General features: G+C 42.6%; 2 protein-coding genes across 8 annotated transcripts in view; both read right to left on the bottom strand.

The window, feature by feature from the left end:
- GRIA2 (glutamate ionotropic receptor AMPA type subunit 2) overlaps positions 1–5,686 on the bottom strand; it is a 91,502-nt gene extending 85,816 nt beyond the window's left edge. For all 6 annotated transcript variants that reach the window (XM_063135970.1, XM_063135965.1, XM_063135966.1 and 3 more), the window contains exons 1-2: positions 5,265–5,686; positions 4,342–4,482 (exon numbers count right to left, since the gene is read on the bottom strand). In XM_063135970.1, the coding sequence (XP_062992040.1) occupies positions 4,342–4,482; positions 5,265–5,358 (235 nt within the window). In that variant the 5' untranslated portion in view covers positions 5,359–5,686. The remainder of the gene's footprint in view (positions 1–4,341; positions 4,483–5,264) is intronic.
- Positions 5,687–29,907: 24,221 nt separating this feature from the next.
- Positions 29,908–71,695, bottom strand: GLRB (glycine receptor beta). Of its 2 annotated transcripts, none has more exons than XM_063136423.1 (10): positions 71,679–71,695; positions 69,357–69,511; positions 54,044–54,150; positions 52,789–52,856; positions 52,023–52,252; positions 49,568–49,650; positions 47,272–47,412; positions 38,354–38,506; positions 35,462–35,754; positions 29,908–30,795 (listed from the first exon to the last, which is right to left on the bottom strand). In XM_063136423.1, exons 1-10 carry the CDS (start codon positions 71,679–71,681, stop codon positions 30,499–30,501), a joined length of 1,530 nt encoding a protein of 509 aa, XP_062992493.1. In that variant the 5' UTR covers positions 71,682–71,695; the 3' UTR covers positions 29,908–30,498. The 2 variants fall into 2 exon arrangements, 1 of the variants encoding a protein (XP_062992493.1); XR_010025938.1 differs by lacking the exon at positions 29,908–30,795 and adding an exon at positions 36,095–36,201 and having other exon boundaries at positions 35,672–35,754; positions 38,099–38,506.
- Between the last annotated feature and the right edge of the window lie 394 nt (positions 71,696–72,089).

Here is a 72,089-nt window from a genome sequence, read left to right as displayed (position 1 = left end):
TTTGGAGGAAGAGGGAGAAATATTTTTTCTTCTTTTGGGGGGGGAATTAGTAAAAAATAGAATGATGAATTGAAAGTTAGCATGTTATCTCTTTCATGTGTGGATATGGCCCCTCCACTGAAGGAAATAGGGAGTTTCTTGAAGATAAGGGAAATCTGTATTTCCATCACCTCTGCTTCACCCCTTTCTGCAATTCATCCACTGGCTTCCAGTCCCTTCCCATATCCAACACAAATGCGTAACCTTTAAAGCTCTCCATGGCATTGCTCCCACCTGTCTTTCTTCTTTTCCCCCAATATATCTCTGTCCATGACTTCCAACACGAGCACTGTCAGCTACTGTAATGATTACTCTTTTGCTGGCTCTAACCCTGGAAGATCAACATGGTGCCAGATCTCTCACTTCCTTCAAATGCTTCCTAAAAGCTCCCATTTCCATGACTTTCTTGCATAAACTGAGCATCAAACTATCTGGAACTGCAATTGCTCACACTGATTTTGCCTGATCTTTCCCCACCTTCCATACTACCCCCCCACCCCTTTCCTCCGTTCTTCTTATTGTAGAACTTCAGATGGTGAAGTCCTCAGGGCAGGGATCTGTCCTTTTCTTATTTGCTAAAGCATCATGTGCACATTGATGATGCTGGATAAAAAACAAATCACTCCATTGGGCCAATAGATTTCTTTACTGTCTAAAACCTGACTGGATGTTTTGGCGAGTTCCTTCTCTCTACAACTGTTCACCAAACTCAGACATTGAAATCCTGCTCCACCATATCGAGGAATAGCTACTGTATGCTTTCTATGGAACTTCTTTGTGTCATAATTCTAAATCTTTTGTGAGCTGCTTGATGGGGATGTTTTTCCCTGCTGAAAAGCAAGATATAAAATCTATTAAGTAAGAAAGTACATTAACTGAAAATGTAATTTGTGTCCATTTGTAATGCTGCTGATCTGTGATGATCTTGTGACCCAAAGAATTATAGCATACCTCATGTGTCTAGTTTTATTCTGTTTCTTTAAAGATATTGGTATTTTTGTTTTTTATTTTGAGTGGTTTGTAGGTTTCCATTTATTTATTTATTACATTTTTATACTGCCCAATAGCCGAAGCTCTTTGGGTGGTTCACAAAGGTTAATTTCCTGACCTTTTAAAATATATACTCAATAGTTCCTTATTATCTGAGCAGCTTATTGATTCTTCAGTTCTTCATAGCACATCTATTCCTTGAAAGAGACATCAAGATTAATTCCTTCTGAGAAATTCCCCCTGTCCTGAAAAGAGATGTGTAAGAGTGAGGAAAATCCACTCTGTACATGCTCAAAAGCCTTCTCATTTTACTCAGATTCACATGTTTGAGGGCTATGCTTTAGAACTGGATATAGGTTTGACAGGTGAACCTTGCCTGAAACAAATTCTGGATGATGCAATTAACAACAGAAATGGTGCACTTAATATGATCCCCAAAGAGAGAGCAAGAGAGAGAGATCCACTAAGAATTTTAAACACCTTTGCATTCAAAACCAAGCAGAATGTCAGTTGCCAAAAGTTCACTGTGTCATCTGTCCAGCTGTCTTCTTGAAGTCTATTTCTATATCATCAACAAAGAATCCTATGGTACCTTAAAGACTACCCATTTTAGTATGCTTTGAGGTTTCAGAGGCAGAAGCCTAATTAATCAAAGGAACATTATACATGTGATGGAAAAGGTTGTTGCCACAATAAAATGGCTAGTCTCAAAGATCTAGTCATGGCTGCATATTATCTCCAATTTCACAGGCAGAATGCCTCAATTCCAGTTGCTGGGGAACATGAGCCAGAGCGGGCTCTTGCATTCATGTTCTGTGGGCTTCCCATTGGGGTGTCTTATTGGTCACTGTGGGAAAAGAATACTGGACTAAATAGGCCTTTGGTCAGCTCCAGATCTTCATGGTCTTATGTTCTTAAGATGCCAAAATTCATGGTTGTTTCTGCTATAACACTGCTACTCTCGACACAATGTTAAATTTCATTGCAGAAAGCTTCATTTGGCTATTGAAGCTCTAATCATCTGAATGTGTAGGATGTGCACTTGGATCCATGTAGGCACATCACAGTTCTTGTTTTCTCCCTGCTCCTGGATTTAAACATCTTGGCATTGGCCCTCTAGATATGACAAAATGACATGCATTCCTTTAAAGTCAGAATGACAAATTGCAATCCTAATAATCTTAGTTGGCAGTGATTTTTCTCTTCAGGCCATCACCTCATTAGGTATCACACACAGAGAGACACATTTTACTTTTCACTTTTAAGATGTACCTTTCCCTAATTCAATACCAGCACAAACTGACAGAAATTATTATTATTATTATTATTATTATTATTATTATTATTATTATTATTTACATTTCTATGCCACCCCATATCTGAAGCTCTCTGGATGGTTTACAAAAGATTAAACATTAGCCCATAGCAACAAGAATTACAAAAGCCTTTCTCTCGCAATTCCATTTCATTGTATCAGTGCAACAATTCAGATCTCCTTTTTAATAACTCACCTTTTAGTTACTAGTTTTACCACCAGTATGTTAAGGGGGTAATATCCTAGGAGACCCTATTAATCTGATTTTTTTTAAAAAAAAATATGTAAGAAAGGCATCCTGTCATTACTTGGGTGATTTAAACTAAAAATGATTATCATGCCTCTCATTTTGGGAGTGCCAGCCACAACTACTCATTGTTCTATCAAATCTATGTGTACTCCACTGAGGAAGTTGGTGGAAAATAGAACGATTTCAGATATGATTTTACTGTGGTGTTGTTTTTGCTACTTGACCCTTGCAATAGCTGCACTGTGCCTATTACTGAAATCTGCTGGGAAACCCTCTGAACCTTACAATAGAGGAATATCAAGCCTATGCCAAGAGAAAGAAGAAGGCTGGTCACATGGGCACACTGTATATACTAAAAATTCATCGGAATCAATGCCAGGCGAGACTGCTCTTCTAACAAAACAAGGCTCCTATCAGCAGGGATGTTGGGATGGGCAAGAGCCATTGCTGCCCCAAATTCTGGACTTATGCTGTGCTTACTATCCTGTTTCTTTCCTCCTCCAGATCAAGGAAAGGTTCTCTAAACTGCTGTGATTTATTGGCAAAGGGATGGGAGCAGTGTAATTCTAACATGGAGAATTGCAAAAAGGAAAATGGCTGATCAGTGTCTCTGGCTGTTCAGACCCAACAATCCGCTTGCAGCTATTTTGCTGCTTCCTCAAGCAACCTCTTGGCCTTTGACTAAACCAAGAGAGGCCTCAAGGGTTGAGATAGCCTTGAGGATAGATGTCTCTTTTAGCAGAAGGCATATGTCAGAACATGGATTCTTGAACGACTGAGACAGCCATCTCAAGGAAGCAGGCAAGCTTGGCATATGTGGTCCCATGCCATGTGCGACCAACCAGCCAGCCAATAACATATGACCCACAAGGGGCACTCAGATTCTATCTCCCCATTCCTTCCCATTTGCTCACTCCAGCTCCTCCTGTACTCATGTGCCATTCGGCATGAAGCAAACACTGCCGTATAGCACAGGGGGCTGTTTTTCAACACCCTTTCATAATCATATTCAGAGGAAAGGTGGAGAGGTGCATACCAGAGGTGTGGCAAAGTGGAAAGGGATGTCAATCTTCCACATCTAGGGGTGGAGAGGATTTAGCTGCCAATGCCCCCATGCCCAGGCTGTGGAAAGATACAGCACCAAACATCTCTTGGAAAGAAAACCAGTCTCTCCCCCCTCATTTTCTTCCTGCATCTCAGAAGAAAGTATTCAGGGAGGAAAGCCCCGTCTTCAATAAGCAAATGCCAGAGCAGGAAGGGCTGGGGTGGAATTTAGCCACAAAAGATGTGGAGGTAAATAACACACCCACCCACTCAAGCAAGGGCCCATGTGGGCCTCCGATCCAGAGCAGGGTGGGGTCCTCCTGACACCACAATCAGCCACTGCTGCAGCCAACCTTATGTAATACATTTTAAGAGCCAGAGCCACATCCTTGCAAGTCAAAGTCAATTTGCAAAACAAATGGTACAATCTGGCTTGAAGAAGCAGGAGGAGAGAGGGACCACCCTGAGCAGGTGATGGTGGACCCATCCCCCAGAGGCAAAGACAGCATAGTTCTTGGGTTAATTCCTCAGTGCCACCTCTCCTGAACTCTGGAGGAGTTGAATGCCAAAGTCATGACCGCACACTTTGTCTTGCTTGAAACACATGGTACCTGCTTGCCCTCCATCCTTCCCACCCTCCCAGCCCCAGGAGCCCAGGGGTTCAGAAGAGGAGATGCGAATGCACGGAACACTCATTACTCACAAGCGTTGGTGACCGCGAAGCTGTTGGCCACCTCCAGGTTGTCGATGTGGGGTGACAGTCGGAACTCCGAAGTGGAGAACTGAACCATCCCTACCCGAAATGCACTGTATTCCTGATCGGCTCCTCTGGGGAAGAGCCCCCCTGTAGGATGACAAACACGCATCAAAACAGGACAAGACACACGCACACACACACACACACACACACACACACAGGATGTCAGTGCTGCAGGCTTGGCGGTAGCAGTGCCTGTTTGGGGTGGGTGGGGAGCCCCTTCATTCCTGAGCTCTGGAACTCCACTCAGGCTAGACTGGCCTCCAGACTCATCGACTGTAAGGATGATCTTCTGTGCTAACATCTCAGCCATACAGAGATGGAATACCCCAGTTGGGTTTGGCAGCCGGGGGGGGGGGGGGATCTGTGAAAATCACACAGCACGCTGCTTTCCTCCCTCCCAAGGTGCAATCCAGATCTATTCAGATCAAGGGTGGTTGTTTTGCTTTTCCCACCCAACTCCATCTCCTGGGAAGTGGACGGCACCTCTGCAAATGTCATCTGTACGCCCGGTTAAGCCGAAGCGCTGCTTGGTATCTTATAAGCCTTTGGAAGGAGCTAGCCGCTTTCGGAGGGAACAGAATAGAGAAGATGGGAGACAGAGAAGTCGCTCGAATAATTTAAAAAAACAAAAACGGGCAGGGGTGGGGGGTGAGGAGTTGATCTCAATCGAAGGCACTTTTTGCATCCATTCGCTCCTGCAGGGAAGGCATGTAGCCTTAAATCGACCCTTCCCTGCTGGAGTTGAATGGATGCAAAAAGTGCCTTCGTTTGAGGAAGAATTCTTTCGGGAGGGATCGGCGCGAGGTTGGGGGCGGGAGTGGGGGGGGGGAGAAAGGCAAAAGACGGTCTCCAAAGAGGACACTCACCTATTTGTATGCCGTTTGAGTAGACCCCCCAGATGAGTCCCCAAACCAAAGGAGCCAGGAAGAGAGCAATCTGCCGAATCTTTTGCATTGCCATGAAAAGTAGAGCATCCACAAAGCCACAGAATATTCCTTCGCTGCTACTGCCGGCGCCGCCGCCGCCTTCTCCTTCTCCTCCTCCTCCTCCGCCTCCTCCTTCTTCCCTGCCCGTTTCTCGCTCAGCAAATTAGATCCTCTGCATATTGGGCGAGCGGATGAAGGACCCAAGCTGGAAAGGAGCCCTCAGCAGAGAGAAGGGCAAGAGAGGAAATGGTGGTGGCGGTGGCGGTGGTGGTGGGGAGGCTTTGGCCCGCTGCTGCAGTGGTCCCGAGGCCAGCCCCAGGAAGACGGAGGCGGCTGGAGTGCAGGCTTCAACGCTGCTGCCGCTGCTGCTGCTGCTGCTGTGGCCCCGGCGCTTGGGTACATCCAGCTCCTTCGCAGGCAATCCCACACATTCGCCCCTCTCTGCCACGCACCCCCCGACATGCACCCACACACTCACGCGCGCACCCCCCGCACCCACACACTCCCGCTCGCTTTCTTCCTCTCCCTCTCTCTCACACACACGCACCCCGAGCCGGGCAAGCGAAGGAGAGCGAGCGAGCGAGAGAGGGGAGGGGGAGAGAGGGGGAGAGAGAGAGAGAGAGGGAGAGAGAGAGAGAGAAGGAGCGAGCCGGCGTGCGCGTGCCTGTGCCCGCCGCCAGCGCGCGTCCGCCCCCTCCTCGCTCGCTCGCTCGCCCGCCCGGCCCAGGCCTCGACGCGCGTGGCCGCCGCACCTTTGCAAGGGCAGGGCTGCTGCTGCGCGGTTCAGCTCGTCCAGGGGATGGTCCTCTTTCAGCACCGGGGACAGCGCCTCCGAGGCGGCCGGGGACGACGGGTGTTCAAAAGCCCGTCCGCCGCCTAACGCTGCAGCCAAGCGCCCCCTCCCTCCCTCACACACGGAGGGCGATCGCGCTTTCCCTGCCTCCCCCTCCCCATCTAGGACCATAATAAGTATAGCTTTCTGGTCTCGGAAAACACAACGGAGGCTCTGCCAGATGCAACTTAGAAATTGCCTGCTTTCCGGAGCTCTCGCTCTCTCCCCACCCCCCCATCCTCCTCCGCCCCAGATCTGACGGTTCAAGGAGCATCTTGTCGGAGGAGGAGGAGGAGGAGGAGAGGTTGGCTTGCTTTTTACATGCTAATCGCCTTTATTTCTTCAGATATATATTTTTAAGCATTCGCGTTGGCGTACTGGAGAAAGCTGCCTAAAGGAGAAAGGAAAAGGAATCAGCGGCCACCAATAGGATCCTGCTTTCCTGAATATTTTAACCAAGCCAGCTAAACCAAATCCTGGCACTGAAAAAGAAAAGCGGGGCGGGGGAGGACATTCAGTTGCATTCACTTCTTGAGAAATAGCTGGTGATGATGCTCTTCATGAGAAAGCCACTGATAATATTGATATGTTCATCATAGATGCCTGTACATTTAATGACATAGATTCATCACATACACACCCACGCTGATCTATGGCATTTAGTAGATGCTAGCATGACCACCACGATCCGTATGGAGGCGTTGCCGCATATCCACAGGTGCACTCCATGCGTTGCTGAGGGGCACCGGAGTAGTAGGGGGGTTAATACGAATTGCACCTGCCACAGCAGAAACTCTTGACGATTGGGAAGAGGCCCCCTCTCTGCAAAGTATGGAGTTTTATTGTCGTCTGTGTTTTTATCTGTTTTGTGGCTTGATTGCTGTAGTTTTATACTGGGTACTATATTGAAAATGTGCAACATTTTATACCATCTTTTAATATAAATCAATTATCTTTGGTGGGGTACGGCCTTTAAAACAAATTCCATGAACTGGATCTTAATTTGTAATTTAAAATTGGTGTAAAAGAAATTCATAGCCAAACACATGCTGTAAATTAGTCATTGGGAATAGTTACCATTACTGGGCTGTTATTTACTTGTAAAAAAAACCCCATCAAAGGCTTAAATTGAAAGTAAAAATAAATAAATGAAAACTGCATTCCAGATTATATTCCAATCCAGAAACAATCACCTGAATATTAATTTAAAACACAAGAAGATGGTGTGCACAGGGTAGCGAAATCTCATTGTACAGTGAAATGTTATAACATTTGAGTACTAAGGCCATTCCAGATGTCTCATTAAATTCATTTTAATATGTAAATTCTCTCCTCACTTGCTAAATCCCACTGGAGATTTTTTTCTTCTCCATCAGTGTGTTTCTCCAAATAAATAAAGACTGGAAGACAGTTGTCAAGTGGATCAGGCACCTGGTCAGAGATTCCAACTCAGGGAAGGGATGTGGGGGTGGAAGAACACTTACCATAGAATAACAAGGAAGCAAAAAGTACCACTGAGTTCCCTTTATTTCCCTGATTTGCCAACCATCTAAAAGTCTGGATCTGACCTAGCAGATCAAGTGGGAGCCTGTGGGCAGAGGAGCTTAAAGAAAAGGAGACCTCACCTATGTTCTTATCCACTGAGTTGGGCCTAACTCTCTATCCATCCTAGTAGAAGGAAGTTCCTTACAAAGCAACAACAGATATAATTCTGACTGCTACGGTACTATTGGTGTTCCTGCACATATACATCTGCAGAACATCCACTGGTGGAGCTGATCACCCAGTTGGCATGAAAGCAAAAATGTGGGTCCCTAGAGAGAATCTCCTCCATTATGGTTTGTGGATCTGAGCCCACCTTGACAAGAAAGAAGGAAAATGCAATTGTGTTGGCAGCGATCACATCAACCAAGGATTGTGCAGTCTCCTTCAGATTCCAGCAGGGAGGTGGAGGGATTCAAATGTACAGTCATTTCATTAATCCAGCCTTCCCCTCTCCAGATGTTTTGGATGACAGCTCTAAGCATTCCTGACTGTGAGCCTTCTTGGCTGGGGTTCATGGGAATTGTTTTCCAAAACAGCTGGATGGCACCATGTCGGGTAAGGCTGTTCTCATCACTGCTGTACCCTTCTTGGATTTGAGCAGGGAAAGTTATGGGATGTTTGTAGAGAGAATCACATGATGAGACTATTGGCTTCACACTTCCATAGAGAGTTCTGTTCTCTTTCATCCCTCATCCCTTGAAGCTTCACCCAATGGCCTTGATGATCCTTACAGGGGGAAGCCTTCTGCTTTTTCAATGCTGCCATTGAAGAGCTATGAGGAGACTGCCCTGGAGTGTTCTTGCTTTGGGGGAATCCTGGCACTTGCCTCTCAGTGTAGAGGGATATCGCATTTTCAAGAGATGGGGTTGAGCTTGCTCAGTTATGCAGAAAGCATTTGGCAAATGCAGGAACAGCATGCTTGCTTGTAGTATGCCTCTGGTATTTTTCTCTCTCTCTTCCATTTCGGGAACAGACAACTCCAGATATCTTCTGTGCTGTAAGTACTCACCCTTAGCTATATTTGTATGATTTTTTTCTTCTTTTCTCTAGAGGATGGAAGGAAGAACATTGCAAATTGAGCATACTGGTGTTTTGCAGGAGGTGGAGAGGGTTGACGTCTTTATTTGCATTCCGCTGTTGCACAGTACCTTTATTATAGCCAACCAAAATTCCACAACAATTTGCAAGTTTTTGAGTTCTGCAGAGTTCAGGTGCTCTGGAACACTTCATGTACATAGATGGTCCAATAAGCAAGTACCACCTAGCCTGCCAAAGAGTTCTGAAGAATTCAAACTCTGGAGAACTTGAAAGTTTGCACATTTTGGAGCAATTTTGGTTGGCCCTCATGAAGGTATTGCACAGCTGGATTTTGGAAGGCCCCCTTCCAAGGACAGCACAGCTATTGCATTGTCTCATTTTCTTGTTAGTGTTATCCCCTCCCTCTTCAAGTACTTCTTCCTTTCTTTCATCCTCTAAATGTAGCTGTTTTGGATAGTTGGTGATGAAAAATAGGTCACTTTGCTCTTGCTTAGAGGTTATATTTTTGTGACTGACACATGGCAAACAAAACAGGTTTTGGTTCTCAAACTCTAGTGAGTCGTGGTTCAAATTAAACCCAATTCTTAACTAACAACAGTAATGCCTGAGACAGATTCTGATAAGTGCTGGTTTTTTAATTTCCAAAGTGGGATTCTCAGAATACACTTACCAAGGAGTAGCCCCTATTGAAATTAACAGAACTTTCTTTTCAGGAGGGAAACATAGGATCATGTTTATAATTTGCATCTCGTGTCCAGCATGGCTGAATGTAATAATAATTTGAGACTATTAGTATAATTGAATATTGCACTGCTTAATGGTTTTATTATGATTTTATTTATGTATATATTATGCAAATAGCTTTCAAAGTCAGCCTGATAAACAGCTGTATAGAAATGTTTTAAATAAATAAATAAATAAATAAATAAGATAGAGAACTTAATTAGTTTGTAAGATCCGCCCACCACTGTCACTTTTCTTGAAAGAACTAGGGCTCATCTACACCAAGCAGGATATTCCACTATGAAAGTGGTATGAAAGTGGTATGTAAAAGGCAGGAGCGACACTACTGCTTTATAGTGGTATTAAAGTGCACTGACAACTGTTAGGACCCATTGACACATACCATATACCACTTTCATACCACTTTCATAGTGCTATATCCTGCTTGCTGTAGATATGTCATGGGCCCCAACAGTTGTCAGTGCACTTCAGTACCACTATAAAGCAGTAGTGTAGATCCTGCAGTGCACTTCAATGCCGCTATAAAGCAGTAGTGTGGCTCCTGCCTTTTATATACCACTTTCATACCACTTTCATAGTGGAATATCCTGCTTGGTGTAGATGAGTCCCTAGTTTCTTTCTTAATTGCATCCAGGCTGAGGAAAGAGTTTTGTGCTATTCAAAATCTCGTATACCATATTGTGAATTTTCATTCTGATGAGGGCATTGTGTTACTATCCTTGCACTTTTGCTGAACTTCAAACATGTAATCCTCAAAATTGTTTCATTTTTGAATTTGTTTTACTACTTTACATCGCATTATATTAAGTAGTAGCTGTAGTAGTAGCAGTGAGGTATACACTTAAAAGTACCTACAATTTTCTAAGTGCTATCCAGATATTAAAAGATAAGACAGTTCCTGCCCACAGGTTCACACAAAAGGGGAAAGGAATGTGAAGGAAAGAGGAAAATAAGCATTGGAGCAATCCAGCACATAGTTGGGTTACTTAAGAATATTAAACAGTGGATTATTTCACTTATGCAGAGTAGCAGCATACGTTTAGACAGATAGATGATTGATCAATAGATAGATAGATCTACCTTGAACACCATTACTGGTGGACAGACAGGATATAAATTTAATATAAATCAATAAATAAATACAACCCCCAACGTGGCAGGAGAGGAGCATCCGGCTTAGCTATTCAGGAGTGAGGCAAATGCTCTCTGCCTATGTTCAAAAATACTTTACTGCCAGGAAATTGCCAGATAATGCTAATAGAGTAATTGAGCAATCTTATGCTTCATAGACATCATCAACCATGAGATTGTACAGAAAAACCCCTTAGATCAAGGGTGCAGAACTACCTTGGGGGGGGGGGTGTGCTGCTGCTGCTGCATGATCCCTCACCCAGTTCTCCATAGGCCATACAACATCAGGTGAGTGATGTCACTTCATCCCTGGCCTAAGTGCCGTGTGGATATTCTACCCAGCTCATGGGCCAGAGACCAGGCTTAACTGTGCATGGGTTTTCGCAGTGAGGGAACCACTGCACACAGCAAAGTTGAACTAGTCAAGCCCTCATCATTCTTTTGATGGGAAGCAATTGAGTCTAGGTTGACTCTACTCAATCTTTGCATGCCCCACATCCTTCTTGAAACGGGGACTCAGCTGCTTCTGGCACCCCATGTCCTTCCCCTGTTGCAGGAAGGAGGTGGGCCCATCAAAGAAAAGCAGTGCCCTTGTCTCTCATTATTATTATTGTTATTATTTCAACTCTAAATTATTTGGTATCATCAACAAACTTGACCATCTCACTACTCACTCCTAATTCAAGATGATTCATGAACAAGTTGAAAGCATTGGTCTCAATATTGATCCCTGTGGGACCACATTTTTTATATCTCTTCATTGGGTTAATTTACCATGTATTCCTACTCTCTGCTTTCTGTTTTTTAACCACTTACTGATCCATAAAACAATGTCTCCTCTTATTTTGTGACTGCTAAATTTGCTTAGGAGTCTTTGGTAAGCGACTTTATCAAAGGCCTTTTGGAAGTCCAAATAAAAACGTCTACTGGATCACCCCTGTCTACATGTTTTTCGACACAGTCAAAGGTCAGTGAAACAGAAAGCCATGTTGATTCTTTTTTGAGCAGGGCTTATCATTCTATGTGCTTACTAATTTGATCTTTAATAACGCTTTCCACCAATTTACCCAGAACAGAAGTTAACTGGCCTGTAATGTCCCACAGCCATCTGGATCTGTTTGTAAAAATTGGCATCACATTGGCCATTCTCTAGTCTTCTAGTACATTGGCTGTTCTTGAAGACATGTTACATATTTTTCTTAGAAGATCATCAATTTCACATTTGAATTCTTTAAGAACAGTAGAATGGATACCATCTGGGTCATATGCGTTATTAACTTTCAATTTGTCAATAAGGTTAAGGACTTCATCTTTTCTCACCACTATTTGCTTCAGTTCCTCAGATCATCTGTTCCTCAGTTCAGGCACAGATATCTGTCCTATATCTTCTGTAGTGAAGACTGTTGAAAGAATTCATTCAGCTTCTCAACAATCTCTTTATCATCCTTTAGTACTCCTTTAACTCCATTATCACCCAATGGTGGAACTGCCTCCCTAGCTGCTTTCCTGCTTCTGCTATATATAAATAATTCTTTATTGTTGTCCTTGATATTGTTAGCAATATGCTCCTGAAAATGTTTTTTTCTGCATCTCTTATTATCTGCTTGCATCTTCTTTGGGCAATCTTATGCTTCCTTTTGTTTTCCTCATTTGGACACAACTTCCTTTTTCTGAAGGAAGCCTTCTTTTCTCTAATAACTCCCCTGATACTGCTCATTAACCATGCTGGTGACCTCTTGGACTTGCTGCTACCTCTTCTAAACCATAGTATTCATTCAACCCAAGCTTCTATTATTGTGGTTTTGGGTAACCCCTAAGGATTTTGAAGGGATTTAGCCAACTTGATGCCTCGTTTCAGTTTACTTACCAGTTCCCTCATTTTAGAAGAACTTCTTTTTTGAAGTCCAATGTGACTGTGTTGAACATAGATCCTGTTCAGATGACATGGCAGATGACAAACGTTATGGCTTAGTGTGTCATATGAATCATTCCTAACCATGGTGGCTAACATAACCATACTTTAAACAGGCTCACTAACCATTTGCTGCAAAAGGGTTAGTGGCCTAACAAGGGCTTAGTGTGATGTCTGAACAGGCCCTTGGCAATTTTCCACTTAAATATATATTAAATCTGATAGCACTGTGGTCACTGTTTCCAACTGGTTCAACAGCATTCACATCTCATATTAGGTCTTGGGCAGCACTGTTTAGGATTAAATCTGTTTAGGGTTAAATCTAAGGTCACCTCCCTTCTGGTTAGTTCCATCACCAACTATTGGTCCAGGTTATCTGAAAGATCGTATTCTCCCACATGATCCTGCCCATGCTCTGAGATCTTCTGGGGAGGCCTTTCTCTCAGTCCCACCAACATCCCAGGCATGCCTAATGGGTACGTGGGATAGGGCCTTCTCAGTGGCTGCTCCAAGGCTCTTGAACTCCCTTCCTAGGGAGGCTAGGCCAGCTCCCTCTGTGCTACAGTTTTGGAGGCAGGCAAAAACTTTTTTGTTTCAGCAGGCTTTTTGAACTACACTGGACCTGTGTTAATGTACTGGATCCCCCCTTTAATCTGTTACTGTTTTTAAAAAAGCTTTAACATGTTTTTAATTTTACTGTAGGTTTAATTCTAACTTTTGTAATTTATAGTTATTTGTTTTAATTGTACATGTTTTAATCTTGTAAACTGCCTTGAGTCCCAGTACTGGGAAAAAGGCAGGATATAAATAAATATAATAATAATATTCTAGGGGACAGTCATTTAGGGCATCAATAAATTTAACCTCTTTGTCATGACTGGAACATGTATTCAGCCAGTCAATGCAGGAGTACTGAAGTCACCCCTTATTGCAACACTTGCTCATTTGGATGTCTCTCTAATTTTGTTTTCCATCTCAAGATCATGCTGGATATTCTGATCTTGGGTACGATATGTTCCTACTACTAAATTACTTTGGGAGCCTAGTATTGTCACCATGATGCTTCTGTAGAGGAGTCTACTGCTTTTAAGTTTTCTAGTCTGCTTGTTGTTGTTGTTTTAAAAAAATCTTCCTTTTTATTTCTTCCCACCCCTTTCATCCTTTCCCTTCTTGGGAAAGAAGGGAATTAGGCAATGTATAAATACTATATCAGATGGGTTGTAATTTTATTTATTTATTTATTTATTTATTACATTTTTATACCGCCCAATACCCGAAGCTCTCTGGGCGGTTCACAAAAATTAAAACCATAATAAAACAACCAACAGGTTAAAAACACAAATACAAAATACAGTATAAAAAGCACAACCAGGATAAAACCACGCAGCAAAATTGATATAAGATTAAAATACAGAGTTAGAACAGTAAAATTTAAATTTAGGTTAAAATTAAGTGTTAAAATAGTGAGAGAATAAAAAGGTCTTCAGCTGGCGACAAAAAGAGTACAGTGTAGGCACCAGGCAGACCTCTCTGGGGAGCTCATTCCACAGCCAGGGTCCCACAGCAGAGAAAGCCCTCCTCCTAGTAGCCACCTGCTTCACTTCCTTTGGCAGGAGCTCACGGAAAAGGGCCTCTGTAGATGATGTTAAGGTCCGGGCAGGTACATATGGGAGGAGGCGGTCCTTCAAATAACCTGGCCCCAAACCGTTTAGGGCTTTAAATGTCAATACCAGCACTTTGAATCAGGCCCGGACCTGGACTGGCAGCCAATGAAGTTGTAAAAGGACTGGCGTAATGTGATCTCGCCAGCCAGTCCCTGTTAGTAAATGGGCTGCCCTGTTTTGTACCAGCTGAAGTTTCCGGACCGTTTTCAAAGGCAGCCCCACATTGCAGTAATCCAAACGAGAGGTTATCAGAGCATGGATAACTGTAGCTAGGCTATCTCCGTCCAGATAAGGGCATAGTTGGTATATCAACCTAAGCTGATAAAAGGTGCTCTTTGCCACTGAGTTCATCTGTGCCTCAAGTGACAGTTCTGGATCCAAGAGCAACCCCAAACTACGGACCCAATCCTTTAGGGAGAGTGCAACCCCGTCCAGGACAGGTCAAACATCACCTTTTTGTTATGAAAAGAAATAACAAAATGTTTTCTCACTGTGAAATCAGTCCGAGCTTTGGAATCAAAATCTAACTCATTGTAAGATGGTTAGGTTGGCATTAGGTAGCAAACCTAGAACAGTCAGTGCATTTTCCTTAGTAATATGTAGAATCGATTATTTTAGCCCCCAGGCATTATTTTTATTGTGGATATCAACAAAACAGAACAGAAAATACATTGTGAAAAGGAGAAAAAACACCATACATTACATATATAAGGCATAAATTATATATATAATTTAATAAAATTCTTCTAAGCCTCATGAGTTAGAAGTGCAAATGGATAACACAGTACCTTCTTGATGATAGATATAATCTTTGGGTTTTGACAGGTCTGGCCCTATCATTACAGAGAGTGAGGCACCTGCCCTCTGGCAGCAGATCCTGGGCGGGGAAGCAGTAAAGTTCTGGAGGATAGAGTTCTGTGTGATGGGAGGCTTGCCCTGTACCCCCTAAACTACCCTCTGATGCAGTGAACAATTTTGTCCTTTTACTAGTGTTTATGTAGGCTTTAACTGCCAGTCTGATTGGCTTCTGTTGTTGTTGTTGTTGTTGTTGTTGTTGGAATAGGTGGGTTACCATCTTGTCCTTCACCTCAGACAGCAAAAAAAATCTTGGGCCAGCCCTGAGCTTGGAGGATCCCACAGATGAAGATTAGGCATTTTCCATTTAACTGCCGTTCTAATACAATAATGGAGAACCATTAAGAAAATGAGTCTTTGCAGAAGGAAAACAGGGGCCTGGGTAAATTATGTTGCATAAACTTGATGTTAACATCTGGATAATATATTCATGGCCCAAGTATTTCTGCATCCACTAAGTAGACCTCATTAAAAAGCAAAACGGTTACCCTAGCACTAACCCACGCACACACAAATAATTGCTTATGGAATTCGGAGCTCAGCTAACATTAGGACAGTAATTGGTGAATGTGTCTCATTTCAAAAACAGGAGAATTGGGTCCCAAGATTATGCATGCTTTTCAGTATCCTATTTTTTAAAATAATAATAATAATAATAATAATAATAATAATAATAATAATAGGAAATGTAAAACAATAATGCATGTTCTACATATATTTGTGACACCCCATGAATCACTGTCCTTCCCAAGACATAGAACTAACTCTTCTACTCTAGAATTTTATCTGACATAACCCCCAGTGACCCAACTAGACATGGCAGGAGCAGCCATGTATGTTTATTCACTGACTGCCCTGAAAACAAATAAAAGCGGGTGTGCATATGGGTTAGGGGAGCTTAATGCCCTCCCTTCTTTCTCTTTGACCTCTGTGAATTTTACTTTGGTTGTGGAAGGACCATAGTTCAGAGATTGAGTGCGTATTTTGCATTCAGAAGGTCACAGGCTTGATCCTTGACATGTCCAGTTTAAGGAATCAGGTGATGGGAAAGTCAGGTGATGATAGGGAAAGTCAGGTGATGGGAAAGTCTTGTCCTTGAGATCCGGGAGAATTTCTGCCACTCAGAGCAGAGCATGCTTGGTTCCATGGACAATTACTTGGTTGCAGTGGGTGCTGTTGGCTCCAGTGTCAGTGGCATAGCTCCTTTAGAGTTCTGACTCGTTCTGACTGAAACCCAGAGCAGATTCACCACCCCATTGACATTGGAGCCACTGGCCTCCACTGTTTGGTTAGATGGATTCCATCAGGTGCAGCAGAAGGAGATAAGATGGGAAGCAGGTCTATTTCACCCCCTCTTGCTGAAAGACCACTCGCTTTTCCCTCGGTCCCCTCGCCATCTCTTTTTCCTTTTATGCTGTGCCTTTTTGAGGGATGCTGGAGAAATCCTCAACCGATTTAAATGAGGTTGGATTTCAACGAGCCTGAAATCCACAGTGGACCGGCTCTACCTGCCAGTATTTGCACCAGTAGGGGGAGCGGGAGAGCGGTGTGCTGCTTGCCGACACCCCTCCCGCGGTTGTGCGCTGCTTGCAGCTGCAATTCATGCACAACTACTGTAAGTACTTTATGACTGCAGCTCGAGTAAAATATGCTAGTTCCAGCCAGAACTTGCCCAAGAGGTGCAAACTGCTTACACAATTTGTATGCATCTTGTCGTTTTTAAAGTGGGGGGGGGGGGAATTAGATGAAATGCGCAAGCCAGACTGGGTGCTCTGGGTAAATCCGTCGAGCTGCAAGCAGGCTGGATTTCCCTGAGATGGACATCTCTCGGACTGGGCCCAAGTGGATTCGTACATCCCTAGAGATGGCGAGCCTGAGAGCAGGGATTGCCTTGTTGTTTGTATATAAGTGGCTGAGAGTGGGATGCAATGCTATAAATCAAGAAATAAATAGTCTGACATGGTGAAATGCAGCTTCGTAAGTTGTATCTTATTTTTGTATTAGCACTGGACTGGGAGAGAAGTGGTTGCAGTGATGGAATATGGAGAGATAATGCAAAGGAGGGGAGGGTTCATCAACTGCACAACATTTTGTTCTTAAAAAATTAGAACACCCCTCTGATTTATACATAAATGGGGAAGACATATGAACAACAAAGATGGCTCCCTCTGTCATGTCCAGTTTGTCCCTAAGTTAGACAAATAGATGCACCACTTTGTGACAGCAGTAACTTGATTAATTAGTGTAGACAACCTTTGCAAAGGCATATAGATACGTTGTTAAATTTTAGAAGCGCTTGCCAGCTGACTAACAACTTGGGTTTTATTAAATCCGGATGTGCCATCTTTCAGCCAGCATGATTCCTGAGATTTCTCTGATGGTGATAAATAATAATACAAACATATTACTTTTCAAATGATCAAATATCTCCATTTTCTATTAAGCTTTGAGAGATTTTAAGCACAGGGAAAAATAATGTATGCTAAGCCTGATAATATTGGGCAGTATCTAGTGCTACCCTTGTGTGAGCATGAAAGACTTCTTGTGCAATGCAAAGCTAATGCTTGATAGCACAACCAGAAATTAGCTCAAGTGAGCGCTTCTAGAACTGGACAAGATGGCAGAGCTTGCGAAAGGGAGCCGCAGTGACTGTTCTAAAAGTGCTAGTTTGAGTCGGTTTCGGGAATTGTGGTATGAAGCACTCGCCTCCTGTTGCACTAGAGGTCATTCCTGCACAGCATAATTGGTGCTGTCAGACTGCCAGCACTGGATAATGCCCATACATCATTTGGATGGGATGTGTGCTGTGTTTTAGATAGGGATGTTGGAGAAATCCACAGCTGAATGAAACATTTGGATTTTTAGGAATCCAACCCACAGATTCCACAGCAAATCAACTTTCCCCAACTTGTGTGAATTCTGCACATGTCCATACCATTTTTTGAACTTTCAAGAATTTTGGTTAACTTTAGTAATAAAAAATACATTTTTAAAAATCTAAAAATGTGTATCTCCCCCATAGCATAAAACATGAAAACATACATTTTGGAGGGATTTATTCATAAAGGTGGTGGCAGATTTGCATATTCTTACAAGTGTGAATTTGTGCAAATTCACTTGAAAAAACCTCAATTCCCTCAATGAGTGGATGACAGAGTCAAAGACACCTGATAATCCACAAAACACAGATGGAACGGATTTTACTCAATCTGTACATCCCTAGTTTTGGCAACCTGGACAAGAGTTCCATGCAGATGAAGTTAACTAGATAATGTGCACTGGAATCCTATGCGTGTTTACTCAGAATGTGTCCCATTGTGTCCATTGGGGCTTACTCCCTAGTTTGTACTAGGGATTAAACCCCACTGGACACAGTAACCCTGTTTAGATGACTGGCTAAGCCATGGTGACAAAGCATTTTGAGCTAAACAGTATGGCTTAGCATGTTGTGTGAACCATTCCTAACCATGGTAGCTATGCACATAACTATGGTTTAAACACACACACTTACCATTTGCTGCAAAGGGGTTGGCGGCCTAACCATAGCTTAGTGTGTTGTCTGAACAGGCCTAGTGAGACTTACCTCCAGGAAAACATGCATAGGAATGTCCTGTTAGGAAGTTTACTAAGTAATATTATGTTAACCTGAGGCTGAATTACAGATGTAAATATCTGGAAAAATATTGGCTAAATGTATTGGCTAAATGAACCTCCAGTACAATGAAGATTCCTTCATTAAGACTGAAGGCTCATTCCCAAGTATGTGCTTATCTATAAAATGAACCAACACTTGCTAAAAAGGACTTTGCAGAAGAATATGCCCAACATCTAACAAGAGGTGAGCCATGATATTTTGCACTAGCAGAAGCTTCCCAATCATTTTCAAGGGCAGCCCCACATAGCGTGCATTAGAGTAGTTAATCTGGAAGTCAGAAGAGAATCATCAGCATGGCAACCACTTTTCCCAAGAATGAGTAGATTGGTAAAATGCATCTCTGGCCGCCACCACTACCTGCTTATTCAAGAGCAAGAATTGACTCTGGAGTACCTAGAAGCTACAAACCATATAGGTATACTTCATCTTATCTATCACTGGTGTAGTAAACCCTTTCAAGGTCTGAGGATTCTTTACCACCATTATCTTCATCTTCTTGGAATGCAGTTTCATTTGGTGACCCTAATCCACTGGCTGTTGTCTCCAAATAGAAATGGCGGTTTAGTGAAGAAATATAGGGCTGTATCCCATACTGCCACTCCGTGGCTCTTGTGGGACCAACTGCTTGCACAACAGGAAATAGTGGCTCTAAAAGTAACACTTTTAGTGGAATGAGTGGAAACACTAATTTCCAGGATAGTACTCATCAGTGGAGTTCCCTTCTGCGAGCTGCGTTGATCTATGGCTTTCCAGAAACTAGTGTTTGCATTCATTCAGGATTGCTTCAGGAACTGCTAGGTTCCTAGTGAGCCACCTCTAGTTCATGGGCAGTATTGCATCCTGTCCATAGAATGTAGAGTCATCTTCAAACCTCCGTATAAGTGTTGGATTGGTAACCCTGCTACAATGGAAGGATAGGTATTAGAAGGATAGAGCAAGGATGGGGAAACCAGCCTGTGGAGTATCCCCATCCAACCTATGGAGGCTTGGGCTTTTCTCCCCAAGCCCCACCCTCTCCATTCCCCAAACCACACCCCCTGGCCTGGGGTCTACCAGAGGCTTGGGGTGGAGGTGAGGAAAGGAATCCCACTGTATTCCACAAGAGGATTCCACTGTATGCTGCTCGTCCTTGTCAAGCGGAGGGCAAGCAGTGCAAAGGGGAATCCCCTTGTTATGTCTCATCACTGACTGGAGATAACAAGAGCCACGGATGGGTGAAGTTGGAGATGCACTCAGCTGTTACTTTCAGAAGTCCCTGGAAGCATCAACCATTTGTCCCTTGTACTCCCTGCATGAGGAAGCACATTCAGCCAACACTTTCAGGAACCAGTTGAATCCCAACCATGGGGCTCAGCTGGCCGAGTTCATTCCGCTCATCCCATGATGAAGCTGGCTAGAGGATTCAGCCCAAGGGCATGTTCAAGGGGGCAATCTAGTACCTGTAAGCAATATGGCTCCACACCTTCAGTTAGAATAAAGCTACCTTACATTTATGGCAGGGCTGGTGGGTGAAGAGAGCTGGTGGCAGAGCAACACCCAAATCCATTGCTTTGCTATTTTAGGACAGGAGGGGAGCCTTTTTCTCTTTCCTTTCTATTGACTACAATCGAGGGGAAATAATGTTGGTGCTTTTCTGCGGGTGTCTCAGAAGAATGAAGGGTCTTTGAATCTAGTTGATCCAGCTCCACCCTGGCATTCATCCACCATCCCTGGTTTTCCCTGCACCACTGGCAGTAGACCCACATTGGGGAGTTCTCCACTGGTGTACCGAGTGACTTCCAATGGTTTGGGTGTCATCCTGCTGGTGGAGTGGCACTTATAGCACTTCCTGTGGCCATTTTGCCAGCCTCTGGAAAAGGTTAGGATTGTGGCCTAAATGACCTTCACATTCTTTTAAAATTATCTTTGATTTTCTTAATTTAAGTCTGAGTATCGACAGAGTATTGTCTTGTTTCTTAAAATTAAAAAAAGCATCTCCGCTGAGCAAAAATAGTTAAGCCCACTTGTCAATTCTCATCAGATTCTCAGCAGGAGGCTTCCTTGCCTAAATTGATTCTCTTCTGACTATTTTTATTAGACACTGTGTGTGTAGAAGTGATCACATTTTCCCCACCTTTTTTGCATCATGAAAAATTTTCCTTGGCAACTTCATTGTAAAAACTTTAAATTAAAATATACCATCACAGGTGGGACTTTTTTGAGGGGTGGGGACCGGAGGATTCCTCTTTAAATAAACAGGAGAAAAATAGATCAATGTTTATTTAGATTTAATGTTGGAGAATGCATGGTACAGTATTGTATGATTCAATGAATAAAGCAATAAAATGGGGCCATAAGGGGCCATATTTAGCTTCTGTAGGGTGACCAACTGTCAGGATTTCCCCGGATTTGTCCTGGTTTTTGTTCTTTCCATGGTGTCAGGGGGGATTTTCTATAATTTTCAATAATGTCCTGGAATGACACACCTTCCCCTTTAAGGCTGCCATTAGCATGGCAGGAGGGAGTGACATGCTTTCTTGAGGCACATCATTCCCCCACCCCGAGCTCCAATTGAGGTCTTAAAGGGGAAAGTGGGTCATTCGTGGACATTATAGAAAAGGCCCCAATTGGAGTGGATGGTGGTGGTGCAGAATGAAATCTTTTCCCCTCCTCCACTCCAATTGGGTTCTTTAAGGTGGCGGGGAAATAACGTACTTTCTGCAGGACTCAGAAAGCTGCTTCCCCCCACACACACTAGGTGTCCTCTTTTTTGGTTTCCCAAATATGGTCACCCTAGCTTCTGGCTGGCATGAGTATCGTATGTTCCAGTTAATAATCTCATTGAATTTTATTGCAATATTCCATAGGAGAGTATAGGATTCGATTGCTTATTAGGATTATAGCAAAATAAGGCTATAGAACATTATGTCGATCCAATTGTAAAGTGCAGTGTTTGAGGGCACTGATTCAGAACAACATCATATGTTTATTATAAAGTCCCTCCCAAGGCTCTTGTTCCAACAAAGGCATGTTGGTCTTGATTCCCTACATCCAAACTAATGGACAAAAATGTATATTGGGAATAAAATGGGAATGGCATACAGAATGGAAAAGGGGAAATGATGGAAGACAAAACCAGTGTGCCAGAAAAGGAGTGAATATCCAACACTGAGCTAACAGAAGACAGCATGCTAGCCGATGGGTTTCAAATAAAGTCATGGAAAGGTAAAAAAGGAAAGGTGGCCCCCTGAGTTGGTGCAGATGGCTTTACTGGAAGGTTCCAGGCCTGAATTTGGGGGAGGTTTTGCAAAGCACTGAAAATGCTGATGCGATCATGTAGGGAGGGACGTGTGAATCAGCAAAATTTGAACTCACCGAATTCCATGTCAAGGCTCGTTCCGACTCGAGTCCATATCAGATTGCAAGCTTTGTTTTTGTTTTCCCCCCGCATGAAAATCCATGCATATTTTCATTCGTATTTCCCCAAATGTCTACATCCATTGTGCACATCTTTGAAATCTATGCATTCTTTCCCCATTGATTAAAGCATACTTGTGCACATTTTTCAAAAGCATGCAACTTTTTCATGCACATTTTTCAAACATAAACATGCTGTCGAATGCATTTGGGGGGGTGTCTGCGAATCACAGGCTTCAAGGACAGATTGTATCTGAGTCCGTGTTCAATCTGAAAGGTGAGAAGTAGGTAAATCCTGATCCAAAATGAATTTAAATGAATTTCTTATATATCTCTATCTTCAGCTTTCCTTTTTATCCGGTATTCCGGATTGCATGGACAGAGGAAGATCTCCTCTTTACAAAGTCACTCTCACACATAGAGAGTCACAAGACCCACAGCAGAGGGGGTTGAGAGACTAGCATGTTCCCCCTCCTCACAAGATTACCACGATTTTGGAATGCCTGAATAAGGCTAAAATAGTGGTTACATTGGTACGCAGGTGAGCAATCTAAAATGGAGGGGCCACTGCAATCAGGAGATACAAAAAATAAAATGCTTCACAACATTCTTGGTGGCCTGCAGTTGAAGTTGTGTTAGAGCAGAAAGCAATTTGACAACTCGTGCTGGTTTGAAAGATTCTTTTGCGTGCATTCCCCTGCTCTCTCCATTGAAGTGAATGGGGAATTGGTGACTTCATATATTTATTTCATTTATTACATTTTTATACTGCGCAATAGCCAAGGATCTCCAGGTAGTTCACAATTAAAACCATAAAATACAACAGGTCAAAACAGATAAAGCTATAAAAAAAATTAAATGCCACGTAAAAACAAAATAAACCCAGCAGCGGTGACAGCCGAGGGAAAGCTTCTGTGAAAAGATGTGTTTTCAGGAGGTGTTTAACGGATGTTACATTTTCCACCTCCTGAACTGTGCAAGGAAGGGTTTTCCAGATGGTGGGTGCTGCTGCAGAGAAAGCTTGCTGTTGAGGTTCTTTATGGCAACATTCTGTTCATCTTGGAATGACCAGATAGATAGATAGATAGATAGATAGATAGATAGATAGATAGATAGATAGATAGATAGATCAGAGCACCCAGAAACTCTGGATTGATGTGTAAGGCAGTAATAAAACTAAGCATGATTTTCCTTGTTAGCATACAGTGTGCAATGCTGCAGCTAGCTACTACAAACCCATTGTTTTGTAAAGAACATTACAGTACATGGTTCTCATGTTCCCTTGCGTGATTTTAGTAGCGAAAATAATTATTACCATATCAATTAAATGCTTTGTGATAAACACAAAAGCCATCAAGGAGGCAGGAGTGCAAACAGGAATAGAAATTAATTTAAAAATTAAATCTATACTGAAAAATAGTAAAGATAAAAATGTAGACATTCATTACAGAATGTCTATTTTGCAAAAGGAAAATGTACTTCAAAGGAGTCTCCAAGACAAGGTAATTATTTGCCTTCTAGAATCTACTGGGGTGATGAGGAGAAAAAGGAGGGTACAAATAGGATTATATACACAGAATGTTCCCTATGGTGTCTGACATGCATTTATTGGCTTTGATTCAGCTATAGTTACACACTGTCCACTTGCTGATGCTTTTTCATATTTTCTTAGATGTTTACACTTTAGAATTATGATTTTAATGGCATTGTGTTTATGAACGTTGTTAGTTACCCTGGGCTCTTTGTGAAGAAGGATAGGATATTAATGAATGAATATAAATTAAAACAAACAAGGCACTATGTATGACTAGTGGCCCAAAGCAGTGAAAGGACATGTGCATCACTGTAATTCCCATTTCACTGAAGGGTGAAAACACTTCTCCAGCCATAGCCTGGAGCCTGAATGGGGGGTTCATTGAAAGCCTTACATCTGTACTGGGATACTGATGTGCAGCGTCATTGTCATACAACCTATGTAGTTACTTTCAAAACCCTGCAAGGAAACCATGGATGCAAACCTGCTTCTTCTACTACTACTATTATTAATACATTTATTTATTACCCACCTCTTCCTCTGGATCGAGGCAGGGAACAACATAAAATACAACATATTATAAAATACATAAAACTGATTAAAACATATAAAAACGAATACATTATTAAAATAACAGCCAGACGTCTTAAAATTTGACTGAGTAGGCCTGCCGGAAGAGATCAGTCTTTATCGCTTTTTTATATTCAGAAAGACTATTGAATTGGTGGATCTCTCCCAGCAGGCTATTCCATAGTCTGGGAGCAGCAGCAGAGAAGGTCCTCTGGGTATCAGTTGTTAATCTAGTTTTTGCTGGCTAAAGTAAATTGAGTGTGAGTGTGTGGGGCGGATTGTACAGAAGAAGGCAATCCCGTAGGTAACTTGGACCCAAACCATGGATCCATCTCCTTTGATAGCTGGAGGCCAAGTCTTGTTTCTTTCATTCTTTCTTTCCAGCCTTCTTAGGGCCTTGCGAGACGAGGCGTTAGCGCGCTGTGAGGCCCGGTTTCCCTGCTGTACGTCCACATGACGCACAGGGGAATCCGGGCCCAGGCTGCACTGAAGCCTGTTTAAAGCCACCATAAGCATCGCTTACGGCGCAGCTTTTCCGCAGTCCCGGCCTGAGGCCGGGACTGCGGAACGTCTAGCGACTTCCGTGGCTTTTTGTGGCTACTCGCTTACTCGCGAGTAGCTGGGAAAAGCCACGGACTGGGCACCAGGACGGGATGGGGGATCCGGGGGGGATGGGGGGAAAGGCCGGACCCGACAGGAGGGGGGATGGGAGGGGAAAGGCCGGACCCGGCAGGAGGGGGGGAGAGCAGGCATCGGAGATGGCAAAGGGGGAGGGCGGGTGAAAAAGCGAGCGACGGGCACAGCCACCTGGGCAATGCCCGGCATGGGGGGGTGCGCCGCCGCCCGGGGAAGCGGTGGGCGCGCCCCCCGGGCAAGTGGACAAGCTGCGCCGCCAGGGCAAGGCCAGGGACAGGGAGGGCGGATGGGGGCGGGGGGGAAAGGCCAGACCCGGCAGGAGGGGGGAGAGCAGGCATCGGGGTTGGCAAGGGGGGAGGGCGGGTGAGAAAGCGAGTGGTGGGCACCGGCGCCCGGACAATGCCCGGCATGGGGGGGTGCGCCGCCGCCCAGGGAAGCGGCGGGTGCGGCCCCCCGGGCAAGTGGACAAGCGGCGCCGCCAGGGCAAGGCTGGGGACAGGGATGGCGGATGGCACGGGCATCAGGGATGGGGAGGGTGGGGGGACAGAGTGGGCAGGGGGGGCTGGGGGGATGTCTTGGGGGGATCAGGATGGGGGGGCTTCATTTTTTTAAAAAACAGACTTACCTGGTCTGGAGTCTTCGGTCCGCACGTGGCCCCTTTAAACTTTTTTTTAAAATGGCGGACGCTGCAGGGATCCTGACGTACCTGCGCGTCCCACGTCTGGAAGCCGGGGCGGCGCGCGCTAACGTCAGTGCGCTGTCGCCCCGCCTCCAGGCCGGCTCAGCCGGCCTGGTCTAGCAAGGCCCTTAGTCTCATTTTAAATATAATGTAACAAGCTAATGTCCAATTTACAGATGAAATTGTCATGGCATCTACGTATAATACAATTTCATGGTGGTAGTTCTCTGCCCGTGACATGTTATTCATATCAAGTAGCTCACTGAGCCATTCACCACTCCATCCACCACCCTCTCTTGGGCTGGGGCAAGGGGTGTGTGATTACATGTGATGGAAGTGGCTAGAATTACTTTGGGAGTTTCCCCCCCACATCAATCTTCATGCAGCCCCATTATAAGTGGCCTCCATGTGTGAAATGAGCTAAAAACAAAACAAACTAAATATAAATAATATGTAATTTCCATGTTCGATGTGTAAATGTTAATAATGATAATAACAATTTCATTTCATTTCATTAATTTAACCGTCTTGTTCATAGTAGATGAATCTTCAGTATTCACCAACAGTTAAAGACAAATTGCAATTATCTTGAACTAGTGGAAATCAGAGCATGGAAAGAATTCTGTTTATCCATGTACACTCATTTGGAAGTACATATTGATGTTTTGTTTTTTAAAAAAGCAGGGTATGTGTAATGACCGGCTGAGCAGGACTCGTGCACCAGTGCCAGCATGACTGGAACTGGGAGTCCACTCAATATTAGTGACAAACCTTGATTCTACTCCATAAACCTAAGTCGTCAGTAATGTCAACATCGTACACCAAATGTTCAGCCCACCACCACTCTGTTTTCTTTGTTTTGAACTACAGTAGTCATGCCTAGATACATTACATATCAGCTACGTGATAGCTCTTTATTCATTTGGTTGGCTGGTTATTTGAAATTACAGGCCTCAAGACATTTGTATAGTTCAAAGCTTTTTTCCAAGGCATGTTTCACTCTGTGTTATCAAAGTCTGATGTGGAGAATGAGGCGAGGAATACAATACAGGCTGCTTACTTACATTCTTTTAATTGCCAGGGCCTTCCCCCAGAAAGATATTGTTAGTTGCTCTGGGGGAAAATGAGTCTCTTGAGCACCAGATTATATGGTTGGAACACTAAATAGAGACATTAAAATTGTACAGTATACTTTGAGTTTATAGATGGTACTCTACTAGAGATGCCATTATAATGGCCTAGTCCTATCCTGAAGATACACCAGCTGAAAGGCCATGGGATTTGTTGGAAGCCACACTGTGTAGGAGAAGCACAAGGTACTCTGGTGCCACACACACACAAGCAAGTCAGAGGAACACTCGAGATATGGCAGCATGAGATGAAGATATGTTATTGGAATGGCTAAAAAATGCCTAGATTCTTGCCTTCTAGAATCCGCAAGGGTGACAAGGAGAAGGGGGAGGGTAAAAATAGGATTATATACATAGTGATGGCCACCAATTTAGATAAATTCCTGGAAGAGAAGGCTATCAATGCCTACTAATCCTGATTGCTATGTGCTACCTCCAGTATCAGAGGCAGTAAGCTTAAGTATACACCAGTTGCTGGGGAACATGGGTGGGAGGGTGCTGTTGCACTCGTGTCCTGCTTTGGGCTCCTGGTCAACAGCTGTTTGGCTACTGTGAGAACAGAATGGACTAGATGGATCCAGCATGGCTCTTATCTTCTTAAGCCTAACATGGGATGGGACATGAGGTATGGGACATAGGTGGCACAGGAGAAGAGCACACATATGTCGTATCCTATAACTCTTCAGTCCATGCTCCATCCCCAATGGATGGTGAAAGTTTACCCAAATTCCACATCTGGCACAAAGAATTTCTCTTCCATTGATTTCAGTGCATGGGAGAACACATTTTTAAATGGCCACTCCGAGTTGATGACTGCCACGCACATGTCACCACATCAGAGCATATATGTTATGGTGTAACCCGATACCAAAATCACACCATGCCACCATCAGTATTAGAAACGCCACACTGGAGGGACCTTTACGCAGATGACAGGGCACACAGCATAGGGCTATATCTCTCTGGCCTCACATTGTGCACACTTAGAGCTCACAAGGGGGAGCCTTGGTCCCACGCAAATATGGAAAAGGGGCACTTTGTACAACTGGGAGTCCTTTGCACAAAACCACCACAGCACACATGGGAGTTTGAGGACATCGCTAACACTTCTCTGCTAAGAAGCCCCTCACTTTGGGACACCCCCCACAAATACCCAACACTAAACTCCACTCCAACACCTGGAGGTGCCAGAGAAAGCACTCCACACAGGTAAGCCAGGGAACAGGGAACACTTGCTGCAAAGTAAAACTGCTCTAGCTCCCACCACTCTCCCTGTCCAGCCACCTCCTTTGCCATATGTGAATACCGTGTCTTGTCTGAACTATATTGGTTTAGCACTCTCTGGCCCTGGAAACAGCAGGGAACAACATCTCCACCCCCACCCCCACCGGGGAGGCAGCATTCATTGCCAAATGCAGGCAAGGTCTCTGTTGGAAAATGCCAGGCACTTGACTCCAACCATTGCCATAAGCAGTTTTGCCTTGCAGGATCACAGCCCAGATGCACCGACAACAGATCCATTGGTCGCTTCTGTGTTTCAGTGCAACCACCAAGCAGGGAGAACTACATCTATTCAAGTCCTTGCAGTCTCCTCCTTCCTCCATGGGGTAGAGAGAGGCTGAGCCATATGCATGGGCTGAATGCTCAGGTTGGCCCAGTCCCTCGTTTTACTCACTCACTTACAAGCACTGGTCTCCTAGTGTATATAATTGGGTTCTGGGCTGTGGCCCAGGAGATGGGGAAGAAAGGACAAATGCCCCTGGATGCCTAGTATTTTGCAGTGGGGTTCCAATCCTGGAAAGCTCCCTCTCTTGTGCCACTGACATAACATGTCATTTTGGTCCAGCGAGCCACAAGGGGCCACAATGTTCCCCTCTTGCCTGTGGTGGGGCTTGAACTCCCCTCTCCTGCTTTGTAGCCCCCCCCCCCCCCGCCCTTTGCAATGAGCCACTAGATGTTGCTGCTGTCAGTGTGTGTCTTTCAAGGATGCTAAGCCTCCTGCTGAGAAGAGAAGCAACAGAGACTCACTGTAATAATTATCTCAAAGTGTCCTGCCCTATGGGTGCTGTGCTGTGTGTGTGCCACCTCAAGGTGTCCCTATTCCCTGCGTGTATGCTGAGCTCTTAAAACAGTGGTTGTAAGGATCATAAGGGAATTCAAATTGTTGCATAGAGGGATGCCTGGGGCTGGCATTAATGGGATCTTTGTTGGCTGTGCTTCTGTTGCCCATGGAGTGGGGATGCCTATGTTGTGTGTGGTAATGATGCAGTAGTGGGCATATCACCATCATTGCCAATTCATTGGCTGTTTGGGTGTGTGTTATTGTATTGCCAGTGCAGTCCCTGATTGTTTGGCTATGGTGGTGTTTCCAAGGATGCTGTTGGCATGTTTACCACTTATACGCCATTTTGGGATTTTCTGGTTGTGTGTTTCCCCCCTCCCTTCCTTGGCTGAACACCCATTGGGACAGCATAGCAGAAGCGTGTTTCATGTCCTGGCATAATATGTGTATAGGATTGCTCAGTAAGTCACCTTGTAGATGGGATAGAGATTTTCAGTCCCAAAATTCTTCAACGCCTGCAGAGCTGAGCCAGAGTAAGGCTGGAACAACTAGGATTGCTCAAGCTCGTCGAGATTCTCTGAATGCCATTTCAATGCTCAGTTTGCCTTGCTCCTCTTTTCATTTGCGACCTGTTTTACTTTTGGTTTGAACTTTTATACTGTTAGTTTTACTCTACCCTGTGCCTGTTTGGTGCATTCTCTTCCCCTCCTTATTGTTTTATTATGATTTTATTAGAATGTAAGCCTATGTGGCAGGGTCTTGCTATTTTATTGTTTTACTCTGTACAGCACCATGTACATTAATGGCGCTATATAAATAATAATAATAATAATAATAATAATAACAACAACAACAGGAAAAGTACGGATTTCAAATGGGAAAGCTGCATATTTTTGTGTTCATTTTTGAAAGGTGTGCACTTACCCCTCATTGACTAAAGTGTGAAAATGCATATACATTTAAATGCACATTTTACAGTGCACATTTTCCAAAAAATATACATTGCATGCCTAGAAATATGTAAGCATTTAAAAAAAAAAAGGAAAAAAAAGAGTGCTCCCATTCACATTTCAGGGCAATTTCTGCTGATTTGCGAACTGAAACAAGTTTCTTATACATCTCTAAACCAGAGTCTCAATCCAATCTGCTTGAAAGCACTTTCTTAAGATCACAGATTATGCTGAAACAAACAATGCCACATTAAGAAAAGATCTCGTTTTGCAAAACTAGTAATTCTCTGATCTTTATTTTTCACTTAGACAAGATCAGCTTAATATATACTTTGCCCACTTACAAATCTACATAATCTGAATTACAACATCAGCTTGTTCTTCCACAGTGCCATTTAAATTTATACAAGAACAAGATGGGTCTTGGCTTTGAAAAGTCATAAGGAGAACTTTTAAATACTACATATACTAGAATATTGATCTTACTGATACTCAGCGTGCACATCAGTTTCATTATCAGAAACAGTTTGACTCTTGGTTATGTTCATAAGGGAGTGTTGTCCAGCTTCAATAATGTAGTATGCGTTATCCTTCATATATTCCTAAAGCAGGATGTACGCTGTACATTTATATACAACAGTTGGTTCGAGCACAGACGTTGCGGTGCCATGCTTTCATTCAAAACCACGATGCCGCTTTTTACCCCATTGCAATCGCATATGGCATCTAATATGCAATACATCGCCTTGCAAATGCAAATAATTGTTGCAGACTGGCCTTCATGATGTAATGAAATGGCAGAGATTGCACACACTCTTGTTAAAAAATAAATAAGGGATTATCATAAATATACAGACCAGTATATGACATTGAAGAACAGGAAGCAAAATGGAAACAGTGCCCTTGCATACAGATCGATCCGCTTCGCTGCTGATGGGATAACAGGCTTGGGCGGGGGAGGCTTCTTGTTGTTCTTGGCCTGAGATTTCCCAAGCCCACTGCTGACTTCAATGGGCTTTCCGTAACAGTCATAGTTGGACAGTTCAAAATCTCTTGGCAAGCTTCCAACAATGCTGAAATCGTTGGATCTCAGGTCAGATTTTGAAGTACAAACTTTTTTGCATCGGGTCTCCCCAACCTGGATGTGGTGTTGGGTTTTTTTTGGGGTGGGGGGGAAAATAATAATTCAGAAGTCATTAATTGCTCTGACGGTTCAAGAGAAAACATAGGATATTCTTCGATAACATGAATACTAAGGTGTATTGGTAGGGTTGCAGCCTTAAACTCTTAAGTAACTGCAGCTAGACTAGGGCATCAGGATTCTGCAGTGACACCAACTGTTGCTCTGCTATGTCATTCATTGACCCTGTTCAGACAACACACTAAGCCACAGTGGTTAAGCATTTTGAGCTAAACTTTATGGCTTAGCGAACCATGACTTAGCGTGTCATGTGAGCCATTCCTAAGCATAGTGGCTACATAACCAGTTTAAACACACTCGCTAACAATTTGCTGCAGAAAGGTGAGCAAGCTAACTATGGCCTAGCAGAATGTCTGAACAGGCCCTCTGTGTTAATAAAAAATGCCAACCGGCTACATTTTCAGGCTGATGTTTTAATTGATATATGATTGTGTCATTTGTGGATGTTAATTGTTAGATGGTGTATATTCTTACTGTTTTATTTTAATTTGCATTGTAAACCTCTGTCAGAGAAATATGATGACACTGTATAAATTCCTAAAATAAATAAATAAATAAAATCTGTCTGGCTCAATAAAGATTCCATCCATCATGGGTTGTCAGGCTGAACACAACATGCTTATTTGTCCCAAATCACCATCACAGAACATTTCAGAGTTCTGAACACTTAATGGTAATGAAAATGCATGGCAATTAAAGTCCCAAACACTCTGCTCAACTGCAAATTGTGTTTAACCATCTGAACAGCTGTAGGGTGGAAGTAAATGATATTCATTGTATGGATTTGTAGCAAATATCCATGAAGACAGATTGCAAAAGTGAAGTAAGAGGACATGAAGGAACTATCATATGAATTAACAACAATGGCCATAAATGCAAATCCTTACCGATCAGAAGCAAGAGTACAGACATTTCTCAGATGACGTTTGAAAATATACACAAGAATATATATGCACCTTTCTCTTCTATTATTAACTAGCAATGGAGGAGTTATCACCTTCATACATTTACCAGTCATCAGTACATTAGACTAGCTGTACACGGTGTAACATACGCCGTTGTAGCATATCTTAAAGTTTATTAATTAAATATCATTGCGGGGGCGGGGGCTGCTTGGAGGCCGCCGATACAGCACTGTCTGGCAGACCTGGGGGGCAGGGAGGTCGGGGGGAGGGGGAGCAGGTGTCCCCCTCTCCCCGGGGTTCCTGTCAGCCTTGGGCTGCTCGCCCAGCTCGCATGAGATTAGGCCGGGGCCTGGGCTCGCAGCAGGAGAGCAGCCTCCCACCTGGCCACCAAGGGCCCCAGCCGTGCCTCGCTCATGATCCGGACCATGGCGCTGCCCCCTTCGTGGGGGGGAGCAAAGAGGCAGAAAGGGGGGTAGGATTACCTTGGAAAGCCTGGAGGAGTTGGGCGAGGGGCTTAGCAACCTGTATCAGCTGACGTTACATGTTGTTACTGTTGCTTAGCAACCTGTATCAGCTGAAGCCTTTACGGAAACATACCTAAGCATTTTATATAGAATAGATAGATATGGGAGCCAGTATCAATAAATGGCAAAATGAAAATGTGACTTTTCAAATACTGGGAGATACAGGGGGGATCCGCACGTCGCTCCCAGAGCGCTTCTATGTGACCCCAGTGCACCCCGAAAATGATAGTCTGACTTCCCTGTAAAAGAAGTCAGGAAGAGCCGTCCATGCCGCCACCACCACCGCCGAGGAGAGCTCTCCGCCGGCGAGGAGAGCTCAGCAAAAGAAGGCGGGGTGAAGAGCGGAAGAAGCTCTCTACCCCGCCTTCTTTTGCTGAGCTCTCCTTGCCGGCGGAGAGCTCTCCTCATCAGCGGCGGCGGCGGCATGGACGGCTCTTCCTCGTTTCTTTTACAGGGAAGTCAGACTATCATTTTCGGGGTGCACTGGGGTCGCATAGAAGCGCTCTGGGAGCGACGTGCGGATCCCCTCACAGTATTTGTAATACAGTCTCTCTCTCTCTCTCTGTGTGTGTGTGTGTGTGAAATCACATTTTGGAAAGCACTATTTTCTCCCCTTTCATTGTGCCAAAATTATTCCAGGATGTTTCTCTCCCTCATAACATTTTACCAACACATTTTAACATTTCGTAATTTCCATTTCTAAGTTCTAGTGTGATTATTACATGGGGTAAAATGTAATTATTTTTTGGAATACACAGTGGCAAAAAAAGTGTTGACAGCCTGATGGCTTTAAAAGGGGATGTATCAAATTCATTGAGGATGGCTCTTAACCATGATAGCTAAATGGAACCTCCAGGATGAGAGGCAGTATATCACTGAAAGATTGAGGGAAGGGCTGTTGAATTCATATCCTCCTTGTGGGCTTCCCCAAAACATCCGGCAGGCTACAGCAAATGGATGTTGAACCATATTGACTTTTGATCTTCCCGAACAGGTCTATTCTTATGACACCATCCCCAGAAGCTTCTTCAGAAAGACTGACAGTAAAGTTACCACCTTATGGCCAGCTGAGAGCCAAACAACACGTTATGCAAATCATGTTGCTGAGAAATCTCTCTCTCTCTCTCTCTCTCTCTCTTTTACTCTAGTATAAGCATCTGCAGCCCCAATTTAAAAAAAACCCAGCCTCAGCTACATGCTTCATGATACGCAATTAGCATGTATAGTTTGGCCCTTAGAACCCGGGAGAATTAGGGTTCTAAAGACCCTCCCTTCACAAAGTTGCCTTCTATGTGTATAACAGTCTTCCCCTACCTAGGGCTCTCCAGAGGTGTTGGGACCACACCTCCCATGCTGGCTGGGAATAATAGGAGTTGCTGGTGTTGAGGGTGTGAAAAATTGTGACTGAGAGGGGCGAACTACCATGAATGCATGAGGTGTGCTCCTATCACCCAGTCCTTAGATCTGTTCAGCTTCCATTAATAATCCATTTACAGTCAACCAATAAATGGGTATATCAGAGATAATTCTGTATTTAGAGTAATGCTCATGTTATTTCCCCTCCTATGTCATCAGAAATTGTTGTGCCTCTACACCTATGCCTTTAAAAAAAATGAAAGAAAAAAAGTCCCTTAGTGAAACAGCATTAGTGCTGTCATGTGTTCTACCTTGGGCTAAATGCACGAACTAGAAAAAAGTATACTGTTAATGGCAAGAGATTCATGTTTTTAACAAAGTCTTTGTCTTCACTGGCACAGTAGCAAGTAGATGAATATCCTCAAATCAAATTGAACTAATAAACACCTATCACTCTCTTCCACTCAAAGACATAACCTATGCACATGGTCTTTAAGATGGAAGGAATTTGTTACAGATGCTGACGATGCCCCAAAGAGTCACTAGAGGGTGCAAGGCGGTAATTTGTTTCTTTGTAGGGTCTAGCATCAGGCAACAAACGCGGGCGTGTTTTGCTGCAGATTAAGGTGGCAGCTAATCTGCACATTTCCCAGTGGCAACATTCCATACTTAACCCATTTAAGGGAAGGGCCATAGCTCAGTGGTGGAGCACTTGCTTTGCATGCAGAAGGTTAGATCCCTGGCATCTCTTGGTAGCGCAGGAAAAAAGTCTGGGTTTATTAAAAATAAAATAAAATAATCTTATTGTCTCCATTTCCTTTGTCCTCATTCTTCATCTTAGCTATCACTGTTGAACCTTTCTACCTACGTACTTTCTTACTTTCTATGGCCTGAATTCTTCCTCTGCTGCATCAGGGGCCACTTAAGTAAGAGAGCAGCCTTGCCACTGGGTAACTTCCAGGCAGAGGGTAAGAAAAGAAGGGATTTCCCTTGTCATTCCAGCTTAATATCCTCACGGCTTGGAGCAAAACGAATATCTTGGTTCTACATCTAGTTTTCTACGATCACTGGTCTGCCAGAGTGAAGGGGAAATGAATTGTTATGGTCAAATTTGAATGAGAACTAAAAGCAACATGTTGGGTACTGAGTTCTTGACTTTTGTGTTTAGGAGGGACGTGGGCAGCAAGGAATGGAAGAATGAATTCCAGTGGAATAGGATGGAAAGTCGGCATGAAATGCTGTAGCAACCCTAGCAGAAAACCAAAACAGGCAGATAGGCAGGAAAGCTCAGAAGTGCAGATGCTTCTGTGCGGAGAAGTGCAGAGGGATGAATCCAAGAGAGAAGATGGAAGAGGTTTTGAAAGATAGAAAATTAACGTGGTTAAACTATGGGCAATTGGAACAATGGACTAAAAATTGGGTAAGAGAAATTGGAGAGTGCGGAGAGATGACGAAGTTTGAGCAATTAATTGAAAAAAAAGAAGAAATCATTTAAAAAATGCTTCGCTGTAGCATCACAATGAAATACAACGTACTACTGTCAATGTCAGCCTTTCCAAGTCCAGTGCCCCCCCCCCCGATGTCTTGGACCACAACTGCCATCAGCTCAAGTTAGCAGGGCTATTACCCTTGTTAGCTGAGGATAATGGCAATTGTAGTCCAAGACATCTGGAAGGCACAAGATAAGGGAAAGAAGGTGTATGTAAAACACTCAATCTTGCAGTTACTTAGCAGTGCCCTCTATATTTAATATGTCAAGTGCCTGCAAATTGAGTGACTTTGCCAAAATGACAAGGCCAGAAAATGACATGCCCTTACCTGTAAAGTGCTGATGTGCACTGGGGTGCCTGTGCCGTTCACGGTATTCTTTTTAGCTGCATTTCCACCTTTCCCATCCGTTTGCTCTGCCTTAGCAATCTTTGCCTTTTCAGCCTCAATTCGCTTTGGATTGTTCAGCATGACTTGAACCACGGCGTACTCAACCAGCGAAGCAAACCCAAAGAGAAGGCATGCAATCAGCCACACGTCTAAGGCCTTCACATAAGACACTTTGGGGAGTTCAGCAGCAAGGGTAGTACATTCTGATGCCAAGTTGAGCACTGAAAAGATACCTAAGGCATGGAAGGGAGGAAAAAAAGCACAGCAATGTACTAAGTAATGGAAACCTTCCTGCACTGCTAACCTTTCCCCTTTGCAGCCCCTCCAACATTTGGGCCGCCAGGTTCTAAGTTATGATATTTACACTCAAAGGGAACAGAATTTGCTGATGTACCACATATGTTTTGCAGGAGATGAATATGGATGTACATGGTGAATTATGGAACTGGTTACATACACAGATACATAGTCATTCTAAGCACATACATAGCAATTACAGTCTTTATTGTTGCTCACAACTCTTATTTATCACGGCACATCTAAGTCCTTTTGCTGATCAGCACCGATTCTTACCATGAATTTTCAAACCATCAATCAAATGGAGTTTTAGATGTCACAAAAAGATGGAGAAATACAGCAACTGAGTGGCAGACAGGTGGCTATCTCTGCTTCTGATTCTCCTGCAGGGAACGCAGCAGTCAAATTGGTGGTCTATATGCGTACTAATTCTATACATCACAAAACAATCTGATAGTTATTTTGCTATCTTTAAACATCTGTACTATATTTTAATAACTGTCACGGTAACAATGTCAAGGATATTCATCTTTGCAGAGCTACAATTCCTAGTCTTCAAACATCTAGCATTCCATAGCCATTCAAGTTTTAAAAACTAAACTTCTAAAATCTGAAATCCATTGACTGAAAAGAGGGCAGCTGGGCTTTCATTGCTTTGTTCAACAGGGCAGCGAGGGTCACTGTGACCTGCTGATGGTTTCCATTTGTCTTGGATCTGGGGTGAAAAGTTCAATCTCAGGGTGATAGAAAAGAATCAGATCTCACAATATTTCAAAGGAAATACATCATTGGATAGAAGGGGGTGGGTGAGAAACAGATTTCATCAAGGAGCTGCTTCATTCTGAAAACCAAGGCTATCAGGGCCTCAGAAAAAGCCAGAAAATTTGAGTTTTTACACCACCGTTGAGAAATGTTTTCTTTGGCAGGAAAACTCCATAAAATGGTGGAGGTAGTTTTTTTAAAAAAACGCTCTATGCAGAATATCCACGCTGTGCAGAGGAGAGTTCCTGCACAACTGTTGTGTTGCATGTTGTGTGGTGGGCTCCATGATTTTTTTCGTTAAGTTGACTTTTCCCATTGGCTACAAAGTTCTCTGGCAAGAGCAGTGAAAGGAGTGAGTGCCAGTCTAGGAGAGTCTCCAAGATATTTTTTTGCAGCAATGGCTGATGGGATACTATCAGGAGGACCAGGGCAGAAGAGAAGGTGGAGAAACTGTCAATCAAACATCACAATGTATTTTACTCAACTCCACAGTAGCCCACAGTTACACAACGGTGGAGTTAGAACATGTTGTGTGGGGAGTACCCCCTAAAAACTCAACCACAGAGTGGAGTTTTCACACTGCGTTGACTAATGTGTTGTCTCAAGTGAGCCAATGTGTGCTTCTGCACACATCAGAATGGGTGGGGGAAAGAGATGTTTAGCCAAGAAGAGGACAATAGGCTGGTAGAGAGACTGGATGGAGCTCATGCCATGTCGAAGCACAGGCCCTGCCCTGGTCTACATGCTGAGAGAACCAAACCCAAGGGCGTACCATGCTCCCTGGAACACCATGGACGAACAAAAAGCTGGAGGCCCTTCCAACGGAAACTGGACTGTGCACCTCCTTCCCCTTGGATGGATGGTGGTTTTCACATTTCTATCGGGGTGCAGTGCTATTATTAGAAACCTAGTTGTGTAATACTAGTTGCTCTACCATCTCCATAATCAGGCCTGCCATCACCACATGGCATCCTCAGACAACTGCTGCCAATGTCTGCTCTGCATGGATGGGCCCACTTTTTAAAAATGTCTTGGGGGCTGGGTAAGACTCTGAGTACTGGCTGGGCATCCATCCTGTTCTTATGAATGTTACTGCCAGAGCAGCCATTTTTTGCCTACTACCTTCAGGTAAGATTGTGGGGAGCACTAAGAGTGCTACTACAGTCTACTGGGACACCCCAGAAGGCCCACTCCCACCTGGAGCAAGGATGGTACCTGGGGGTCCTGCTAAGACAAACTTGCCCTGGCCTCTCATTTTGTAGAAGAGACAATGACAATGGGAAGAAGAGCTTTCTGGGCTGTTCCTGAAATACTCTACTTAAGACCCACTCTCAGCCAAGAACTAGAAACTGAACTGTGCATCACAGCATGTTCTCACCCCAACATCCCACCCTACCAAATGTTGGAGAAGCTACATATACTATCCATGGGTAATGTTTTAAATATCAGGGAAATCAAGGATTTGACATTCCACCCCCAGCACCAAAACAGATATCCCCCCTCCAAATTTCTACTCACAGTTGCATTCATACACGTCAATGGTGACACACTGAGCAGATGCAGGAATAATCTGCTTATTGGCTACAGATCTTGTCTCTTAAAAAGTGGAGACATGAATGGGACTGAAAGAGAGAAGATTGGGATGAGAGTGAAAAGCATGCCATGAGAGTGCAGTTGCCTTCAGTATTCAATGAACTCTCTTGCTACTGAAGGAACCTCAAAATGGATAAGAGGCATTCGATGGTTCTGACAGGAGGTGAAAACACAGGTTACCCAGTGGCACTCTCGCAGCACTTGCATCAGGATTGATCCAAAATGACAGCCACGAAAGCACGACAATTAGCAGTGTTGGGGCATAAACACCCATCATATAAAAGCCAACTTGTCTTCTTAAAGTGAAGATCACTTCTACGCATGTGTAATAACCTTTGGAGAAATAAAGACATTTAAATATTCATGTTTTTATAGATATATAGATACCCTGGTCTCAAACATAAATGCTTTAAGATGCAATCTTCTATGCAATCTTCTTAAACCACAGCTTTAACACTTCCCTGTGCATGTTTGCATTCTCTTTCCCTCCTTATTGTTTACTGCAACTTTATTAGATTGTAAGCCTATGCGGCAGGGTCTTGCTATTTACTGTGTATAATCTGTACAGCACCATGTACATTGATGGTGCTATATAAATAAATAAATAAATAAATAAATAATAATAATAATAATAATAATAATAATAATAATATACACTCACTCAGTAAGTCCCTTTGGATTCAGTAGGGTTTACTACTGAGTAGATAGTACAAGACTGCACTGTCACAAAGAATTTTATTTATTTATTTATTCAATCATTCATTTGTTTGTTTGTTTACTGTACTTTTAAACCACCTAATAACTGAAGATCTCCAATGCATTAAAAACACGAGTACACATATTAAAACAGAAAATTAAAAAAGCACAAACGAAACAAAGATAAAACCAGCAGCAAAGAATAAAACCATTACATCATAAAACCAGATTAGAACCAGCAGCACAATAACAGTTCTTACAGTGCCTGGGAGAATAAAAAAAGTCTTCCCTGGTGCCAAAAATACCATAATGTAGGCACCAGGTGAGCTTTTGGGGGGCGGGTTCCACAAATGGGGTACCACCACTGAAAAGGCCCTCTTCTTGGTATCCACCCACCTTGCTTTATTTGATGGGGGAACCCAGAATAGAGACTCTGAAGATGATATTAGAATCTGACGAGGTGTTATATGGGAGGAGATATTTTGTCCATTCCCAAATAGCCAACTCAAGTAGCTCATTTAGATGACACAAGAAAAATGAAAGACACACTAGCATATCTGACTAACCTTGTAGGTCACAAATCAAGCTCTAGCTTTGCAGATTGTGTGTGTGTGTGTGTTTGTGTGCGTGTGCGCACACACAGAAAACAAAGAGTTGCATTCTGTCATTGCTAGAAGGAATTTCTTTTAGTTAGCTTTTGATGTAAAGAAGCCAAAGAAATGGGAGTCAACTCTAAAGTAAAAGAAGTGGACATTTATATTAGATTTCTGGAAGTCAGTGACATATTGGGAAAGCAGTTTTCAAAATGAAGTTAAGCACATTTATAATCAGTCCTTATGGTGACAGAAATCCGATAGTTGGCTCCTAATGCTCATGATCTCTGATAAAGAACTATATTGCATCATTGTTAAAAAATGGATATAATTTCAGGCCTTGGTAATTACACACAAACCACCCTTTGCAGGGAACAAAATCAATCTGAAAGATTATGAGAAATAATAATAAAAAATACCCTTGATATTCAGAACACCGTATAGATGACTTTAAATCAGATGTGGGCACCGCATGACCCACAAGCCACATGCACTCGGACAGATTTTGTTGCCCCTGCTGCTCTTATTGAATTTGGCATCAAAATTTGGCGCTGGGACAGCAGGGGGAAAATGCTGATTTCATTTTAAAACGAAGTGTGCAGGGAGTGTTTTAAAGAAAAATCATGCTTCCAGAAGCCCCTACTGGGTGGGGAGCATGAGCCTGTGGACCTCTGGAGGTTGCTGGTCTCTGCTTTAAAAGCTGATCATTTCTAATATCATTTGCACCAGTGCAATGCTGCGTCACATTTAATATCTTATCTTAACTGCCTCGGATAAGAATGTTAACTTTGCAAAGTACCTTTAAAGGGGGGAATTAAGAATTAACGAAGTCATAACAGGAAATGCATCCAGCAGTCTTGCAAATGATTACAATATAATCAAAATTTCTTGGAGGAAATCTGTCACCCTAATCTAGAAATATCTGCACACAACAGCATTTATGCTTCTTCCTAGCAAAGAGATTGGGGTGGGGGGAAGGCAGGAGAAAACACTCTGCACTGAGACCCTTTTCCCCACCAGAGAGAAATGAGCTACAACAACACAGCAGTTATACAACCTGCTATTGTGCTTTAGGGATTGAGAATTTCATTCGATTCATATTTTGATAAAAACTTAACCAAATTCACACTTTCCAATCAACATGCGAACTAGGAGGCAGCTATCCTTTAACAGTTGCAAGTTTGGGCTGCAACTATTAAAGAAAAAATAAGCACAAAAATGAATGCAGAAATATTTAATGCAAGCTGCTTCTTTTTTAAAGCTGTAAACTAATGCAAAAATGTCATGGAACAAATTAAGATTGTCAAAAATGAGAAACTAGGACAAACCAAAATTGACAGAGTCATCCATCCCATTGTGCTCATATATCATAAAGTATCCTGTTGGGCTTATATTGCAGGTGTGGGGAACATTTTTTAGCCTGGGAGCTGAATTCCAATCTGAGAAAGGTTTGGGGGCACTCATCCTATCTGTTAGGGTGACCATATGAAAAGGAGGACAGGGCTCCTGTGTCTTTAATAGTTGCCTAGAAAAGGGAATTTCAACAGGAGTCATTTGTATGCATGTAGCACCTGGTGAAATTCCCTCTTCCTCACAACAGTTAAAGTTGCAGGAGTACTGTCCTCTTTAGCTAGAGTGACGAGATGCAAAAGAGGGCAGGGCTCCTGCAGCTTTAACTGTGATGAAGAGGGAATTTCACCAGGTGCTGCATGCATACAAATGACACCTGCTGAGATTCCCTTTTCTATACAACTGTTAAAGATACTGGTGCCCTGTCCTTCTTTCCATAGGGTCACCCAACTATCTGTGGGGTGGGGCCAAAGGCAGAGTGACTGACCACAAAAAGTGATTACTACTGATTTTAAACCTATCAAGAAGCAAGCAGGAGAAACATCTGCAGACAAACCTCAGACGTAAGCAAAAGGAGCCACAGAAATAAGCAGGGCTAAGTAACTCAGCAACTTCCTCCCCAGGTTCTGCTCCCACACCTCAGTAGGGAAACACTCCTGTCTCTGATCAGCAGGTGATTGAATATAACAGCTTTTCTCTGCTGGGGACTGAAAAGGGAAGCTCTCATTTCCAATTAGCTGCCTAGCTTTTTCCTGCTGGGAGAAAGGCCAGGGCCTCGTTTAGGAACAAGCCAAGTAAGCCATGGCTTAGAGCCTCATATTATTAGGGGCCTCTAAATATGTTGGAGATAACTTAGATGAAACCGCTTTGGCTTAAATATGTTGACTTAAAATCTGGTGTGAGTTACAGCAGAGTAGCTTTATGTAGAGAGAAAGTGTGGCAACACAGCATTTAGTATTGGAGGCAATTAGCACAAACTAGAGCCAGTTTAAAAGAAGTTCAGTCAACTTAGTGCTTTTTATTAGTGCTTTTATACAGATCTTCAGAGAAGGCTAACACTGTTTAACTACAACTGTCCCATAACATTGGGTGGCAGCCTTTCATTACCCTTTCTACTATAATGTAATATATATTTCTCTTTATTTTTATGACATGGGGTCTCTGAATCTTGATATGTCTTAGGGCTTTAGCATGCGTTAATCCAGCCCTGGGCAGGGTATAGGGAAGAAGCCCATGGGTCAGATGGGGAAACCTTGTGGGCTATACCCATCCCATGGGCAATAGCTTCCCATACCTGCTATGGTGGCCATTAGGGCACATCTGGATAGCCTTTGGTTGAATCTTGGCCAGTATGTATTTAAAAACACACACATAAAGATTGCATTATAGCCAACAAGGCAATCTTATAGTTTCTAATTTCTGTCTAACTGAAATCTGTGTAATGATATTTAACTGTGGGTTTGAGAGATAGTGTGAATGTCTAAAACACCATTTTTAATGTACAAAAACAACAACAGTCATATGAAAGTACAACTAATGTGTTTTCCAGGATGCTTAAGTCATAAGATTAATTTTAACCAACACCATACCTTACTGCAAATCTTTATTATAAAACGTACATAAAGTTAGTAGTTTGTGATTTTAACTTAATATAAAGAAGCACTAAAAAGGTCCATTACAAAATTATAATTATGCGTAAATTAACGTACTGAGAATAATCACATTCCGGTTATTTGATCCTCTTCTTTTTTATGAACTTGATCCAATGGAATGCTTTCTATGCCATTTATAGCTGGATTCCACAGATTGTTAAATTCTTATTTCACTTTCCATACTATATATGACTTTTATGTGCTCAGCTGTTTGTGTTAGGTCAGAAACCCACTCCTGCTCTGACTAGAAGCCTTATATTATCTTTCAAAGAGAAATCATAGCATTCCTAGTCACCAATGTGAACAATATAAATTTTACATTAAAGGAGGCTAGCTGGCAGTTCCATTATACTAATCATAATGTTCTCTCATAAACTAGAAGAAAACAAAAACAAAGCCAACCATCAAAACAAAACAAAAGTCATCCTCAAAATTCCTTCTGTTTGAACGGTCCTGTCCAAGCTCTCTCTCTCACACACAAATATATCTTTAATGGTGTAAAGTGCTATCAGGGTTACAATTTTGTTAAAAGTAAGATCAGAACTCCGAAAAGGATTAATCTCCAGGTTTATAACGGCCAAGATAAGCATTACACCTCACTTTTATAGAATTACAATCTGATTCATAATCCAAAACAAGATAGAATATGCAGCTATAAAAGCCAACATGGTGCAACACATACAGAGGGAGAGAGAGAGAGAGAGAGATGATTTGGTCACGAATCCTTAGCAATCACATTTTAATACAGAAACTCTGCGGAGCCCATATGTGTGCTGCACAGAGACCATGAAGCAGAAAGGTGAGATAGCAAACTAAAATACCAATTATTATTTCAGTGCTCATACAATCTTCAGGATATAGGATATTCTCCCATAAAAATTTAGCAGGTCACAACTGTCTTAATCTTGCTGCTGTAGTGCACTAGAGTTGGAGCCATTACTTAATTATGAATCTTTTTAATTATCTAATTAATGGATTGATGACAGACAACAGTAAAGCTCCAATGACTCAACAATCTGTCTCTCTCACTAACTACTGTAACAAGGGTCTGATTATTTCCCCCTCTACACGCTGCATCATAATCCCTCCATGCTGTATGGCTCACTAGGCTAATACTGTAGTACTTGTCAAGGCTGGTTAGCACAGACTTAGGCCATGGCTAGACCAGGCCTATATCCCGGGATTGTCCCACGATCATCCCTGTGCATTAAAATAACACACAGGGGATCCCGGGAGCAGGCAGGGACGACCCCTCCATTTGCCTGGGATAATCCTTAGGTCTAGCTAAGGCCATAGGTCTGGTTTGCACATCAGAGAAATCTAGGTTGTTGGGTGTTTTTTTTTTAAAAAAAAAAAAAAACCTGGGTTAGACTGAACAAGCAATATGACAGAACTCAATTGCTCCCTCTTGGCTCCCCCTGCCAGTGGGAATGGCTAAACTTCCATCCCTGGATTGTTTAGCATGGCACCCAAACCCAGAACCTTGGGTTCCAATTCCGGCTCATTGGGAGGAGAGACAAGCCAGCATTTCCAGTTTGGATGCCATGCTAAACAAGCCAAGGATGGAGCATCCTTGACTGATTTTAGCCACTCCTGCTGGCAGAAGCAGACAAGCAAGAGCAATTAAGGCACATGAACTAGCATGCTGGCTCATTTACAGGACTGTGACGGTTGCTGCGACATTCCAACTGGACCATAATTAGCAACTGTCCACTTAAAACAATGATCACAAAACAGGTTTCATAAGAAGAGCTTTAATGAAGTAGCATCAGTGGAGGAAATGAATCTATTCATTTGTTCACTTAATAAGCCTAGTATGTACTGGAACGTCAGATAATTAAAAGCATTATTTGTGGTCCTATTCAGCCTAATTATCCAACTGATAACTCTCAACTGATAGGTGTCATGGGAGCATGTCTGCCACTCATCCATCACTATGAGGCAAACGCAATGGATGAACTAAGCTGTGCTGCATTTATCTGAATGTGGTGTCTCCTTGGCATGTAAGTTTAAGTCCCCCATTCTATCCAGACACAGATTGGATGGTCAGGGAGACGCTGTGTACAAATAAACATGGGACACCACCAGTTCATTCGCAACTTTCTCCCCATGGAGAAGGGGAAGAAATTCCAGTCCTCACAGTTACACCAAGTTATTTTATTTTAATAATGTATAATTCCAATTTTCTTTATCTGCAACAAGCATTTAAAAGCAGTAGAACACAATCAGAATGATGCAAACTACATAATAGGCCATAAAATGATGCAAACTACATAATAGGCCATAAAACATACCACAATCAAAAACAAAGACAGACAGTCACAGCCAAAATGACATTAGCTTAGCTTTAATTACTCATACTCTGGTAACTTCACATTTGGATTACTGCAATGTGTTTTACATAGGGTGACCCTTGAAAATGCCCCACAAGCTTCAGCTGGTCCAAAATACGGCAGCAAGATTATCAGGCATTAGCCACTTTGATCATATTACACCAATGCTTTATGATCTGCACTGGGTACTAGTCCATTTCCATACCTAATTAAAAGTGCTGGTATTAACCTAGAAAGCTTAGGGTCAGGTTACCTGAAGGATTGTCTCCTTCTCTATATACCTGCCCAGAACCTAAGGTCATCCTCAGAGGTTCTTCTCCAGGAGCCTCCACTGAAAGACGTAAGATGGGTGGCTACTAAGGAGAGGGCCTTTTCAGTGGTGGCACCCCAGTTGTGAAATGCCCTCTCCAGACAGGCTTGCCTAGTGCTTACCTTGTGGTCTTTTTGGCACAAGTGAAGACCTTTCTTAATTTTCCCAGGCTTTTTAGTCCTTCAGTTTTAAAACTTCTGTCAGTGCATTTTTAGGTCTTTGTATTCCTGCTGGCTTTTACACTGTTTATTTATTTTTTTAAAAAAAAACACGTTGGTTTTATTCTGTTTTAAATGTAACATATTTATATTATGTTTTACCATGTTTTTGTATTTTAGGATTTTTATTTTTTTTTGTTTCGTGAACTGCCCAGTGTTTTGAGTAGAATAGAAACGTAATTAATAGGAAAGTAAGATAAAATAAAATAAAATAGCCCACAGTATTCTAATCAGCATAAAACACGGAGCCAAGTGCCTTTTGAAAGAGCCAGGTTTTGGCCTCACATCTAATGAGAGGCTAGTCTAGGGGGAAGGCCAAGCTCTTTGCGAAGGGCATTACACAAAGCCAGTGGCACTGTCAAAAAGGCCCTGATCCTGGAAGAAGCCTGCTTTCCATTGCAATGTTTGAGCATTCTCCCTGGGATTTTTCATGTGAACAGACCCTATTTCAATGTACTTGCTGAATTTCAGATCAGGCTAGCTGCTAAAAAAATGGTATAGACCTCTCTAATTTAAATTTGTTTCTACTTAGGCTGCATTGCCATGTTTCAGGATGATCAGTGGAAGGCCTATCCCTTTGACAGACACAGGAAATCAGGGATTTATTTATTTATTTATTTATTACATTTTTATACCGCCCAATAGCCGAAGCTCTCTGGGCGGTTCACAATAGCCGAAGCTCTCTGGGCGGATTGGGAACGTGTGGCCCTCCAGTTATTGTTGGACTGCAACTCCCATCATCCCTGGCCTATGCTGGCTGTTGTAGTCGAACAACATCTGGAGGATCACATGTTGCCCACCCCTGCAGCAAATTATGCCAGCCTATCAAGTTGTTGTTTGTTTTAATGCTCCCTGAGCGTTCTATAAAATTTTAGCTGTTATGACAGTCTTTCTTAAATTGTCTTATATTGGTAATTTTTATTATGTCTTGTTGATTAATTGCAGATTGTGAGCTGGCCTGTGTTCAAAGTGGAACGTAAATCCTCCTACCAAGTAAATCAATATTGGATACAAGTACAGTGGGAAAGTTTGGCCCGCCGCTCTGACCATGTCACTCCACTTCTGAAATCTCTTCATTGGCTTCCAATTCACTCCAGAATCCAATATAAACTTCTCCTGTTGACCTTCAAAGCTTTTCACGGTCTAGCTCCTGCCTATCTCTCCTCTCTCATCTCACACTATTACCCCGCTCGTGCCCTCCGCTTCTCTGATGCCATGCTTCTCGCCTGCCCAAGGACCTCCACTTCCCTTACTCGGCTTCGTCCTTTTTCTTCTGCTGCCCCTTACGCCTGGAATGCTCTTCCAGAACACTTGAGAACTACAAACTCAATCACAGCTTTTAAAACTCAGCTAAAAACTTTTCTTTTCCCTATAGCTTTTAAATATTGAGTTTGTTCTGACTCTATACTGTTAGCTTCTCCCCACCCGGTGCCTGTTTACACTTCCCTGTGCCTGTTTGCATTCTCTTTCCCTCCTCATTGTTTACTACAACTTTATTAGATTGTAAGCCTATGCGGCAGGGTCTTGCTTTTTACTGTGTTATCTGTACAGCACCATGTACATTGATGGTGCTATATAAATAAATAATAATAATAATAAATGCGAAAGAGAACAACCATAAAGCAATTGAGACATGAATCTACATTCTACATCGATTGCTCATTAGGAGTATCATGAACCTTCCAATCATAATACAAATATGGGACTGTAGAAACTACTGCAAAAACATGGAACTGTTTTCCACTCCATGCTAATGCCTCATTTTTCAGTGCTCATCTGTTCCATCACTTTGTGATTAATCTATAAATGATAATGTAAAAATTAATTTCAGCAAAAGTCTCTCCAAAAAGGCCAGAATGTGAGTAATGACCATCAACCATATACTATAGCTGAATGAAGTCTGATTATGTTACTGCATCTATGAATGAATGAATGATAGTACATACCAGTTCCTTTGTAGTATTTGGTACAGTTGCCATATTCAATATCTTCTTTCTTAACGTCAAACTGAGGCAAAGCAATTGTATCCAGCTGAACAGGATCACCAGATTGCCAGATAAATCGTAAATCATCAGTAGTGTAACCAACTATAAGTTTGAAGGTGAAAAAGGGATAAAACATCAAAATACCAAATGCAATATCCTAACACAAGAAACCAATCATGTCTTCCCCTTATATCATCATTTCAGAAAATAGTAGCTTAGTTATTAATGGGTGTTTATTGTGCCTATCATATTTCACTGGTGCTGAAACAGTTAACTGATTTCCAGTTTGTATCCAGACACAATTCAAAGTGTTGCATCTTTGCTTTACCTATAAATCCCTAAATGGGTATTTATTTACTTATTACATATTTATACTGCCCAACAGCCTAAGCTCTCTGGGCAGTTTACAACTATCCAATGTTTGTTTGTTTGTTTATTACATTTTTATACCACCCAAGAGCCGAAGCTCTCTGGGCGGTTCACAAAAATTAAAACCATTAGGAACATAATAAAACATCTAAAAATCTAAAAACCCAAATACAAAATACAATATAAAAAGCACAACCAGGATAAAACCACACAGCAGAAATTGATATAGGATTAAAATACAGAATTAAAACAGCAAAGTTTAAATTTAGGTGTTAAAATACTGAGAAAATGAAAAGGTCTTCATATAGTGAAGTCCTAGTAAATCCATTGAAACAAATGGGACTTGTTAGACTAACATTGAATATAGCCATTGGAGACAAGCTATGGCATTTGGAGGACCGCTTTTTCTCATATGAACTGCCCATTTGTTAACAATATCATCTGAAGCTTTGCTCCAGGTGTCCCTTTACTGACAAGAGGGGTTTATCCATTGAATGTCCTTCTCAAAGATGTTGGCCAGGTCCTTTCATTGATTTATTTTAGATGCCAGTAAAGTCATAAGTAAAAGCATTATATATAAAAAAAACCTGAGTTGTAAAAACACTTTAGAGGAGGAGGTAGGATGGCTTTTTGACTAAAGCATATTCGGCCATGTCTTTTTTTTGCATATCTGCAATGTTTGAACAGCTTGTGATATAGAATATCTGGATTTCATAAGCATTCCTGCTAAAACTACATCATGATCCTAAAGGCACTTTATGAATGTACATAAATTCAACTTAAATTAATGGTGCTTTAAAGAAAATTATTTTAGTATCAGGATTATATCAGTGAATCGGACTGCGTTTAATGGGATTTACTCAGGATCACAGTCTTAGGGTCAAACTACATGTTACGTTAACAATATAGCCTGCAGCTGCCTCTCTACATTTTATTTACTTATAGGTAAGCGTGCAGGACCCCCAACTGGATTGGGTAATAATGCACATGGGGAAGGTAGAGCTAAACCTTCCCTCAGATGATTCCCTCACATAATTTATGTGTGGGACTGCTTTCCCCTATGTAGGCTGCCACAGTCTCTACACTCTGGGGATGGATGGGTTAAGACCTTTATTACCATGCCATACTGATGTTCGTTTGGCCAAGGTACAGAGCAGGACTTTCCCTACTGTGGCACCCACCACATGGAATGATCTCCCAATTGAGATCAGGCGGCTTACTACAGTGGAGTGTTTCCATCCACAACTTCAGATACATTTGTCTCCCTGTGTATTTCCTTGAGTGTTAGCATTGCCAGCCACCTCTAACTATTTTAATTAGATATTTATTGTTTTATTACTATTTTATTGATTGGTTTTCTGCTACTTTTATCACACTTTTGTCTTGTCAATTGCTTTGGGATGTTTAAAAAATATGAAAAGCCGTATTTTAAAAATATTTATTATTAATGTTGTCTGTGTGGGTTACAGACACAGACTTTTTCTGAAATAAAATAAATAATTAACCTGAGGACCATGTTGAGGTTTTTCTTTTTTTAAAGGGGCACAATGGCACAATGAAGGCTTTTTATTTCATATTGTAACCCCTGTGCAGGGTGGGGGTGGTCGCAAATTTCAAGAGGGAAACACCTGGGGGAAGGTTTAAACCTCACTTCCCTGCGTACAGTAGGCCCAGTCCAGATTAAGGCCTTACACAGCTCTTCCCTGTAAATAAATCAAAAGTAGAGGGGCAGCTGCAATAGAAAAACTCCAAAAGGCAGAGGTCAATAGAAACAATTTCCTGGAAAACTGTTAAAAGTCCACATTAAACAATATTAGGTACTCCCGATTCTTGTTCAGTTTCTAAGCACAAATAGCAACTATATTTTATGCACATCTGATGTACATACAGCTCTCCAACTGCATCTTGCAATGCTGCGTATCCATAGGAAACAAGGTCAAGTCCAACGGGCAGGAGAGTGTAACGGATAATCTGGAAATACAAACCAAACGCTTATAAACAATTCAAAGTACCCACCAAGTTACAAAGAGAGTTTTGTTTTGTTTTTCCCTTTCATATTAATTAAGGTAGTAGATCAGTAAAGGAAACCATATCTTATAAGAATGGATTCAAATTATTGTTATTGTTGTTGTTGTTCTGATATATATTCGTAATGTGTCAGATTTCTTGTGGTGCTTCCCTGCCAATTTGCAATGAGAATCTGAGCAAATTAGAAGTGGCCTTTGCTAGACCTAAACGAAAATCCAGGCGAGAGGAGGAGGAATCCTGCGATGCAATCTCTGGAGAAGAGCCATCATGCCCGCCATTTTTTTCAAGGGCCGGATGCGCATGAACGCTCGTGCGTGCAGGTAAGGTGTTTTTATATATATAAAAAAAGGTTTCCCCGATCCCCCCGCCCCCAATCCCCCCACCCTGCCCCCGATGTGCGCAGTGCTCCTGGCACTTCGCGAGAAAACAAGTGCGGATCTGGGGGGAAACTGCTTACAGGGGCCACACGCTCGCAGTCTCAGGCTCAGCCGGAGACTGCGGGAAATACCGGGCCAAAAATGGTGCCCATTATCCCGGGGCAAGGGAGGGTTGATCCCTGCCTGAGCCCAGGTTCCCATGTGTCATCTGGACGCATAGGGGCAATCCCAGGTATCAGCCCAGGATAACTCCTTGTCTAGCTAAGACCTGTGTCCTTGCTGCTGTCTCCTTTGGATCCACGGGCCCATGGGAAACAGTAGCACAGATCACCATGCCACTGCCATATCAGCTTTGACTTTTTTCAGCCCATAAAGCAAGGGTTCAGACCTTAGCCCACAGGCCATATCTGGCCCACCCAGGGCTCTCCAGATAGCCCTGCTCCTTTCCTCTGGCCCCACCCCTTTCCCCTCCCCACACTTACACAGGAATAAAGAAAACTAGCACACATAGCTACATACTAGACAATTAGCGTAATGTGTAGTTTGGCCCTTAGAAACCAGTGAAGTCCAGTGAGTGCTGTGCTGGGAAGGAAGAGAAAGTTGCCACTGTATGGAGATGAGAGGGGCTGATGCCATTAGCAAAGAGAGAAGCAAGTTGGTGAAGGTGTGGTATGAGTGGAATTGGCAGCCTGCCCTCCAAGCCTGGCCCCTGTACTCCTAATAAGTCAGCACCTCTGCATGACCTTGACTCTAGCTGTCAACCACGTCTACTGCCTTGTGTCTCCCACCAGAAGGGATGTGAAGTCACTCTCTCCCAGCCCGTCTCTCACCTCACCTGCAAGCACTGGATCTGTTATTTAATATAACACTTAAATTCTCTTTAGGCTCTAGTGTCCCACAAGCATATCCATGATCAATGGCTTTCTTTAGTGATCTTGTGGTATTACTTTGCGTGTGTGCGGTCTGCATTTTTAACTTCATTTCAAAATAAGCTAAAACTCAAAGGAGAGCGGAGGAGGAGGACATTAAAGTTCACTTGAAGGCTTCCAACTGGCACAATATGTGACCTACATTTCACAAGTAAATTACATTGTACAAGTAAATGGTGTGGGTACTTCCATATCTGACCATTGGTGACTTCCAAAACCCAATGGCTCATGTTCTCAGTTAGTCATAATGACAGACTGAAGTTAGTCATACCATGTGTGACAAAAAGGAATTTTAACTCATGGGGCATGTCCACACCATGCAGTTCTCCTGGGATCAGCTCAGGAGCATTCCTGTGAGTCCATATGATGCACAGGTGATCCTGGGGGCAACCAGGGATGGCCAGAGACTTTCCCGTGGCCTCAGGAAGATCCCGAGCTCTGTGGGGGTGTGGATGCCAACCCAGCTTTTTCACGCCTCCTCCAGCTTTCAAAATGGGCATAGAGCTGTTCAGGGGGGCTTCGTGCCCTTTGCGGGTGGGAGTGCAGCAATTTTGCCATTCCTGGGATGGCAAGGGGGGGTTGGGCAAGGAGGTTTTTTTGTTTTTTTACTTATCTTTTCCCTCGGATCGAGGCCATGCGACCATCTCCCCTTCTAAAAAGAAAGGGTACCCACAATGCCCCTCTTCCCTTCTGGGATGTTGCACAGCCATATAGAAGCTGGGGGAGGATCACAGAAGGAGGTAAATCCGCAATCATCCCCCTCCCTCCCACTGCACCCTTAGGTATAGATGAGTCCTAGATCTTCAAGGAAGCAGTCAAGTTTTCTGACTACATAGCAGCTGCACCTTACTTCACTACTGATAAATGTCCCAATAGTATCATCTAATTGTTATGCTTATTAAACATATTTTATTATAAGAAAAAACAGTGCCCTACACATAATCAAGTAGCAGTAAATTAATCAAGGTCAGTAGTAAAACTTTACAGTTCAAAGTAAAAAAAAAAGTACCTCATGCTAACCAGGACGTCTCCATCACGGAATATAAACAGAAGAATATTTTCTTGAGTGACATCATGGAAGTTGGCATTCTTTTCATTTGCAAAGAATAGATCTGGCTTCCAGAGACACTTAAACATAGTGGGATCTACTGTTAATGAATCAGATCCTTTCCAGTCGGTGGGCAGTTTAAGTCGGGGATCATTCCATTTTTGTCTTAGGAAAATGTTAACTCTATAATCCTGTTTGAAACATATTATTAATGCATAGTTGACTGGCAGGAAAACAACATGCAAAGCCTAAATTAAGAAATATGTTTGGATAGTTTTTATCTAAACAACATAGACACACAATCATTACTGAATGTGAAGGAATCACTAAATCAAGATCAAACTAGTTTTTGAGACTATTTTTGAAAATGATGTTAAAATATTGATACCATATTGATATAAATCAAGATGCATATGCAAAAACCAAGGAGGTGGGCAATAACCTATTGGATATTTCATATTTCAGAAACCATCAAGGGACTTTACATATTTAGATCTGCAAACAATTCATTTTCAAGGAAGTTAAATGAGCTGAGAGATAAGTTGGGAGAAGAGGAAAGTGAACTCCCAGTATTCCCCAGCCAGGACGTTTTCTGCCTAAACGTGCATAGAATTACGCCCTTACTGTATTTTCTTTCAATATTGTTATCCACTTTGAGTGCTATTAGTGAAAAGGTGGGATATAACTAGTCCAAATAAATAAAATAGCCAAGAAACATCTGTCTTACCATAGTTGTCTCTTGTATTGATCCAAAACTGTTAATGAAAATATTGACTGCTACATCCACTGGAATTCCTAGAACATATCCATAAAAGAAAAGTTGCCAAGAAATACCATTTTTATTTTCTTCCCCACATTTTAAAACCTTTATTTAAATCTTTTTTTTAAAAAAAATGTATTGACAGCTTCTGGACTTAAGCGGTAGGTAGGAAGGCCAAAGAACTGGAAGCATTTTTTTTAGAGCTATATTCATGTGATGACTGAATACCAAATAGACATTTGAGATGGTGAAATGAGATCATTTTAAATGTAATTGGGGTTGTGTTAGGGAGTGTACAGATAGCCAGAAAGGGCCATGGCTCGGTATGATAGAGCACATGCTTTGCACACAAAAGGTGCCAGGTTATCCAGGTAGAGCTGGAAAAACTTCTGCCTGAAACCCTGGAGAACCATGGCTACTAGTCAGTATTGACAATACTGGGCTAGATTAACCAATGGTTTGCTTCAGTGGCTCAGTTCGGATAACACATTAGTCAACGCAGTGTGAAAACTCCACTCAATGGTGGAGTTATAAACTTCACCGTTGTGTGACTTTGGGCTACCATGGAGTTGAGTAAAATCCATCGCAATGTTTGATTGACAGTTCCTCCTCCCACCTCCCTCGGTCCTCCTGATGGTATCCTATAAGCCATTGCAGCAAAAAACCAATCCCAGCGGTTCTCCTACAGCGGCACTAGCTCTTTTCGCCACTCTTGCCAGAGAACTCTGTAGCCAGAGGGAAAAGTCAATGCAATGGAAAACTCCACGGAGCCCACCACACAACACGCCACACAACACTTGTGCAGGAACTCTCTACCAGCGCATGGAGTTTTCCCGTCAGACAACATGTTTCTCAACGGTGGTGTAAAAACTCCACCGTGAAGTTCTAAAACCATCGTTGAGAAATGTGTTGTCAGAACTGAGCCAGTATAAGGAAGCTTCCTACGTTGCCTGCTGGGGAAAGTGTACAGGGCCTACAGTCACAATACAAGCACCTGTCTTTTTCAATCAGGGGTCTAATCGGGAACTTGAGAGAGCAGCCATTTAGGTAGGGAAAACGACATGGAGAAAAGGATTACCCATCCCTCCACCCAACATCACTGTCCCATTCAAAATTGCAGCTGCTCCCACAAAGTGCTGTGATATTTTTTTTAAAGCAATTGGCTGTTGGTGCAGATATGTAGACCTTTAAATAACTTAAATAAAATTATAAATTAACCAACCTTTGAAATTTGGTCTTATCCTGGGATCATAACTAACCAGAAGTCTATTCAAGATGTTGCTGGTAGAATTAGCAGGTACCCTTGCAAGATCTTCAGGTGATTGTTGTCTGTTAAAAATAAATGATACTGGTTATTTTTGTTAGAAGCAATTGATCTACTATATTTGATATACGCTATTAAAAATAAACAAAAAGGACTTGGTGCTTTTGTCATTTATGTACACAAAAGAATAACATTTTCCCTTAAACTCCTGAAACTGACATGCAAAGCTTAAGCAAAAAAAGTTTTCAAAAATGGTCATTTTTCTCAATAACAAAAACAAGTAGATCCTGCCTGAATACAATCTCACACACGCCATTGTTCCTTAAACTGCTTTTGAACTGGGCTCAGCTGGGCTATGCAGAGCAGTTGTGATTCTCTGCCTTCAGAATGGGCTTTTTCAAAGTTTTCTTCCTTGTCTATCTTCAAAATCAAACTGTTCAGAAACAACAGTAGGTGTATATGTTACAGAGAAAGCCAGGTATATAAGCTACTGTGACTTAAATGTTTACTGTTTTCATTAACCAGCAACATTTTGCAACCCACTATCAGTGAAGGTAAAAATGTAAGCTGAAAAAACTATTTTTAAAAATAGCATAATCTTATCCATAGACTCAAGGCATGCTCTATGGAAGAAGTATATCCCCATGGCAGGGACAGAGAATGCCATGTCGTGTGTTTGGGGTGTAGCGGGCTGCAGGTGTTACTCACAATGGTCTGATCACCAATTCATAATATAGAGGCTTTGAAAAAAAATGAAATGGGGTTGGGTTCACTAGAACACATTGGCCTTCTATGAAAGTTGATGCAAGTGCGGCACCTGGGAGGGGGCTCCAGATCAGTGGTAGAACCCATGCTTGGCATGCAGATGATCTCAGGTTCGATCCCCGCCATCTCCAGATAGGGCTGGAAAAACTCCTGCCTGAAAACCTGGAGAGCCGCTGCCAGTCAGTGTTGACAATACTGAGGTTGATGAACCCATGGCGTGATTCAGCAGCTCCCTATGCTCCTATGATCTGGGCATCAGGGGAGACTTTTGTATCCATAGGGTGGCATGAGTAGCTTCCAAAACCCAATCACAAATCCTAAATTACCCAGTGGTAGTTTTACATACATGATTTAAGATTTCCACATTGAATAGCCTTTTGCAATGCGAGCTCCAACTTAACTTCAACATACAATGCATTCTTTAAAAAAACATGTGCACCAGTGATTAAACCACCAACTGTGGTCATAATCACAAATGTGGTCATTTTGTGAACCGCCCAGAGAGCTCCGGCTACTGGGCGGTATAGAAATGTAATAAATAAATAAATAAATAAATAAATAAAAATGACTCATTTATAAAATCCCAGGAAAATGTGCATGATACGAAGCTGACTAGGAAGAGGATGCCAAGTTGGCCAAGTTGTTTACACCACTGCAGCAGCAACACTTCTTTGCAGTCACCTAAAATATCAGGTTTCCAGTCATTTGTCCTCAAGTGAACATGGTGAACCTTCCCAATATTATGGAGATGTGTTGTATAGAATATGGTGGTCAATAAATACCAATGGGAATTTCAGAAACTGTTACACTAGCGAAATAAAGACCTCCAAACCATAGTTATATGCCAGCTAAATTAACTGATATACCAATAAAAATACAGACTACATATTGTAATGCAGACTAGATATTTTAATAGTAGTTTTTTTGTTTGTTTGTTTTTGAAAGGGTTAAGTAACCATCACTTTCTAAATAATAGCAATGTGAAACTGAAACGCTGGAAGGCCTGACCAAGTAGCTCTGGATTGGAAGCTCTCACTCGGACCTCTGCTCACGCCAGGCTTACTCAGAGATTGCCATGATAAAGCATCTTGCTGTCAACTCCAATGGCAAGAAGGGAAGGCTAAGAAAACCAGGGACAGATCTACACCAGTGTTTATAACGTAGTATAGTTCCTCTGATAACGTAATATGCTGTACCGGTTTAAAACGGGGCACACTGAGTCCCGTCACGGGGCACACTGAGTCATTATAACGCTACTTGCCTTTCTCCTTCCCGTTATTAATTCATTAAGCCAGGTCACACTGTGTCTTCTAGCGCTGTACGTTTGAGGTTCCCATGGTTGGTTTGTTCTGTGCTCCATCCACTTCCTCTTCTCCTCCATTCTCCCTCCTCCCCATTTAGTGCTATCTCTGCATTCTGATTTAGGTGGCGAAAGGAAGTTTCCATGCCCCCTTGAAAGCGATTGGCTGACAAGCGATGATTCAAAAGTCAGTCAGCAAAAACTATTACGACGTACAGAGCCATATACAAAGACTTCCAACGGTATTTAAACGTAACAATGAAATGAATAAAACAAAAGAACTAAGGAGAATACAACGATGATAAAATGTAAGAAACTGAGCATCATGTGACCCAATAAATTATCGGAACCCTTCCTTAATGTTATAAACCATTAGTGTAGCTCTGCCCCAGAAGTGGCAAGGACAGAAAACAATCAGTCCGTGGAAAGAGGTGATGCCCACAATGAGAGTCTCCTAGACAATATTGGTAGCTACTAGTCTGTCTCATGAGAATCAAACGGTGTTAGAAATTTAACAATAAGACAGCGATAACTTTAGCGGGCTAAAACAGCAAAGACAAAGTGTTAGGATAATAAAGCCTGCAGGGAAAACAATCTGTAAATATAAGGACATTTGAAAAATAATTAGAGATAGTAAAAATAAGCAGGCTCCGCTATTATTGTTTCAGAAATAAGCCATTTTTAAAAAATGGAAACAATTTGGTTTCTTTTCTGACCCAATACAAGGTGTGCAAATTGTCCACCCACATACCAGACCATTCAGCCCCACCCCAACTCCTCCCCCTTCTCTATCAACACAATTTACCAATTTGGCACAGCAGCAACACTCAGTGTGTGTCAAGAAGGAATGAGTGCTACCCTAGGCAGGTGTGGTGTTCAAAGAGAATGCAAAGTGAGTTTGGGGAATTGAGGAACAAGAGGAAGAATGGAGGAATTTGAGGCTAGGGTGGGATGGGGGGACAGGAATTCTTACCTGGTTTGCATTTTAATCTCAGCTAGAGAGGAATTGAAGGGCTTGCAAGTAAATCTTGCCTGTCTTTTGCAGCAGGCAAGTTCGCGGGGTGGTTGTAGCGATTACTGTTTCTAATGTTGCTTTATAGCTATTTAATGTATTTATGCATTGTCTTTCTATTGTTGCACACCACCTTGATAACATTTATGGAAAGTTGGCATGTAACTGAGATAGATAGATAGATAGATAGATAGATAGATAGATAGATAGATAGATGATAGATAGAGCCCAAGCTTGGAGAATTTTGCTGACATCCTTAGAAATACGTATTGTGAATCAATGCATCAATGCATCTTTAAAGACTTAGCACTACACAATACTAATAGTTCAAGCAGTAAACTTGAGGTACTGTTAGTGGGTGGTTCATCTGTCCGGCGAGGTGATGTTTGCCCTGTCCTGGACGGGGTTGCACTCTCCCTAAAGGATCGGGTCCGTAGTTTGGGGGTGCTCTTGGATCCAAAACTGTCACTTGAGGCACTGGTGAACTCAGTGGCAAAGAGCACCTTTTATCAGCTTAGGCTGATATACCAACTGCGCCCTTATCTGGACAGAGATAGCCTAGCTACAGTTATCCATGCTCTGATAACCTCTCGTTTGGATTACTGCAATACATTATACGTGGGGCTGCCTTTGAAAATGGTCCAGAAACTTCAACTGGTACAAAAAAGGGCAGCACAGTTACTAACAGGAACTGGTCAACGAGACCACATCACGCCAATCCTTTTCCAACTTCATTGGCTGCCAGTCCAGGTCCGGGCCCGATTCAAAATGCTGGTACCAACATTTAAAGCCCTAAAAAGCTTGGGGCCAGGCTAGGAACGCCTCCTCCCATATGTACCTGCCCGGACCCTAAGGTCATCCTCAGAGGTCCTTCTCTGCGAGCCCGTGCCAAAGGAAGTGAGGCAGGTGGCTACCAGGAGGAGGGCCTTCTCTGCTGTGGCACCCCGGCTGTGGAATGAATTCCCTAAGGAGGTTCACTTGGCACCTACATTATATGCTTTTAGACACCAGGTGAAGACATTTTTATTCTCCCAGCATTTTAACAGTCTATAAATAAATTTTAACTTGGTGTTTTAAATTTGTAATTTTGCATTGCTGCTGTTTTTATCTGGTTGAGCTTTTATATTGTATTTTATATTATGGTTTTATACTGTTGTTTTATACTTTGAATGGTTTTAATTTTTGTGAACCGCCCAGAGAGCTCCGGCTATTGGGCGGTATAGAAATGTAATAAATAAATAAATAAATAAATAAATACCTAAAGAGGATCTAAGGCAAAGACAATAGCCAGATAATGTGATTATCGTAGTCATAACAATATCCACACACGTGTGAATAGGTAGCACCAGTGCTTATTCATACAAAAAATGAATCCAAACCACAGAGGATCAAAAGTTTTTGAAGCTCGGATGCTAGATCCAAACACTCTGCAAAATAGGCTGTAATGCACATAGGTTTGGCCGTGATGATTTCATATTGGAAAAATTTGCACTTCATAGCCTCAAAGGTGCTCTGTATTCCACCCAGCCTCTACATGAAGAGAGAACAATGGTCCTAGATAACTGAGGATATGATGATAGTTCTAGAACCTTACACCAGCTTTTAAAACAAATTCTGAGGCCCCATACAGGTAAGCCCAGGTCAAATTTAGCCTGGAACTGGACATCTGGCTTTGTTTTTAGCTATTCAAGTAAATAATTATAAGGAAACACACACGATTCCCTTGCTTGGTCCTGACCTGGAGGAGTATAGCTTCAATTTATTCCAGACTCCTTTTAAGTTGCTGAAGAGAAGTTAGGACCAAGTGACAGAAGAGGATGGGGCATTGTTTTTGTTTTTTAACTGGACATACTGGATGTTTTCCAAAGGTGACTCCTGCTACCATAGAAAACAAATGTTTAAGAAAAGGTTGTCGGTTCCTTAATCAGATAATTCATATTAAGCCATGGTGCATGCTGACGTTTGGGATCTATCTTGACACTTAAACGGTATAGCCTTCGGCAAAGCACCTCTTGGAGTTTCTGGGTGATTTTGATTACTGTAATATAGCATTTCAAAACCACCACATAATGAGGCTTTGCACACCTCCTCGAATAATGCAGGACATATACTGGCCATCCATTAGGAAGCTGCAGTTGCCATGAGGCTCAAAGCCCTGACTGCTCAAAGGCAAATAAGAGCTTGTACATCTCCAGCAGAAGAAGAACTGCTGTGGAATGACTGTTCCCTCTCCATTCAAGAAGCTAGAGATGACATGAGGTCAGTAGATAGGAAATCACACAGTAGCAAACACATTCACAGCACAGGATGTCTGGCAGTGATTAAGCAGCAAGACACAGCTGCATACAGGCAAACATAAGAACTGACATCTTCACTATCTTTCACTTGTTCTCCTGAGATCAGACTCACAGCTCTCCATGGTGCATGCAATGCTGTCTAATAGCAGCCACATAAATTTGATCCAAATTTTAAATGGTAGATTGCACTATGGTAGAGAAACCCACACCAATCGAGTCAAAGTGCCAATCAGAATGATAAAACATTAAAAAAAACCCTCATTTTTGCAAACTTAATCAAATATATATGAGCAACAGGGATTCAGCTTTTTTTAAAGCACTACAAATCCCATGCTGCTATGTGCCTTTATTAAAGTACATGTGTGTGATTATGAATCTACTAGATGTTAATAAGAACATAAGAAGTGACATGCTGGATCAGACCGAGGGTCCACCTAGTCCAGCACTCTGCTCCCACATTGGCCAACCAGCTGTCAACCAGGGACCAACAAAGCAGGACATGATGCACCCATGTTCCCCAGCAACTGGTGCACACAAGCTTACTGCCTTGGATACTGGAGGCCCGGGCAAATCTATTTCCTTGTGTGTTATCTACAGAATCACTGCCGGGGCTCTTTATAGAATTTATGGTATCACTAGGAGCTTTTTCTTCTGTGTTCCTCCAATGCAAGAGACCCCCTGTATCCTTAGGGAAGCTGCCACCACATATTAAGGGATTGTTTTCACAATGATAGCATGTCCCTGGCATAAATCCAAGGGAATCACTTAAATCTGCTCAAAAAGTGCAATTTTATTAGGGTAGACTAAGCTCCCCTCCCCTCCAGCACACACTCCAAGACCAAGAGCAAAGGATGATTAGCTTTGACACAACGATGACGCAGTTTTACCCCACTCCAAGTCAAATTCCACTGATGTTCGGAGACGCTGCACAAAAGAACACCAGCAGGAAGGTGAATTACTGCTCTACTATTCCCCTTTCTTCTCCTGGACTGCTACCTGTTCTCTTTAGTGTTTGCTCAGGTGGGCTATACTCCCAGGATGTAGTATCAGGTATGAAAAAAACTACTAGAAAAGAAAGAAGAAAGAAGAAGAGTTTGTGCTCCAGTTGTGGTAGTGGAAGATGTTAGTTCCTCATTTCTGATTAATCAGCTCATCCTTTTAATCTGTAACCAAACCATTAATCGCCTAAACATAGTGATTAATCCAATAATACCTTCAGGTTTAGCAATGAGGATTTCAACTTCAGTTCCACAGCTTGGAATTCAGAATATAATGATACTGCAGTTTTTCATCAATTTTTTTTACTCTTAGAAATGATTCAAATTATTAAAGGGAAGGGCTTCTTTTTATATCCATGCAGGCTACAGATCAACACCAACACCTGAAATTCAATGTACGTGTTGTGAGCTGGAATCAGTCACTTTGAGCACAAACTGCACAGCTTAGGATCAAAATACCAGATGTAGCACCTCTCCTGGCATTAATCAACCTGTACACTACAAGCTCCATCACACCACTTTTTCCCCCTGGGTTGTCCCCACACTATCTGCCTCCATTTTGACAGCATGTCAAGTGCTGATGAGTTCCATGTGTGTGTGTTGTTGCGCAATTTCAGCATGTACATCCTTTCACCTGTGCGGGTTCACATTGCTAACATACCACCCTGTCTCCTCCCTTTTCCTTCCACTTGCAGTTCATTGGTTCTTGTGTCTGGGAGGGACTTTGAGATGGACATGGGTTCCTTCTCCCGCCCTAATTCTTATTTTCCCTTTATTATTATTATTATTATTTCTGTGCAAACACAATTGAATGCAATTCTGTAATGTTGAAATGGTGTAACGATGCAACGGTGTATTTAAGGGATTAAGGGATTAGGGAAAGTCAACCCCTTGCATGTTCACGGTCTGGTCTACCTATCCTCATTTCAACGAAGTATTGTTGCACTGTAAAACTTAGGAGAAAGGAGGGGGAGAAAAAGAATGCACAATGTTTTCCCTAGGAAAACCAAATTGGAGGACCAAAAGTACGATGGACCAACTCAGTTAATCCTGTACCAACGATCCAGCAAGTGTTCCCAAGGAGAATGATGAGGAAAGGAAATTGAAATGGCACGCTGGAGAACCACTCTGCCCTCTGCTTTTATCAGCGACAGTGTCCTACACACACACCCTTCTACATTCACACTCCCAGCAGAAAAATCAGGACAATCCGAAATAGCATCGAAAAAGAAATTATACAGGAATGGATCAGCGACGTTAAAGAACCAGTCTTCCTCGCACAAAAATAAAATGGAAGAGGAGGGGAAAATGGCACGATTACAGCAAGATCACAGCCGAAGGGGTACAATGTCATGTGAGTGCCGCGCTGCAAAACCCGACACCAGGCATGTTGAGAGTGCGTTAAGACGCTGGTGTGGTAAAGTTCTAAGCTCAACATCTGAGGGAAGCTCGGAAGGTAGCCACAAGGGAGAGGATCATTCAATAACCCACCAGTTATTGAATGATCTCCCTGACAAGGCTTGCCTGGTGCCAAAACTATTATTTTTTCGGTGCCGGGTTAAATCTGTTCTCTTCTCTCAGGCATTTGGCAGCATACAGATGAGTTTAAAATAATTATTGATCATCTTGGCTGATGGTTTAACAGATTGTTTTTAGATATATGCTGTCTGGTTTTATGAAAATGCCTTTCTCTTTGTATTTTATATAATGTGTTTTTAATGGTTTTTAATTTTTGTAAACCACTGAGAGATCTCTGCCTGTAGGGCAGTATAAAAATGTAATAAATGAAATGAAATGAAATTGCTGGCCTATTTGCAGAATCAGGGTGGTGCAATAGTTACAGTGTTGGACAAGGACTGGGGGAAGCCAGTTTCAAACTCCCACTTAGCCACACAGCTCAGTTTATCCTAGTTCACAGGGTTATTGCAAGGATAAAGGCAGGGTATAAATGCAATAAATAAAGCAGTGTGTATTTCTCTCTCAATAATGCCCAAGCACCACTGATCAGTTTGTGCTCACAGCAGCCAATTCACAAGGTTGCTTTGCCTTTTGCACATTCGATCCATGCACGAATTGGAAGAGGCTTCCAAGGTGGTCTCATCATGTATACCAAGAGCAACTCATTTTCTAAGTTCTGATCCTTATGTAGCAAAAACAGCATCACCCACATACAAGAAGCAGGTATCAGCAAGCTTGGGAGGACTTGAAAGTTTGCAGAAGTAAGGAGGAGAGAGAGAGAGAGAGAGAGAGAGAGAGAGAGAGAAACTAATGCAGGGGAGGACAGTTTGATCACGGGGTGGGGGAGGAAAATGAAATGGAGTATCCACAAAAGGGGTATGACTGATTGACATCATGAACAGGAACACTTCCCTTTGCAACATTTTGTTGCAGGTCCCACTTGTTAGTTATAAATCCAGAATCTTATTCTGATTAATTACAAGTTTCTCAAAAAGGTCTCATTTGTCTTCCATGAGTTCCAGATGCAGGATGGCCAATTTCTGGAACACATTAGAAATGCCCAACATGTATCTAGGAAATTATGGGGCAAAGAATTGCAAAGATCCTGGAGAAATACATATCAAAAATCATCTACTTGGTTACAAGTATGAGGGAACAGCATGATACACAGTTGTATAGTTGCTGTATATCTGAATCACCTTCTGAATTCAGTCAAGGGAGCAGAAGTTGTAGTGTATGTACAATATATGTATTATCCTTCACTATTGTGTTCTATATGACTGATTTTATTATTTCAGATCATCTTTTCCCATTTACACATTCCAACAAGCTCCAAAACAGGAAACATCAACCTCACTTCCTGTTTTTATGCTTTTTCTTTAACATTTGAAAAGGGAATTCTCATTGCTGTGGGAAGAAATACCAAGGTCCAGCTTCATGAGAGGCCCATGTTGTTGTCTTATGTGGGGTTGCCAGGTGGAACAGCCCTACGTTCATCCTGTAGTGCAGCTGGTGGTCCCAGGGAGCCACGCTGCTTGCTGGGAGAGGCCAGTGAGCCAAAGAGCAGTGACAATTGGTCCCAGGAGGCAGACTGGAGAGGGGCCATTCTCTCACTGGTCTATCTCCAGGGCATAAAAGCAAGACTCATATGTGGAGATGGACATTTGTCAACTTTACTTCCCCACCCATCTCCCTAGGTAAATTGTTTGTAGTTGCTATGGTCACATGTTGGCTGCTGGTTGTTACCCACCAGTGAGATTAGGCCTAGTGCAATGGGCTTTTCACCTTGCCCATAGCAATGTACATGATTATAATTTATGCAAGTACAGTCTTTTCTATCTCTGTCATGACTCTGTGTGTGTGTGTGTGTGTGTAGGCACTGGAAACAATTGGGCTGGCTCCAATTTGGAAGGATCAGAGATTGTGGAACCTGCTCCCAAAACAGGGGGACTTTGGAGTGCAGCTGCCATGCTCCAGCTTAGCTCAGGAGTTGAGATGCCTGCTACACACCCAAATAGTGAGAGGGGCCTTTACACCATGTACATTGATGGTGCTATATAAATAAATAATAATAATTACAATTATATCCCAGGTGGTCCACCAGCATGTAGGCCGGGGGGGGGGGGAGGGGTGAAGGGTAGAGAATCGGTCAGCAGTCAGGTTGCCTGATGGGTGAATCCAGCTTTTGCCACTGCAAAAGCTATTGTAAGCTGTAGCAAATAAAGGTTGTAGCCATTTTTTACCCTAAAGCCTGTGTAAAAGCTTGTGGCCCTTAAAACAGAAGAACAAGCAACCCTCTATACTTTGGCACAGAAGCACAAATTCATTCATGCATCCTGGCACGAAGCATGCAAAAGATCTCTCATGAAATAATGTTCCTGTTTCAGGGCATTAAAGGCTTAACTACTGCCAAGGACATGATAAAACAGCATATTCTATATCCATTATTAAATGATGGCATAATAACACCGTCGCTACACTGAACAACACACGTTCAGACTTAAAGTATCAGCTACCAGGCTCAATTTAAGGCATATATTACCAGACATAGCCCCGGAATCTGTATTAAATGGGCACATCAAAAGTACACAGCCATTTTCTCATAGTAGCCAATGAGGTCCATGGTATTTGTACAAGTGAACAAATGGTGAGTTCTTGTAAGTGAACTTGTTATAGTATTACATCAATCAAAGGGGTTGCATCTCATTCAGTCCGAGGCCTGAATTCAATTTCAGAGAAGCTCTCAGGGACCACATTCCAGTGGTAGGTGGGACTAAAGGCAAAGGGGGCAGTGCCAAAGGGGAAAAGGGGTCAATTCACCAAAAATACCAGCTTATTTTAGCTAAAAGCTCTTAGAACATTAGAACATAAGAAGAGCCCTGCTGGATCAGATTGAGGGTCCATCTAGTCCAGCACTCTGTTCACACAGTGGCCAACCAGCTGTCAACCAGGGACCAACAAAGCAAGACATGGTGCAACAGCACCCTCCCACCCATGTTCCCCAGCAACTGGTGCACACACGCTTACTACCTCAGATACTGGAGATAGCACACAACTATCAAGGCTAGCAGCCATTCGGGGGTGGAGGGGGAGGATCTCACAATATGCTGATCGCGAGATCCTCCCCCTCAGTCTACACGTGGTGCGTGACATCCCGGGAGGAAGAGGATATCATGCCTGCCATATTTTTTTTTGAGCACAGGAGTGCTCCAGCACCAAAGTGTTTTTTTCCTAAACATCCTTCCCGCTCACCCCACCCCACCCCCGACGGGAACAGAGCTTGCAAGGAGCTGGGACGAAACCAGGATGGTGGCCCACACCTCCCGTGGCCTCGGGACGATCCTGAAACTGCAGGGGGGGAAGGGATTAAAGCCGTCCCGGTTATCCCGGAGCAAGGGAGGATGATCCCTCACTGCCGCCCTCCCTGGGATCCCCTGCGCATCATGTGGAAGCACAAGGATGATCCCGGGGTGATCCCCAGGATATCCCAACATCTAGACATGCCTATTAATAGCCTTCTCCACCAGGAATTTATCCAACCCCCCTTTAAAGCCTCCCAAATTGGTGGCCATCACTACATCTTGTGTTACTACCAGTAACTCAGGCCACAATCCTCTGCATGTTTACACATAAAAAGTCCTACAACTACCAGCAGCAGGGGAATGATGGGAGTTGTAGGACCTTTTTCTACCTACACATGCATAGGTTTATAGCCTAAGCCTTAGGAGGGGCATTTCAACCTTTTTAGGATGGGGAAGAAATCACACAAAAGCCAGGAAACCACCAAATAATAGGCTATTGGGGGAGGGAGCAGAAACCACCTGGTGACATGGAGAAGGGGGTGTGGCCATCTGTGAAACCCCAGGGGGCTGGTTTGGGACTGCAGGTGGGGCCAGATTTGTCCCCCAGACCTGAGGTTCAACACCCCTGACATAAACAGCACCCTAACAGTTCCTGTGCCAGCACATAAATGCTTAGAAGGGGAGGGACTTGCCAATTGCTGAGCCAACATAATGTCATAGTTCATGCAGCTATTCCAGCAATGCACACAGAAACACCATCAGTCACACTAAGTGTTCTCAGCACTCATTGTGGTTTCAACCAAAGTCAATGAGAGATACCATGAAGCTGCCCTGTAATCCTTATATCAGATCAAAGCAATGTATACCAAACATGGAATTTTCATCAACACATCTGAAAAAAGGGGAAGGAAGAAGAGGAGGAGAAGGAGATCATAGTTAAATGGATAGTACTAAAGCCATCATTCTAAAAGCAGAATACAAAGGAAGATGAGCTATTCAAGATGAATTTGATGAGTCTTTTGTGAACACAAGCATAGAGCAGAATAGTAGAAACAAGCTGGCTGAGTTCTAAACAGACAGAAGAAAAACCTCTCAAACCAGTCAATAATTACATAACTTAATCTAAACAGAAACATGAGTAATCATGGCAAGAATTCTCTTATTTGGAAAATGGGAAAGCATTTCTAGTAAATATTTGCCTATGACATAATAATTAACCTTTTTCCTTATGCAGGTTCTCATCTCCGCAGTCCCATCTGTTGGCTTCATATTGCTACTAGTCAACTTAACACTGGAAAATAGAATCTGGCTGACAACCTGCCCTGAGACAACAATGTAGATACATTTTGCAAAACACCGAATTTTACCTATACTGTCCTGGGAAGCTGACCAGCCCACTTTAATTAAGTGCTTACCCAAAGCCCTACTGTGATGCTAAATTTCCCAGTGTAACTATTGTCCTTAAATAGAGATAACATATTATAAAACTGGGATGTACATAAATCTCTAATAGTAGACTTGCTAAATTATTGTAGAGGCCCATAAAATGCTTGTGCCAATATAGTGTAATTTGCACAGCACTTTCCACAGAGATATAAAATGGTAACTACTTCCTTATAATTAAACTTCAGACCATCGAGCAAATTAAGTTATTATTATTATTATTATTATTATTATTATTATTATTATTATTAGACAAACTATTCTTGTAGAAGTGGGATGAAAGCTTTCAGGTTGTGCAAAACATTTTTTTCAAGTGTATGTGTTCGAAACAACAACAAAAAATAGGCTATTTGTGTTTAGTGTGGCTTTTTATGCAGCCATGGGTGACACAGGCAAGCATTTGCCAAGAGACAACTTCCCTGCATGTGCTTTTTGTAAGCCAGTTGTTGTCTGCAGACAAATGTTGAAGAGAATCTCCTGCTTCCCCAGAGATGGTAATTAATTATCCTTCAGTAAATGGTTGTCTACATTTACTCTAGATGTGGTGCTTTTCAGAGAGAAAAAAATGGGTAGACATTAGAGTCAACAATATGCAAATTAGATTGGAAACCAGGCGCTTGTAGTTAAGATTTGTCCAGCTACTTCAGCCTTCTCTGACCTCCAAATGTTATGGACCACAATTCCCAACAGCCCCAGCCAGCATGATCAATGGTCAGGAGTTATCTGGAGGACATCAAGTTGGGAAACACTGAGCTAATTAGTTGGGAGATCCTGTTGGATGCGGATCTGTGGGGATCCTCCCTTTCCCCTGCACCACCTCCTACCCCATTCAACTGGGTCTCATAACCTTGCATATAGCATTTTCAGGACGCTGGAAAGGCTTATCATGGGGATGAGGGTGCAGAGAATTCCCCTTCCACTCCTAAATCTGGATCCAACCCAGTAAGTGAAATTCAGCTTTTTCACTATTTTTTGACCTCATTTCTTTCTTGTTCTCTGGACCCTTCCTCCACAATTCCCTTACCTTGGCAAGAGCAAATAGCCATATTTTCATCTCAACCCTTTATTTCCTCCTCCACTCTTTCTCCATTTCTTCTTTCTTTAAGCATCTGCCTCCTTCCCACTTCATTCTCCAGCTTCTCAGACCATTGCCTTCAACAACCTTTCTTCTGTACACTTATCCTCTATCTTTTATCTCTACTATTTCCTCATTCCTTTCCCACTTGTCTCCAAGCTTTCAGATTTCTTGTCTCTCCTTCCTGCCAACTTCAGACAGCTTTTCTATACATAGATTTCTGCCATACTATCTGACCCTTCGCTTTCTTCAAAAAAGTTGTATTGTATAGTAATTTTCTGTTATAGAGTCCTCTACATGGAGCACTTACACACACACACATACTATGAGAGGATTCAAGTTGTAAGGGCATTCTAGGCAAAGAGTCAACATAATCTATATATGCTACTTAAAAATAGAAGAAGTAGTCCATTTAGGTCTTACACAGTTTTGGAAGACTTTTGAAGGAACAGCAACTTGAAGAACATTCTGCACAACTCAATTATTCAAAAAGTAGCTATTTGTTATCAGTGAACAGTTGACAAGCTACTTCAGAGTACTAATTTATAACATAATCTATTCCCAGTCTCTAACATTGTGTTTACATGAATAAAGGCTTCTGAGTTTGAATAGGGATTACTGAGGAGTAATAATACCATTTCCCATTCAGAAAGATGGGAAACATTTGTGAATGGAATGACAGAAGTTAAAAGCAGGCAAAATATGGCACAGACACCTACATATTGGGGAGTTTTTAAAATGTGAAATATTTTACCTTTTTGAATAGGAATTCACACTTTTCTTTGAAGTGGAAAACTTATTTTTAAGACTCTCAGGGGAAAAAAAGGAAATTAAGGCATCATGCCTGAACAAAGGTTGTTCATGTGAACACACGATTTTTTTTTATGTTTAAGGAAATGTTTTTAATGTATTGTCTACCAACCAGAGATTAGGCGGTTGAAAAGTAAAGTAAATAAGGCCTACTGGTGAAATGTGAATACCCAGAATAATTGTAAACATTGACACAATTTCATCTAAAAAAAAAAAAATCATTTCAGCTGTCAATAGTGAAACGTTTTTGAAGACACAAATTTATGCTCGAAGCATTTTCACGGGAAGTCTAAGAACAGAATATGGAGTATAAGACTGGGATCCAATTGTATTCATATCGCAGTGGAGCAGAAGGGATTTCTGCTCTCCACTGCAGCCTCCCCACTGGGGTCCCTCTGCACTTGAGGGTTGGGTGTCCCTCAAGAGCAGGCTTGGGGTTGGGCGCTGCGTGAGGGAAGTGAGATTGGGGTAGTCTGATAGCCTTCTTGCTCAACACTTGTTTCTGACCTTTACATTGCATTATATTATTATTCTCGAATATAGTATTTTTAATCATAGTGCTCTAGTTTTGCTGCAATGATTTAGAGCAGCTGTCCCCAACCAACTCCCATCATCCCCAGCCAGCATCCTCACTGACAACTTAAAACATTATACAACTGTGCACTGGAACTCTGTGTATTTGAACTCTTGTTTTATGGGGAAACTACAAGTTCCACTTCACTGCATGCCATGTCTTGTTGTGAAATGGTAAAACTACAATCAACACTTCTTTCATTATACATATATATTTTAAAATATGTAAAGAACGTACGAAGGGCAGAGATACTGTTTCTTTTTTCCCTTCCCTTTCTTTGAAGATTTTTCTTTGGAACAGACTTCTTCAACGTATAAGGAGAAAAAAACAAACACAAGTATTCCCAGTAAACACTTCATTGTGGGGACTTTAAGCCTGGAGCAAAAGTTGATCTACAATAGAGAAAGGAAAAAAGTCTGTATTAATGTGGTTGAATGTGGAAATAAGAAAAACTTCAAACAGGAAGTTAACTTTTAAACTGTGCAAACACTAAATATTCATATGTATTGCTAAAATGATCAGCTACTGGATATAATTTATCTTGTTTCCAAGATTTAGAGATGTCTAAACTAGACTTAGAAATGTAATAACCCCATTGTAATCACTTAGCCTTGGAAGATGGCCACTGAGTTTTAATTATCCCTACAGACTTTGCAACATGCATTCACTATTAGAATGAGCAAATGTGTAATAGTTAGGCATTTATTAATATGGACCTGGGGTTGATGTGCTTGCTGAACAAACCTGCATCTTCCAAAAGAAGCTACATAATATGGAAATACACCTATATGAACATTTCAAACACTAAATCTTACATTCACTCATATATGCTGGCATACACATCTTCACATCAATTAATAGAGCCTTTGACAAGTAACACTTGTGTTCTAGGCTTTTAATAAGAAATGACATATGAATTCAAGGCTTTGTCCTTCAAACAGTTACTTGCACTATTAGTTCCATTAATGTCAGTTAGATGTTTTAGTAAGGTACATCATGTGCCTGTTATTACAATGAATCAGGCAGCAATATTTACTTCAGTTAATGTTATTATTAGGGTTTTGTTTGCTACGCCATTTACAAAGTGAAACAGAAACTGCAGGTGTTACCTGCACCATTGAAAATATTTTACTATCACACCGTATTTGAATGGCACTTGCTTACTGAATATTTAATTTCAATGGATTTCCAACAGCGCTAATAATACCAAATAATGTTCCTAACTGCACTAACCGGGGGGGGGGGATCTCTCCGTTTTATGATCTCAGCATCATATGCAGGTTTTTCTCCCCCAACCTTCCCTCTCTAAAGCAAGTGATGGAATATTACAGCACCAGCTGCATATCTCTATTTCCCCATCCTTCTTTTTCTTCCTTATACTAAATGCAGAAGCTGCACACATTTTTTCTCTTAAAAGCAGAAAGATATTTATATCTCTTCCATTGCAGCAACAGAAGACATTCTTGTCTTTCTTCCAAGAGCAACAGAAGAAGCATCTTCTTATGCCCAGAGCAACAGCAGCCGGGGCTCCCAGCCAAAGGAGACATGGGGCTCTCCATTCCCACAGCCACACTTTGATCACAAGGGCGTTCTCCCTGCTGCTGCAGCAGCAGCAGCAGCCATGGTGATGGTGGTGGTGTCTCCCCTGTCCCTCCAGTGACATAGCAACAAGGTCCACCTGCCACCCTCCCCTACATCCACTGCTACCAAGGGACTTTTGTGACCTCTTTCCCGGTATATGAAAACATCAACAGACATTACTGAGGCAATAAAAAGCAGGCCGTGGAAAAAGGAAAATTGGAGGGTACATCTTTTAAATGATTTTATTTTAAAAAAAAAGCAATTAAAATTGATTGTCTATGTAACCTTGGCAACAGGTGTCCCTTACTTACTCCCACACCAACCTCCACTATTATAGGGCTCCCCATTATCTCAGCTAAACAACAAGGCCTTTGGACACCATGATTCTCTTGCCAAAGTAATGACTTCTACCTCTGTCCCACTGACCAAAAACAGCAACAGGGTGTGTGTGTGTGTTTCTCATAAACCATTATATTCACGCTATACAGACCTTCCCCAGATTTCAACAGTGGGGTTCCAGAATCTCTCCCTACCCCAATTCTCCATCAAAATCAGGAAGAGGGAACCAAAGAAGTCATGCCTCCAGCCCCACACGTGTTTCCTTCCTGCCTGCCTGCCTCCCTCTCCCCCCTCCCTCATGTCTCTACCCTAACAGTTCCAGTGGGTCCCCAAATCCCTTGCCAACCGTGGAACGAGCCGGGCCATGCCAGTGCCATGGGCAGGCGGCGGCCACAACCCGCCAGCAGCTGCAGAGTGCTGGCCGAGGTACTGAAGGAAGGTGCTGCTGGAAGGGGGGAAGCCCCATTTGCCCACCTCTGCAGGGCGGACGCAGCGGCCCACCTGCCGGTCTCCTACAGCTCAGCACCTGCAGTTTCCCCCTTCTTCTGGAAGAGGGTGCGCAGCGTGGATCAGCCCCCGACTCGGCGGCCCTTTCTGCCAAGGTGCGGGTGCGGGTGGAGGGGGGGGGGTAGGACTTACCATAAGCCAGGAAAAGATGCTTCAGTCCGGGCTGCCACCGCCTCGCTCACAGCCGGAGACGGCTGAGTAGCCTGCAGCGGGTCATGGCCAAGCCGAGGGGCGCGAGCCGGCTGGAGGGCAGCAGCACAGCGATCGCTCGGCAGCGGCCGCGGTGCTATCAAAATGAACCCTGCATCAAAAAAGCGTCCATTTTGCAACTGAGCATGTGCGCACCGCCCGAGCGGCGGCTAGGGAGCATGTGCAAGCGCTCCGCACATGAGCAGTGGCGGGGTGTGAAGCCGCTGCCCTGGCTGAAGCCTGCCCTCGCTTTCAGGCGCCGCTTCGTTGGCTTTAAAGCGCACGGGAATGCGGCGGCGGCGGCGGCGGCGACTGGAGACACGGCGAGGGTTGGGCCAGCATCCTTTCGTCCTC

The sequence above is a fragment of the Elgaria multicarinata genome, chromosome 10, assembly GCF_023053635.1.
Source record: "Elgaria multicarinata webbii isolate HBS135686 ecotype San Diego chromosome 10, rElgMul1.1.pri, whole genome shotgun sequence".
Taxonomy (NCBI): Eukaryota; Metazoa; Chordata; class Lepidosauria; order Squamata; family Anguidae; genus Elgaria; species Elgaria multicarinata.
The sequence above is the reverse complement of the archived record's forward strand: the minus strand, read 5'-3'. Positions and strand labels throughout refer to the sequence as shown.

Coding starts and splice junctions, on each gene's coding strand:
- GLRB (XM_063136423.1), bottom strand. Junction 35,755..38,353: donor TGCTGCGAGAGTGCCACTGG/GTAACCTGTGTT, acceptor TCCATGCCTTAG/GTATCTTTTCAGTGCTCAAC. Junction 30,796..35,461: donor TGCACATCAGCACTTTACAG/GTAAGGGCATGT, acceptor CACCACATCCAG/GTTGGGGAGACCCGATGCAA.